The sequence below is a fragment of the Lathamus discolor genome, chromosome 2, assembly GCF_037157495.1.
Source record: "Lathamus discolor isolate bLatDis1 chromosome 2, bLatDis1.hap1, whole genome shotgun sequence".
In the NCBI taxonomy this organism is placed as follows: domain Eukaryota; kingdom Metazoa; phylum Chordata; class Aves; order Psittaciformes; family Psittacidae; genus Lathamus; species Lathamus discolor.
In genome coordinates this window covers 138968080-139039445 of record NC_088885.1, presented here as the reverse complement: position 1 = coordinate 139039445, position 71366 = coordinate 138968080, and the positions used below count along the sequence as shown (strand labels likewise).

General features: G+C 47.2%; 1 protein-coding gene across 2 annotated transcripts; it reads left to right on the top strand.

Annotated features, from left to right (window-relative positions):
* The first annotated feature begins 20858 nt into the window (after positions 1 to 20858).
* On the top strand, positions 20859 to 28693 carry ZNF706 (zinc finger protein 706). Of its 2 annotated transcripts, none has more exons than XM_065668710.1 (4): positions 20859 to 20982; positions 24212 to 24348; positions 25495 to 25591; positions 26240 to 28693. In XM_065668710.1, the coding sequence occupies exons 2-3, from the start codon at positions 24214 to 24216 to the stop codon at positions 25588 to 25590; spliced, it is 231 nt and encodes a 76-aa protein (XP_065524782.1). In that variant the 5' UTR covers positions 20859 to 20982; positions 24212 to 24213; the 3' UTR covers position 25591; positions 26240 to 28693. The 2 variants fall into 2 exon arrangements, with proteins under 2 accessions (XP_065524782.1, XP_065524781.1); XM_065668709.1 differs by having other exon boundaries at positions 25495 to 25602.
* The last annotated feature ends 42673 nt before the right edge of the window (positions 28694 to 71366 follow it).

Genomic DNA, 71366 nt, shown 5'->3' with positions numbered 1-71366 from the left:
ACTTCAGGCTCACCCTTCCTTTTCTGAAGCAGTAAGAACAAAGTGGACTACTTTAGGTACATGGAGTTTTGTTCATCTTTACCTGCTGGGTAGAAAGCCTTATAACAGCATTAAAAATGCTATTCACATTTTATTCAGGGGCACAAAATTTCTGCTTAGTATCCAGGGATTGAGAGGGTCGCAGAGGAGCAGGATGAGCGTGCTTTGGCAGTCATGGACACCAGGACCCTGTGAAAGTGACATTAGGTGGTGAACTCCCTTTCAATCTCCATCCTTCCCAGTAGCCCAGGACACCTCCCTGGATAACACAGGAAGAACCATGACCATCACTGACATTACACCATGGCGGGAAGCATCAAAGTCCTGCCATGAAGTCCTACCTATTGCATAAAAGTTTTTCAGGAAGATTTCCATAACCTTTCCCCTGAGTGCTGTGAACAGCTACAAGGGCCAGGCTCAATTAAGCAAGGTTTCCTCTTAACATTTCTGGTCAGCAATAGCTCAAGCCCCTCTTTACCCCTGCCTAGAAACACGCAAAAGGGAAACCTTCTCTCTCCAGCGAGATTAAGTCCTGAAGTTGCACAGAAAAATGTATATATTATGGAGGAGAGGAGAACTGGAGCATTCATCTGGGAACAAACAGAACATACCTCATGTTGATGAGATATATATATAATTACATAGATACACGTTTATGTATCCACTTATTTATGTATCTCTCCCCTCCTGCTGTGGATAGCAAGCCTCTGTCCTCTCAAGGCACGAAGTCATAAGGCTGCCTGTGCTCCTGTCCCCATCTCACGTTTTTCTCTGTCATTAGCCCATAAAGGTACCCATTTGAGCAGAACAACCAAAATGATTCACTGGGACACAAGAAGCAAGTATAATCCTGCTGCTGGGTCTTCCCAAGCTTTACCAGCAGAGAGCAACAGCTAACCCTGCTCCTAGCCCAGGCAGGGTCATGCTGCAGGGCCAGGATGGGGCTTGGAGCACACAGAGCAGGCACAAGCTACTTGGATGAGGAACTTTCCTGCTTCCAGTGCTGGCTGCTCACCAAAACCAGAGTCCAGAAAGCCTTGTCATCACTGGGACCCTGGAGAGCTGCATAGGGGAAGAGGCTTGTTTCAGTGGAGCAGCTTGAGGGAACCCACAACACCTCCCCAAATCATGGACTATGCCTGCGCCAGGCACATAATTGATAGTCACACTGAGAAGGAAGATCTGCTTGGCCAGAGTCAAGACTACCATCACAGTGTTGCCCTTTCAATCGGGAACTGTAGTGCAAAATAAGTGCTGAAAAATAAGAGAGTAAACTGGAAGAAAGATGGGCTCTTCATTTCCCCTGTACCTGAGCTGCAGTGAGGATATTTCTAACTGAGAGGGAAGTGAACAGATTAATGACCTGCTGCTTCTGTCACAGGAAACATTAATAGTGTTGTCATAAATGTCTCCACGTCCCAGGGACAATTGTGCAGGACTATTAGCAGTTGACCTCCTTTGTCTCACCTCTGTGTCTCTGGGCAGCACACACACTGCCTGCATGCTAAAGCCTAACCCAAAATGTACCAGCAGAGTATTTAAGTTCCAGGTTAACTGAACTCAGTCAGATGAAGAAAGACACAACATTTCTGACTGTGTGTACGTCTTGCTGAAATTAAGAGGGAAAGAGTATCGGTCTTGTCTGTGCTAAGGTCAGGGAGCTCCTAACGAAGATCCCCATTTCATTTACCTCCTTCTTTAATAGGCACAACCTCTTGCCATTCTGCTGAATCTAATCTTTTTATTTTTCTTTTGCATTCCCTGGATCTTGGAGGCCATCACCTCCACTACGCTGCACAGAGGGCTGGTTTCACACAGGTCACCAACATGATCTGAACTTGCACAGAGTTCAACTCACACAATTCCTACTGGATGAAAAATGCCTATTGCTCTGAGTGCCTATCGCTTATGCGTGAAACTTGTTGAGCCATTGACATACAGCAGTCAGAAGGTGATGGCAGGGGAGAGCAGGTACTCCTGATAGCCCTGGCTGGCGTTCATAGCAAAATCTGAGGGAAAAATAGCTATCCTGTAAGTAAATGTGGCAATGAGGGGACTCCTGCCCTCTGGCAATACAGCTCCATGATGGGGGATCTGCCACCACTGCTTGGATATCCAGCATTTGACCCTCAGACAAAACCAGACTTGGACAGTTGACTTTGAAAGGTAATGCCGTATTTTACCCACCCTTCTCTTGAGAAGTCAATGTGAAAGTACTTGGGGGAACGCCTTTATTTCTAAGGCTGATGTATAAATCAGAAAAGTCTTGCTCAAGCATTTGAGTTGCCAGAGATGGAGCCAGGCTGACTGGCCAGCTCACACCTCCAATCCCATGGGTCAGACAACAGAAGGTGCTGAGTGTGTCCGAGCCCCCAGAACACATGTCCCCTTCTCTTCCCTGACATCTCTTTACAACAGGAAAGACCTCAAAGTGATACACACCAGTTCCTAGCTTGTTTCTCAGATACTAATGGAAACAGAAAACGAGGTCAGAGACAATGCTATGGCTTTGTATGCGACAGCCTGCACTTAAGGAAACAGACTGGAAAGAGACCAGGGCAGATGAAAGATGAAAAGGAGAAGGAAGTGGAGATAAAAGTCAGTGGAGTGACTGGAGCATGTGCTAATGCTGGGTGAGACACTGCAGCTAATGATGAGATGACAGTGTGCAAAGAGATTTGAAAGTGGAAAGCCAGACCAGGAAGACAGATGAAAAGCTGGAAAAGGCAGGTGCTGAAGTGCATGTGATTGTGGAAAAGAGGCTGGAGAGAGAAAGAAAGTGGGGACAGCAGGACAGAAAGGTTTTCTGAAAGGAGAAAGACATCTGTCATCTATTCTGTCGGGCCCAAAGGAAAGCAAATGGAGTCAGTGGCATTTCAGCCCTCTCCACAGCAGGTGTCTTGCAGGCTCCATCCCCAGCCAGAGCTCTGGGGAGTCACAATTAAATGCAATGAGGTGGAATAAGAGAGTGGAGCGTTGCAGTGTGGCGGTGCCTGAAGCCTGGAAGGTAGTCTCCAAATACACCCTGGAAGTCATTCCTCTGATCTGAAGGGAAAATTGTGCTCACAGTCCTGCTAAAGCCAAATAAAGAAAAACAAAGTGCAAGTTTACTATATGATGGTAAAACATGGAATTCTGTAGTAGCAGGGAAAGGAGCTGTGGGTTCTCAAAGCCCTGAGACAGATCCAATGCGGACTTCCAGCTCTGGACCTTTCACCCCAAGGCTCACTCTAGGGATCTTGGGAGCACCTCTGTTAGGGTAGTCTTCTTAGGGGCTATCGTCACAAGTGTGAGGACTTTGCAATCTCTGCACGGCTGTTTGCAGGCTGTTTTCTGAGCAGCAAAGGATACTGAGGAGTTGTGTGTACTCTGTCTTCAAGGCAGTCTTAGTCCTAAGTGTGTAACTGGGCACTCACACCCTCTCCTTGCTCTGAGTGTCACTCGGTTATCCTCTACTATCTGCTCCAGCCCCACATAAGCAGGAAGCCCAGCCCTTAAGATCTGTCCTGGCAAGCGGTACAAAGATGCCTGCCTCTAGCCCATGCACTGGGATCCACAAAGGGCCTGTTTCCATTAAAAGCAAAGGCAGCCTGCCTTTAGGACAGGCTTTGAGCTTCCCTATTCCCATCTTAAATGGTGACAGGAGCAGAAGCATGAGCCAAGCACACCCAGTACTGGGGAGCCAGGTGCCTGCATCCTCAGCCTTTCCTGCAGGCACCACAGCTTGGCAAGCCTGGATCACTTCATGGATCAGGAGTCCAGGACATCACCACCGAGGAACGTAAAGAAGAGCGAAGGGAGGTTCACTCCTTAAGGCTGAATGTCTCATAGTGGCCAAACCCACACAGAGCCTGTACTACAGCCTGCTGAAGTGTGCAGCGTGTTTTGTCACAGTGCATGGATTAGCCACTGGCATGGCACTGCACACTTGTGGCCATGAGGAATCCCAGGCACTCACCAGTTCAGGTCTTCCCATCTCTTCCCATCTTAATCTGGGATGCTGTTGCCCACTCTTGGTGAGAAATCAAGGACTCAAAGATTACTGCCTTACCTGCTCCAAACCTTACCATATGCATATAAAAGCAGTCCAAATCCATGGGTTCAGCAGTATGATGGAAGCTTGACTGTACATTCAAGCACCCTCCTGAGATAATCTTACATGAGCAACTGCTCCGGAGGATCCAGTAGCCAAGCTTCCAACATGAAGCTTGCATATGCTGCATTAGTTGAATTTGCTTTTGTTGCTATTAGACAAATGTTTCTATTTGTCTCATTACACAACAGCACCCTCAAAGCAGCCAACTACCTTTTGCAAGCTGCTATTTAGTTGCCAGTAAAGACTAGTTAATGCTAGTCGTAGGAAGTCGACCTACATCCTTTCAGCTATTATGACCTTGTCAAATGGACCAACCTCATCCTAGCTAGTTCTTGCTGTGTCATTTTTCAGTCAGTTGGCATAGAAGCTCTTTTTTTTTCAAGGATTCACATTTGATTTGCATAAGAATGTTAATGGAGCTATTTCAGAAGTAAACGCCAAGCTGTACACTCAGGAAGAGTCCTCTCCACTGTGAAGGCTTTTTGGCATTTCCCTTCTTCTCCCCTGGCTCACAAAGGCTCGTGTGTGACAGGTCAAGCTCCTCTTTCTGCCACTTTCAGAAACAGTGGCTTTGACAGTAAGAAAACACAGCCAATGTTTCCTGTCTGTCTTAGGCTAAAATCATAAAACATCTTTTCTAGAGGAACCAAAGCAGAGTAAGAGCAGAGCAGGCAGGCCAGAGGATCTCATTGTTGGCCAACACCTGGACTTTGCATTCAACCACAGTGTGATCAGCACACATGGCTGGGGGCAGTACCACGGTCAGGGCCCTGCTGGGCTCTTTGCATTGTCACCTGAGGTGGTGACAGGTATGTAGGGAAAAACTCAGTACTCTTAAAAGTGGAAAATCCCAACTCTGCGTGCGCAGGCACAGACCAGCTGCTAGGTGCAGAACCAAACTCCTGGTTTTCCTGTTTTCGCTCCACGGGATTTCGCATCCATGGCCACACTGTGGTGTGGTCCCAGTTCCAGCGAGCAAAGAGTAGAAAATCTCTCTTTATCCTTGAAATAGCCTGCAATCTGCTGGTTTCTGTGGGGAGATGGTGGATGCGTGCTCAGGCCCCTCCATGTGAGCAGGTATTCCAAGTGCCAGACATCCCTCTCCATCATTCAGGGAAGCCGATGCCTGGTTTATCCCATCCTTCACACTCACTTTCTCTTTTGCTATGAGCTGTGCAGAAAGATCATGCTTTGTCAAGGTTAATGAGATATTTATTCTACATTTGATCTCTCTCTTTACAGCTTAATTACTGCCCTAGAAAGCTCCAGTCCTTGGAAATCAGCATCTTTGCGTAACAGAAAGATGGAGCCCTCAGCTATTTAACACTACATGAAAGCAGCACCATGTCAGTTCACGTTTTGAGGTAGCTCCATTTTCTGTGAGTCAGTCAATCATGGGGTTTCGTCAAGTGCTCTCTACCCCTGCTCTCAGCCTCCTCCTTCCTTGCTGCTCCCTTTCAAGCCTGTCTCCTCCCTCTTTTTTTGACACCCCTGTGAGGACACCCGATGGGTTGCATGGTCTCCCAGCCTGGGAGATCCTTCAGCCCCTGGGGAAAGGTTTCCTTTCCATGAAGGAACTTCCCTCCTTGGTGGCCAGTTCCCCTCAAGAGATGCTCTCAAGCTGTTCCCATGATGTGCTACCTGTCTGTGCCCTGCACTGGGTGCCTGTCTCCCTCGAGATGCCTTCCCTGGCATAGAGCTATGGGCCTTGAGATACAAGGACAGAAGGCCCAGAAACCCAAGAGAAGCAAAAAGGGTCCCTGTAAATGCAGGGCTAGCTCCATGCAGACAATGTGCGTGGAGCTTTTCTGCTGGAACCTGGTACAACCTAGGCTGGGGTGTGGGGGAGAGCTGAGCCCCACTGCTGCTCCCACTGATGCCAGCACCCCCCTGATGCCAGCTCCCACTGATGCCAGCAAGACCTGGTAATGAGATGAAACATCATCTCTGGTACCTCCATCCAATCTGGCAACATGGCAGAGCCAAGCTGTGTGGTACTGCACTGGGGGAAGTGTGCATTTGAGCAAGAAGGGCTAATAACACATGAGGTAAGGAACCTCTGCCAGGCAGGATGCAAAGCAGCGGAGGCCAAACCTCCTGCCTGCATCAGCAGAGCACGTTACGCTGAGCTGCACTAATTAGTAGCCTAAAGAGAAACAGCATCAGCATGGATGAGTTCTCTCTGAATCGAGTCTCCCCGCAGAGATCTGCTTGCGCATTAGCCCTTTCTGCAGTTACTGCACCAGCTTCCAGCTCTTCTTCAGGCTCCAGGTCCTTCTGTTGGTCCCCATGCTGAGGTCAGGCAGGAGGCTGAGCAGAGTGGTGAGCTCAGGCTCACCATGCCAAGATGTGTTCAGCAGGAAGAGGAATGCTCTTTTGGAAACACTTTTGCTCTGGGCATGCAATTCCCCAAGAAGGCAGGCGGGTAAATGGGTCACTGGGAGGTGGCAGCAGTGACTCCTCAAGTGTCAGCAGGAAATGTTGCACTGGGATGTGTTTTTGAAGCCAGGATTATGTGTGTTCTCTGAACTTTGTATAGTCCCTTCTGTAAAGAGAGAAATAGTTCTATGTCGAATGTGTTGTAAGGGTTTAACAAATCCTTCACCAGAAGGTTACTCTGAACAATAATGTTTTTAGCATGGCCCATGAATATATAAATATAAATGATCATATAATTATCAAAATATTGGGGCTCACTCCACAAGTCTGGTTCATGGCTCTTTCCAACACACTCTAGTTAATGGAGCAGTTACAACTTGTCAAACAAACATAGATGTGACTGTGGGCAAGAGCAAATATTCTTCAATGCAGCTACATGCCTCTTATAGATTTGCTACATGTAAGAGGTTAGTGTTCCTCCAAGGCCAGTGGTACAATTACAGTTAATCAGAAAGAAAAATATTTAACCTATTTCAGTTTGAGATAACTTGGTGAATGCAAATTCAAAGAATGTGCCCAATTTCACTTTTCAAAGCTAAATTTTTAACATTTACTTGAACCAAGGTGCTTAAACCATGACAACTTTAACATAATATAGATGTTCTATTAGTCATTTAGCTCAAAATGGTTCAAATTTTATTGGATACCTAAAGAACAAGTGGAAGTAACAGCAGCCAGCCCTCTCCCAGCCCTTTCCCAGCATCGAAGTTGCTCTTTGGCTCAACCTCTTGTCCTCCCAGTGCAGGACTACACACTGCAGCATGGTTGCATCCAGTCTTACCAGACAAGCATCAGGTTGTTACTCCATATTTTCCTGCTGAAAACTGCTCCACTCTTGGAAAAACCTTCTTTTTTAATGTTTGGCCTAGCTCCATTTTGTTGTGCTATACTATCAATGTTTCCTTGAGCCACATCATTCTGAGTATCTCTAACCTGCAACAGCTAGTGCCAAAGCGTGTACATTTAAACGAATGTATAGGCAAAGAAAAACAAAAAGTTTTCTTCTAAAGCAGTCTGGTTTGGAGTCTGCTTTATTCATATAACCAGTGCACCTTCCCTTCTCCCATACTGCTCAGGTTTAGCTCGGCTCTGAAGCCTGAGGTGGTGGCAAGGCTGTGTGGTCTAGCTAGCTGCAAGGGGATGCTCTTTCCTTGCCTTGGGGAATGCTACCTGTGACAAGGTGCCTAATCCTGTCTCTCCTTCCCCATTCCTTTCTTCCTCCCATGTATGGCTACAGCCTTTCTCACAGTGGAATTTCCTCCTTCCTTTCGAGAGGAAGGTTATGTGATATAAGAAGTTGGCCCATGAGGGCAGCAGCTGTGATAATGCCTGAGTCAGCTGAGGAGGTTTAGGGCAGAGCTTCCAGAGCTTACAAGCACTCTCAGCAGTGCTTTTACTGTTCAGTTTGCATTTCTGCTTTAGGTTGAGAGGTAGAATTTTCTCTTCAAAAGGAGATAGCTCAGTGACAGCCTTCTCAGGGTGAAGGTGCCAGTGGCCAAAAACGTTCAGCTACAGGCTTTTGCTTGGTGTCCCAGAAGAAGACAGCAGTTCTCTTCTGCAGTCCTCACATATAACAAACTTACCCAAACTTTCAAACAAACAAACAAAACTAGTAATAGGAGGTGTCTCTGCTGCTGCTGCAGTAACACGGTTAAACTGTTCAAGATGTCATCACCGTTCTGAGAGGTGCCTCTGGTTACGACAGCTCTGACGCAGGGAGGGAAACTCCTTTAGGAAGTGCCAGGACATGCCTAGCAGTGCCGATGCGTAATGTTTCCTGTTATCATGGGATCTTTCATTAAATACGACGGGAAAACAGCGTACGTCATGCTAAGCAAGCTGTGCCCGCTCCGTGTACTGTGGCTGCAGCCCGCGAGGTGGCAGAAGGAAGCGGGTGTCATTGCAGGCTCAGCCCCCTCAGGCTCTGCGTCTCTTTGTAACTGGTATGTTGCATCTTGAAAAGGAAGGCAAGGGAAAAACCAACTGAAGAGGAGAAGCGCGTTTAACTTTCATGTAAAACCTTTCCTGAGGAGAAGAGGATAAGCTACTAAGAGGATTATTTATAGACAAGTGCAGAAAATAAAGTGGTGGTTTAGCTCCCTTTCAGCACCATGTATTTCAAAAAGGTAAGGCAAGTAATCACAACAGCCAGGAATTATTTCAGGGATTATTATCACAACAGCCAGGAATTATTTCAACTGCCAAGAAGGTGCTCACAGGCAGTTCTGCTGCAGTATAAATGGGCACTTTAGCAAACCAGCCCCCTACCAAGCCCACCTGGACCGTATGTTTATTGCCTTGCTTATTGACCAGATCCGTATATGGTGGTAATTAGTTAAAAGACTCAAGCTTCAGCCCTTCAGTCTCACACATATTTGTATCCTGACAGAAAGCAATATGTTAATTTACCCAGGAATCAGCGATCATCCTCTCAAGCTCCAAGAAACCCAGGTCCCAGTGAAGCTTCTGGGGGAATCTCATCACCAACTTCCACACACAGACAGTAGTGATCTCCTCTTTAGAGAAGACAAAGTGGTTGCATTACAGAATGGCATCCCCTATGCTATGTACTTGGGGGAGGGTTTGCTTTCTGTCTTCCTGACTCATACAAACACCTAGTCTCACCCTATCTTGCAAAGGACTTTTAAACCACAGCTGCAAGATACTACTCTGCTCAGTCTGATAGCTCAGCAATGTGACTTTACTATTTGTTTCCTGGAAAAAGACACAGAAAACAGAAGAATAGCCTTCTTAATCCCCCCACTTAGAGCAAGGGAGGGAGGTCACTATGAGCTCATCATGTCTCAGACAGCTGAGGACCTCTGCAAAAGACCTTCTGTGTGGCTGCTGCCTGTGCAACCCTGTGTGTGCCCCACAGGGAAGGCCGTGATGAGAACTCATGCTGTTGCACCCGACCACAAAGCACATCATCTGAGGAAATATGGTTTTATTCAGCCTGTCCCTCACTTCTGTAAGTGTTGCTGCTGGGCTGGGGTCACATATTGTATTTCCCAGATAAAAGTGGGTGAGGACAGCTTAGACTGTCTTTATCGGAGCTTTTAGACTTCCCACGGACTACAGTACCTTCTTTGCCAGTGCTGCTCTGATGAACTAGGCTTGCTGACCATTACCCAAGGAGTTTCGCTGGCTGACTGAGCTGCCTCTGCTCTGGACCCCTTGGAAGCAGGGGCCATGGCCCTTGGTCCTCACCAGCTCACCCTGCAACGCCAGCCCTGCGCACACAACCTGCCAAAAGCCCTTGAGGAAGAGATCCCCTTTGCTATGAGGCTATTGCATTATTTCTGCTCTATATGCCCTTCGTTAACATAAATGTCCATAAAGCTCCCCATCAGCAGGATGATACCACCTCCTCAGGTACTCGCAGTGCTCCTCGCAGATCATGTGTGAAGCACTCCACTGGAAAATGTTGCTCCTCTGGTGCTCTTTGGGTACCAACTTAGGTTATTCTGCCTTTGAAAACTGTAAGTCCTTCCCAGTGGGGCTAGCCTGGGTGCTTTTCTATCACTATAGAGCTTCGTACATTTATAGCACCACTGTGTAATTAACATTGCCATCACTTGCTGATGATCTTCATTTCTTTCTCTTGTGCTGCAGTTTTGGGCTAATGCAGATATCCCCAGCAAAAAGATGACTATAAGGTCATTTGCATCTGAGAGTTTCTTTAGATTTAGTGCCAGTGCCAGCTAAGAAATCTGTTTTCCCACGCATTTATAATTGGATTTTCTGGTGTCCAGCAAGACACAAACTCCTACCAAAATTTGTATGGGTAGGATGCAATGTCTCTTCCATGTAGTTTCTACAGTGTCTGAGAGCAAAACTTGCAGAGCAGCTTGCAGGGCCCGGGGAGGATTCTGTGTGCATGGATGGCTGCCTCTGCTGATGAACTGCTCCCTCAGACTTTGACTGAAGTCAGCCAATAGGCCCAAAATTGCTAGTGGGACAGACTGACTGGTTGCATAAGCTTCCTTTCCATGGGAAAATGCTCCAGAAGAATACATGGTCAGACCAACTGTGTGCATGTTGCTAACTACACCCTGAGTAAGCCAATTTAACTCAGCCAGTCTGGTCCTGTCAACAAAATGTAACTACTAATAAAGGAGTTGTGCCAGTAAAGCCTAAGTAGTTCTGATAACATTGTGCATGGAAAAGAAAGGATAAGATAAAGTCAACTGAAAGAATTTAAAGCCGGGAAAGATCTGAGACTGAATGAAGTCTGGGTACAGTCAGGAGACCTGCACTCAGCTGAGCTCTTCCATTTGTGCAGCAGAAGTACCCCCTGCGCTCGCAAGGGCTCCCCCAAAGAGGAGAGACCACTGGGGACTGATCGCTCCTCCTGAAGAGAAAGCACTTATCAAAAAGCAGTCATCATCTTAATTGCTGCCTCTGTCTGTTGGCAACAGAGAAGAAATCAGAGCTACTTCTGAGTTAGTGAGCTTGCACAGACAGGGCCAATGTACTGCAGGGGCAACGCCAGCGGATGTTGTGCTAGGAATAAATTGGATTCTATAGCTTGAATAGATGCCAAGGAGCAAGTTTGATCTCCAAAACAGCAGCTAACAGACCATGAAGAGAAGTTGGCAGGAAAAGGCAGCAATCAGCTGTCAAGAGCTGCTACACGTCCGGATGAGGAGTTCGGGGCCAGGTACTACATTCTCGCACCATGTGCAAGCCGCAAATGGACAACTGCAACTCTTCTAAATTCACCTGTGAGGCTTCCAGAAAAACCTAGACACAGACAATAGCATTCAAACTGCAGAGGTGAGCTGGATTTCTCCCGGAATTCCTGTATCATATCTAACCAGGTCTAGTAGAAGGTGTCCCAGTCCATGGGGGGAAGGTGTGTGGAACTAAATAATCCTTAAAGATCCCTTCTAACCCAAACCATTCTACAATTCTATAAAACTTCCTTAAATAGAGAGCAGAATCAGAGAGGAAGCCAAGTGCAGCTGTTGTCTGAGTGCTTGCCATGCACCTAATGCTAACAGACCTGTGCACGTGTGCCAGCAAGCAATGCAGCCCATAGTATTACATAGGATTATCTCTTAGGATGCCTTGCGAGCAAATCAAAGTTCAGAAATTCTTAGTCCCACCTTCCTTAAATCTTAAAAAATAATGTTATTCATAGCTGACATTATCTGTCGGGACACTACTTCTGTCCTTATTCAGACTAGGGCTGGCTAAGGCTCCGCTGTGACACGTGTCATTCAACTGTTGTTAGCCCCATTCAAAGCCAGTGACTGAAGCGTAGCAGTGGAGATATTACTGGAGAGCAGCTACCTCAAAGGGGTCAGTCTGGATCTAACTTCTCTAGACCCTGCATTGTCTCCAGTAGAGACTTTCATAGCAGGCTGGAAAATGTTCGCTAACACTAGGTTTATCCAGCCTGGACTCAGTCCTTCCTTTGAAGAATGGATACTGGATACTTTCTGAGGATTACTGGTATTGTGCTGGATATCATTGCCATGGTCTTCTGTCACAGCATGATGGAACAGCTGCTTCCCCCTTGGGGTCTAAGTAACAGCTTGAGGCCTTTTCCTAGAGGCCATCTGACACTTAGTCAAATGGGCCATTACCAGACTGTGCCAGGGCAAGTACCCTAATGCTACAATCTGCTGTCTCTCTTGTCACCAGCAGCTAAGAGCTGCAGCACATGGGAGCAGACAGGCTTTCTACTGTGTGACAAGCTGGTTCATCATTTCTGCTCCAATAAATGTCACTTGAAACTCTTCAAGATTCACTAAGGGTAGGTGAGACAAAAGGTGTAAGTATGCTTGCTGGTTTAATATTCTCTCGTCATCGTGCTTTGTCCTCATTGCTAAACCCAAATATTTTGCACTGAGAAAGTTGCTGGCAGAAGTGATTGCAGGTTTCCACAGGCACAATGCCCAGGGCAGGATGCTGATGTGTCAGGGTTTCTGTGTGTTGTGCAGCATGTCCCAAAGGGACTGCAGCCTTGTTTCATGCCACTGCTGAGATTTAAGACCGTAGCTATCCCATCATGAAACAGCTGAGGGCAGAGGTTCCAGCATCTGAAGATGGTGCACACCACAGGGCCATAAGAAACTAGAGGTGAATAGTGAGCCTGCCAACTGTGCCGTTCAACAGTTTTTCAGCACTGCCATATAATTCTCCCCAGTGGCTCTGAACAAATTCACAGACTTGACCAAAGCCTCTTGTCACGCCTGGGCTGTGCTAAGCACCAGGGTGGTTCCTTCCATCTCCTCCTCTTTCCCAAGACAAACATTTCTGCCTTCCCTGCATGCGGGTGTGGTAAAAGCCACCTCCAGTGCTGAGCCAGCAAAGCCATACGTTCTTTCCCTTATTATCACTGCTTGCCCAAGTACCTCACCCTCAGCAGCAGCTCTCTGAGCAAGGGGAGCCACAGGCTCTCAAGCTGCATAGAGCACAAAGGTCATATCCTGACCCAGGCCAAGGTCTAACTAGTGGAGTTCTGAGCTGCAGTGCCTGTAAGGAGAGTTAGCAAGGCTCTGTGCTGGCACAGGGCTGTGGCTTAGAGTGATGAGGAAGAAGGGATTTGACCTTCAGAGTATCTACATCAGCCTGAGACCTTCCATCAGTCTGTTTGATGTGCTGAGCTGTATTTGGGTACTGCTGGAGGCTTCCAAGACAACAGTAGTGTCGGCGTATCCACAGGGGTTGGTGAACATCAGGCTTTGACATTTTCTTCTTTGAAACTTTGCCTGATATATGGAAAGGGTCATCCAGAGAAAGATCTGGGCAAGACCGTCAGTGGCTCCAACAGGATTGCTGGATACCAGTGGGACCTGCACCTGATCACTCTGAGGGGCACATTGAGTCTGTAGGGTATGTTCCCCAAGGCCTGCACGTCCACAGCACAGTCTTAGGAAGCCAAGGGAGAAATACAGGTGTCCTGTTTATGCAGTCTAGCTGAAACCATGGGAACAGACTCGGATCTGACTATACAAAATCTCAAAGAATAACTGCAACTGGGAAGCCATCCTCAGTGCCAGCCTTTTTACTAGTGTTGGTCCCACAGGGAGCTCTCCTTAGCAAAACACTATTCAATACTAGCTCAGGTTCTTCTGTTTATCAAAGAGAAAGGAAAAAAGAAGGATCTGATCCTGATTTAAAATATTTAAGGAAAAGATTTCTCTCACTGAAGAACTCTTTATAGTATCAGAGAAAAACAGAGAAGCCACAGGCCTGGGAGACCATTTCCAGTCTAAATTTATCTTGCTCAAAGGTGCACATTTTTAAATAGGGTGAATTGTGCAAAGGCTCAGGCTGTGCTGGCAGCTTTTGGATTGAGCTTTGCACAGCTGGAGTTCTTTTTCACTGTGGATGCTGGGACATGGGACAGTGCCAGGAAGAGCCTGGGACAGCTGGTTTGGAGAAGGGTATACTGGGGATGCAGGAGCACGGGCTCAGATGCAAGGAAGGTAAGGGGCTGCAGGCTTGGTTTGAGGATGCAGACAGATTGTAGCAGGCAGGTCTTGAAGCTCTATACCTGTCTAAGCATGAACAGGATCTGGCCTTTGTTTTCTTACCTGGTCTTTTTGCCCATGAAAGCATTGTAAAGGATACCTCCCCACTTGGACAGACATGCAAGTCTCCAGCACCAGGCATTTCCATTTTGTTGTAATATTTCAGCCAGCTTACAAGAGCTGTTTTTCAAATGAGCTTTATACACCAGCAGTCAGCTTAAAATGAGTTTTTTTCTTTATTTTTAAAACCAAGTAGTTTAAATGAGAGCTTTAAATTATTCTAGCCTAGTAAATACTTCTGTGCAACGTCTGTACCTAATGGTACCTCATAACCAGCTCTTGTTTCTTTTCAGCTCTGGGATTCTCCTTGAAGTGTTACTCTGTCTTGCCAGGTTAGAGATGTGCACTGAGTGTTTTCACAGAAACATAATTCATCTTTGGTTTCCTTCTGCAGTTTCCAAGCAAAGGCCAGGCTAAAGGATGGAGTGAAAAATCAGCCCTCTGCCCATGCTGCTCAGACACCAGCCACATATATAGCAGGAAAAGAGATTTCCTTTCCTCCATCCCCTGGCAGTCCATCTTAAGAGTAAACGTAGGAGACATAACTTGTGGTCTTCGTACATCCACTCAGCTGCAGTAATGAGCACGGTCACTCATGGTCATGGTCTCCGTCACGACCATGCTGGTTCCACTTCACTGCCCTACAGGTAATGTCTTTTACTTCTACATAGCTGCCATCTTTTGGTGTTGCTGGCTGCTTCCAGGAACATGTTTTCTGTTCTGCTCCCACAACCCATAGCACATTGCTGTGCTGCAGCACTTTGGGATCTTCTGCAGACAGCAATGGGATCCAGTGGCCCTCCCCTCAGGGGAATCATTCCCCTGATTTCTCTTGCCAGGCCCTGTTTATCCACCAGCGTGTGAGCTAGACCTTGCTATGTTTAAAGTGCTGTCAACTGCTGGCAGGAAACACTGGCTATCAGAGCAATCCTCACAGCTCAGTTTGAAGCAGGCTCTTTGGATTCCTGCCTTTAAGTCAGGCAGTGGCTTCAGAGTGAGTGAAACGGGGCACCTGAAAAGGAAAAAGTTGAAATGCAGTAGATGTTTCTTGCTGATCTCTTCCTGAAGCAGCAGGCTATTGGGGCTGAGCCAGCACTGCAGACCTGGGAAAACCAGCAGTGTGTGTGGCACTTTCGATGTCCAAGGCTGCTTTCCTTCCACGGGGAACATCCTGCAGCTGCAGAGCTCTTTCCTGTGTACTGACTCTCCCTGCTCATTCTGGTATGTGTCATTCTGGGATGTACCCTTGGCCTATGCTTCCTTGCACAGCAGGATTTTACATGCTATTTAGACAGCAGAGCTTCTCACCCTGCCCCGAGCAGTTCTAGAGTGGCAATGAAATCTGCACATGGAAGCCTGAATGACAGATGGAGAGGCTTGCTGTGGATGAGAAGTAACTGCCCCTTCCACAAGGTACAATAAGCAACTGCCAAAATATTTGCTCGTATGTGGGTGGAGTCTTGCAGATGGGCTGAAGAAGGAAGCAAGAAGAGCTGATGAATGCCTTGTGCCACCTCAACACAGAGGCATCTCTGGGATGTGCAGTCACTCAGAGGCACAGACTGGGGGATGTACTGTCCTCCCCCAGGCTAGAGGCAAGTTGTCAACAACGTTGGCATGTTTGTGAGAGATTTTAATCACAACTGCTGGCATGTTTTAATATGCACATGACACAGTGTGAGGATTTTTTTCATGCTTCATACCAATATTTATTAGTGGAGAGGAGGAAAATCTTGGTATTATTAATTAGTTAATTTAAAAAGTACGTATGTATTTGTTTTTTAGATAAGGCAGGGATTGGACATGTACAGGACTCAAAAGCATCAATGGAGGGCAGACACACAAAGGGAATGAGCACATCAGGTTAATTGCTGGGCATTTAAAAATAGAAGCTGTACATAATGCTGTGCAAAGCTAAAATCTATTTTAAACTGTTTATACAGAACGGAAGCGTGTGTACTCAAGGTCTCCAGTTTGTCTATGTGGGTTGGTCAGAAAAGTTGTGACATGCTGAGAAAGGCATTTGTGCCTTGGGTTTCTTTTTTCAGCAAAAGCCACATCCAACAAAATGGATTTGAAAGAGGAGAGACTGCAGAATACCTCAAGGTCACAAGGCAGTCTGCCCATGCTGTCCAGGAGGTGTATATATGCTGCCAACCTTTGAGGAACTCCACCTCTGAGCTGGGCTCCCCCTCTGTTATTCTCCACAAGCTTGTTCCTCAAGTCCTCTCTTTTTTTGTCTCTGAGGATGTGGGGAGCTCCATGGTGCATCCTACCCTTAACATTTTTTTTCCCTTCCAATGGAGAGAAATGTTCACTGAAGCAGCAATGTCCATGCTTGTGGCAAAGGGCCAGGAGCTACAGGAGGGGAAAAAAGGAACAAAAAGAGAGAAAGGACAATTAGTTGTAGTGTCTGTGCCAGCAAAAGCAAACCAACACAACACCACAATCTACCATCAGCTTTGGGACACTCTTCTCTGGGTTTGTCCAAAGTTAAGGTTTGCTGACAAAATTATTCTCACAGTCTGCCTTGTTGCACAGGATCCTGAGTGTGCAGTAGGTGTGAGGAAGAAAGGACTGGTGATTCAAGTTCTGGAAAAGGTTAACAAACACATGAGCATCTTGCAGGCTGCCAGCTCACCGGGGGTGTGGAAGAAGGGGCAACTGTCCTGCTAGGAAGATAATGTCCCTCTTGTTTATGTGCTTCTGAAGTCTATCTATGGGAGCATGAGTACAGTGAGCAGCACAGGGAAGAAGGGCTTCTTCAAATACATAGCAAATAAAACTAAAACAAGAGGCAATATAGGCCCACTGCTGAACGAAGTGGGTACCCTGGAGACAGAGGATATAAAGAAGGCAGAGGTGCTGAATGCCTTCTTTGCCTCTGTCTTTACTCCTGCAGACTCTCCCCGAGGGCCCCGGATTTCTATAGCCCCAGAAGGAGTCAGGACAAAGGAGGAGTTTGCTTTGGTAGATGAGGATTGGGTTAGGGATCAGCTATGCAATCTGGACATCTGTAAATCGATGGGTCCGGATGGAATGCACCCACGGGTGCTGAGGGAGCTGGCGGAGGTCATTGCTAGGCCACTTTCCATCATCTTTGGTAAGTCGTGGGAAATGGGCGAGGTGCCTGAGGATTGGCGGATGGCAAAGGTCACACCAATCTATAAGAAGGGCAAGAAGGAGGACCCGGGTAATTATAGACCGGTCAGCCTTACCTCCATCCCTGGAAAGATGATGGAACAACTTATTCTTGACTCCATCACTAGGCATATCAAGGATGAGGGGGTCATTAAGAACAGCCAACATGGTTTTATGAGGGGGAAGTCATGTATGACCAACCTTATAGCCTTCTATGAGGAAGTGACTAGGTGGAGGGATGATGGTAGAGCGGTAGATGTGGTTTTTCTTGATTTCAGTAAGGCATTTGATACTGTCTCCCACAGCATCCTCATAGATAAGCTAAGGAAGTATGGGCTTGATGATCAAGTAGTGAGGTGGATCGAGAACTGGTTGAAAGGAAGAAGGCAGAGAGTTGTGGTCAATGGCGCAGAATCTAGCTGGAGGTCTGTGACTAGTGGAGTTCCTCAGGGGTCGGTGCTGGGACCGGTGCTGTTTAATATTTTCATCAATGACCTGGATGAGGGAACTGAGTGCACCCTCAGCAAGTTTGCTGATGACACAAAACTGGGAGGAGTGGCTGACACACCAGAGGACTGTGCTGCCATTCAGCGAGACCTGGACAGGCTGGAGAGTTGGGCGGGGAGAAACTTGATGAAATTTAACAAGGGCAAGTGTAGAGTCTTGCATCTGGGGAAGAACAACCCCATGTACCAGTACAGGTTGGGGGTTGACCTGCTGGAAAGTAGTGAAGGGGAAAGGGACCTGGGGGTCCTGGTGGATAGGAGGATGACCATGAGCCAGCAATGTGCTCTTGTGGCCAAGAAGGCAAATGGCATCTTAGGGTGCATTAGAAAGGGAGTGGTTAGTAGGTCAAGAGAGGTTCTCCTCCCCCTCTACTCAGCCTTGGTGAGGCCGCATCTGGAATATTGCGTCCAGTTCTGGGCCCCTCTGTTCAAGAAGGACAGGGAATTGCTTGAAGGAGTCCAGCGCAGAGCCACAAAGATGATTAAGGGAGTGGAACATCTCCCTTATGAGGAGAGGCTGAGGGAGCTGGGTCTCTTTAGCTTGCAAAAGAGGAGACTGAGGGGTGACCTCATCAATGTTTACAAATATGTGAAGGGTAGGTGTCAGGATGATGGAGCTAGGCTTTTTTCAGTGATATCCAGTGATAGGACAAGGGGCAATGGGTGTAAACTGGAACATAGGAAGTTCCACGTTAACATCAGGAAGAACTTCTTTACTGTAAGAGTGACAGAGCACTGGAACAGGCTGCCCAGGGGGGTTGTGGAGTCTCCTACACTGGAGATATTCAAGGCCCGCCTGGACAAGTTCCTGTGTGATGTACTGTAGGTTACCCTGCTCTTGCAGGGGGGTTGGACTAGATGATCTTTTTAGGTCCCTTCCAACCCTTGGGATTCTGTGATCCTTGCGTTTGGGCTACCCGTAAATACTGAGAGGCATCCTTCATTTTCACTCCATTTTAATGCAGAACACTCACTAATATCTGAGGAGGGTTATGAGTTGTTTTTTAAACTAAAACCCCGACAATTAAACAAGAAGCATGAAGAAAACCGCTGCAGTCTATTTCCAGCAATTTTAAGATACAACATTTCAGTCTAAAGCTTGCATTTATTTTTCATTTTAACTTATACTTTTGTTCATATACGCTGGCTTGCTTCACCTCATATGGGAGCAACACAGAGCAGAGGAAGTCCGTAAGACACATAAACTGCAATTAGGGTGGGTTTATTTCACCAGAGCTATGCAAAGCATCCAGCACACAGACTGGCCCTGCCTCCCTACCGGCTCACCGCATCCACCCTGCGCCTCTCTGCTCACCTGCACACATGCATGGAAATCTCCCCTTTGGTATGATGAGTAAGTTTCATGCAGGGAATGCATGTTGAAAAATTCCTTATTGAGAATAGGAATTTTTCCTTATTATCTTCATAGTAGAAATCTCAGCTATAGGGACTTGTGTTCTTCTTTCACACTGGGCTTTTGTTTTCCAGTGGTCTCTTTGGAAGCATCTAAATTGCAGAGCCATGATTTCGGTAGTACAGGGACTGATGGCATAACCAGGATTTACAGCACAAAGGGACAAAAGACAGAGCAGTCAGCGGGCAGGCTGCAGTGCCCTGCCCTGCACAAGACCCTCTGATCTGCCCAAAGCAAGAAAAGGTTGGGAGACCAGCCATAACTCAGCGTGCCCTCAGGTCTGCGCTATCTGAAGTCCTCACCCAGCCAGGTGTGTGGCAGTGCTGTAGCACAGGGACGGGACCCTTGAAAGCCGTTTTGAGTTCCACATCTGAGGCCAGCAGTCCTCCTAAAATAGCATCAGCCAGGAAAGGGGCTACTTTTTCACTTGGCAACCCCCACCAATCAGAGCTAAACCTCATTCTGAAAGCCACCTGCTTCTGAGGACAGAGCCCCAGTGCTCACCTCCCCACACATGCACTTGTCACATCCAGACCTACTTCCAGTGATGTGTCGGATATCTGCTACAGAGCTCCCCTGTGACTGCTGTCATGACTCACAGCGATGGCCCAAAACACTCACTGTACTGCTATAGGGATTTTTGCTGTTGCTTTTTCCTCTCACTCATATGGGAGGGGAACATTAGAATCATCTAACCTGAGCCCCTGTAAAATGTCAAGCCATCAACTCTTAATTCCTCTACTAAGCGCACTGTTTGCTGTCTTGGACCAGGCACAGAACTGTCAAGACCCTGGGCTTATTTTAAAGCTACAATTGCTCAAACAGTGGCAGAACATCTGAGCAGAGATGCTGCCTCCGTTTCTCCTTTTCTAAACGGGTGTATAATCCGAGAAGGCACATTCAGCCTTCCTTTCCAATATACGAAAATGTCAATAAAGTGATCCTTTACCCTTCTTCACATGGCCTGCCTGCATCTCTACTCCTGCAGGCTAGTACCTTTCAGATCACTCGTGCTGCGCATTCAGTCTGCGAGCAGCTTCCTCTGCCGGCCCTTGTCTTAAAGGCCAAACAGGACCGTGCCCGCTTTCAGCCTGAAGCAAACTCCACTCATCTCACACCATTTCCTTCAGCTTTCAATTCATTCAGCCTCCCAAGGCCGTGCATGGGCCTTCTTAAGCTGCCACCTGAACGTAACATGACCCCTGCGGAACCCCTGCCTGGGCCGGGCACTCCCAGCCCCTTCCCTACAGCCTCTCCAGAGCCATTTTCTTGAGGAGCAGCAGCAGCTATTTTTAGGGAGCCTCTGTATGCTGCGCGCAGACCGGCGTGGCTGAGAGCGGGGCCTGTCGGGAAGCGAGGGGACGGTGCGGGGGCAGCCCCACCACACGGAGCCATGGCGGATCGACCGCAGCCTCCCCGCCGCAAGCGGGAGCCGAGCACCGGGAGCCAGGCTGCACGCCCGCTGCCCGCGGCGCCGCCCTGCGCGGCAGTGGGGCCGGCCCGGTGAGCCGCCGCACAACGCGCCCCAGCCGCCGCTCCGCGGGCCCGACCCCCGCCACAGGCCCCGCCCGGCGACACCCGCACGGCCGCGGCACCACCCCCGCCTTATGTAACGGACGAGCGCCGCCATTGGCCAGCGGGGCTGGGCCGGGCGGGGCGGCGCATGCGCAGTGCGGGCGCTCCGCTCCCTCCTCCTCCTCCTCGTCGTCGCGGGCAGGCGGTGGCGGCGGGTGTCGCGGGGCCGCGCGGAGACTTCAGCTCCCGCTCGCCAGGGCCGCGCAGGCCGCACGCACAGCCCGGGTGAGCGGCGGCGCCGGGCCCTCCGCTGGTGGGGCGGCCGCAGCGGCGGTGGGGTGGTGGGTGCGGGACCGTGGGCCCGGACGTGGCGCGGCGGAGCGGAGCGGAGCAGGCCCGCCGCGGGGGGCAGGGGGCGGCCCAGTAGCGGGGCGCGCTCCGTTCTCGGCCTGCCCAGGCCGCTTCAGCCCGCGGCTGGAGTTCCGCCGCCGCAGCTTGGCCCCTTCCCGCGGGGCTACCTGCGCTGCGGCCCCCCTGCCTTGACAGGCCCTCTCGGGGCCCGCGGCCCCTTCGGCTCCTTCGCGCCCCAGCCTGGAGCTTCCTCGCAGCGGTGTCGGGGCTGGGCCTTGCTTGCTGGTGCCTTTGGCCGCCTGGCGGGGGGAGCCGTTTGTTTCTGGAGGTGACAGCGGAAGCAGCTGTCTGTGCCCAGTTTTAGGGCTTGAAACTCTGCTCAGGTCCTGGTGACTTACAAGGAAATGACCCTGTGTGAGGCATTAACGTACCGCAGGCTCCAGCCTCGCTGCCTTGTGATGCCCGTGCTGTTGCTACTATGATTTAGCACTAATTTTTCCTGCGGTATTTCCTTCCTGTGTTCTCGAGGTTTTTTTACTTCGAAACAGCAGGCTGGTTTGCAGGGCTCTTACGAGGGCGTGCCTGATAAGGAAAGCAGCACTTACCTGTGTTGTGCAGCTGAAATACAGATTTAGCCTGGGAGATGAATTCATCCTTCTTTTAAACGAACTTTGGGATTGTCACTTTTTAAACATTTGGATAGTCCAAATAATCTTAATTTTCCAATAGCTGAATATTCACTCTGTGTATCAACTGTATCAGTGTAATTTGAAGTATTTAAACTCTTGGATTTTTGGCCTCGGGCATCATGCGGATATGCATGATATTTTAAAGCAGATGTTTTTGTTCATGTTTTCTTGTTTGTGTCTTAAGTAAAACCAGTAGTTGCCAAATGCGTACAGTGTGGTTGGCTGTTACAGCGTACTGCTTACCAAGCTCTTATCAAGGGACCGAATTACAAAGTAATAGCATCATTTTATGAAAATATGGTTGGTTGTTTTTTTTTTTATTGCATTTCATTGTTTTCTATTAGGAGCTCCCTAACTTCTGAGAGAATGCTGTAATGCTGGTAAAATAGAACCAGAATAAAACCTACACTTCCTTCTAGTTTGCAGAGTTATTGGGAATATCTCCCCTGTTTTTCAATGGGAATGTAGTGTTCTGGTTGAGCCATGCTGTACGTAAACACTGTGAGGCCCTGGCTGGGGTGTTTTGGAGTAACTCTAGCATACACTGATATTTAGTTTTGTTAACATTCAGTGCTGTGTCTTATGGAAACTATTGAATGCCACATGTATTTATGCTTGTTAGTAGAGTTTTTGTTTTCTTGTGTTCAATTTTGTTAACCGTTTGGACTTAAATATTCCTTTAGAGAAACTGATGGGGGAGGAGGAGGAAACACTCAAAGATGCAGTGTAATGTTTCTGCTAAGGGTTACATGATGCTATTATAGATCCAAGAAAAAGTTGGGAGTGTGGCCTGAGAGGTTCCTCTCAATCTTAAAAGAGCTGCTTTGGGTCTCAGGACCATCTTTTTGCTCAGTGTTAAGCACTGTGATGTTACCTGAAAGGAGGATGGAGAGAGGAGGTGGCTCGTTTCCTTTCCCAAGTAACAAGTGACAGGACAAGAGGTAACGGCCTCAAGCCGCACCAGGGGAGGTTTAGATTGGATATTGGGGAAAATTTCTTCACCAAGAAGGTGCTCAGGCATTGGGACAGCCTACCCAGGGCAGTGGTGGAATCACAGTCCTTGGAAGCATTCAGAAAACATGTAGATGAGGCCCTCAGTGACATGGCTTAGTGGTGAACTTGCAGTTCTGGGGCAATGGTTGGACTCAGTGATCTTAAAAGTCTTTACGAACCTAGCTGATTTTGCAATTCTGTGTCCAGAAATTCATACAGTACTAATGTATTTCCAGGTGTCCATGTTTCATAGAAACTTAACAGTTTTAAGGGCCTTTCACACATGCTTACGGGAGGTCAGTCTGTTTGAACAGGCCTTTCTCCTTCTGTCCTCATGGAGGGGAGTGCATGACAGACCTGTTGTAGGCACCCAGTCTGACTCATGTGTGAGTACCAAACTTGCAGCAAATGCCCAGGTTGCATAGAGGGGCAGTTACCAACCAGCCGACCACCTGGGAACATTTGACTTCAGTAGTCCTGAAAACAGTGGACTTCACTAGCTGCTGCCCTGTGCTCGTGTAGCAGGTCTTATGCTTCTGTGAGAGCTGCACAACTGGATTGTGCGTGGGCTGTGAGGGACCGGGAAAGATAATAGCAGAAAGTGGGCTGCTGGCTTATATAAGCATGCTCTGGATTCTGCTCGCTTGGTGCACCCAAATCCTGCCTGGTGCCTACTCTGTGGGTGGGCTGCAGGCTGAGTGGGGTGTCCTGGTGGGCTGCAGGCAGGCAGAACGTGGCGGTGGTAGCATACGCTAGTTTGCTGCTCCCTGAAGTGTGATTTCTTTGTGCCTCGTTTCTTCTGGTGAACCTTCTAATGGTATATGGCAGTAATGTTTGCTTCCTTTATGCTCCTGTGTTTTATAGAGTAACAGCTTCCTATGGGGGCAGCTTTATTTCTTTTTAAGAAGTATGCGCATGTGTAAAGTTGGCTAATAATAAAAAAGAGTGGCCACCTGTAAAAATAGCCTTGAAGAAAGAGGGGTGACCTATCGTTCTTGGCATTCCCAACTCCAAAGCAGCTCACAAGCACATATACCACAAGACAGTAATAACAGCTTGCCTTTCTTGGAACCTGTTTTAAGTTCCAGAAATAAAGGTTGAGTCTTAAACTTAAAAGAACAAAACCCCCTAAATTTTACTGTGCTTGTGGAAATAGAGAATAAGTTTCTGTTAACTGTAAAGGAAAATTCAATTATTGTGACTATCGAAAATACTTTTCAAAAGTAGGCCTTGAAGCTTTCTAGAGGAAGAAACCTTAAAATGACCTAATAATTCTGGTGTGTATTTTAAGAACAATACTAAAACCAGAGTCTTTACGTAGTAAAGAGCTTGAACAGATGTCTGTTGTATGAGAGTTATGGGAGTCGTAGGCCTCATGGACGAGCACATGACTGCATTATGCTCATGGTTACAGCTTCTCAGTCAGCTAGCAGTAGTAGTTTCTCACATCTGTAGACTAAATGTTGTCTTTTTGTTTGCAGATATGGCTCGTGGACAGCAGAAGATTCAATCGCAGCAGAAAAATGCCAAAAAGCAAGCTGAGCAAAAAAAGAAACAAGGACATGATCAGAAGGCTGCAGCCAAGGCTGCCTTGATATATACCTGCACTGTCTGTAGGGTAAGAGGAACCAAATATTATTGTAGGCAGGTCTGTCTTCCAGCCTATAGAATTTTTAGAAGAATATATAGTGGAAGCTCAAATACTTTTCAAGTGGCTGTCTAGCTCACTGCTGGAAGCATTCGCATGTTATGTGACTTGCTTAAAGATTACTCAGCTGTACTGATAATTGAGATAGGAGAAAACAGGAGAGGTCACGTACAGATCTGTTCTGGGCGGTTATCTTGACTTCTGAATTGCAGAGGTCTGCATGTGCTGTTAGTATGAGGTATAAAATGTAAAAAGTGTGAGATCACTTCCTGTTTAATCTCCAAATGGGAACATCTCATCTTAGTGATGGAATTGGCGTGTCTTAGAATCCCTGTTCGTGTAGAGAGGAAAAGTGGTGGTGCCAAAATCTTTAATGTAAGTTTGATACACAGTAACTTCTAGTTGTATAAATGACTTGACAAGAGAACACAAATGTGAGTGCTAATCAGATTATACTTCTGGCTAGTTTTCCTGAATGGCCTTGTTTTGGATCTGAAGGGTAAACCTGCAGTTTTCACATAAATGGTTGGTCTTGGAGTAGATTTGTCGCTTTGAATGTCTTAAATAAGATTCCAGCAAAATCTGCTCGCTTAAGTACTTGTAACCAGTTCCTCCTCTTGTGAAATCAGTGTGTGGCAGCAGTCACTTTGGGCAGCTGATGCCTGCAACTGTAGTAGCCTGAGGTAGCTTCTGCCAAGTAGAGAATCAGTCTGTGCCCCTTAACTCTTGGCCTGTTGATAAACAAAAGAAGGAGCTTTCATAAAGATGTGATTCTAAGAAGAAGAAATGTTTATCTTTTAGATAGGAGGTAGGTTTTCCACCAAACCAGCTTATGAAGGGTAAGATCTGCAGGCGACTTCTAGTAAGAATAATGCTGTTGGTGGACATGCCAAACCAGTGTGATACTAGTGCTTAAAAGCACCTCTTTGAAAATCTGAGGTTAAATAGTCTCTTAAGCTGTAGCTGAATTAATGGTGCTTCCGTCACTAGAGCAATGTCTTTGAGGAGACAGTTTGCTTGAGGAAAAAGAAAACAAAATGGGGAGGGGGGAACAGGTTTTGTAGTATTTTTTAACTCTTGTACTGTGCATAAAGTTAAATTTCTCTCTTTAATCAGACACAAATGCCGGATCCCAAGACCTTCAAACAGCACTTTGAAAGCAAGCATCCTAAGACTCCACTTCCTCCAGAATTGGCTGATGTTCAGGCATAAGGTTGTCTACAGGTCATTACCTTCATTTTTAAATGACTGTCTGGGAATTAGAAATTATTCATAATTTTTTTACCAGCAGCTGAGACTTAAAACTCATTTTGTTTCCTTCAGTACAAAAATTAACTGTAAGTTAATTAAAGTTATGCCCCTGAACTGTTAAACAGGAGAAGCAAGCTAATACTTACCTAGGTGAAATGGCTGTGGCTCTTTACTGTGCGTGGAGGTTGTTTTAAAAGGGATTAATGTTATTTCAGATGGTCATCTTTAGAGTTGTAGGAATAGTCTTTATTATTTAGTTCTTGCTTTGAAATGTCAGTTTTGCTTTGAACAGAACACATCATAAATGCAATCTGTCTGTGGCTGCAAAACGTGTAATGGAAATAGTTGCTTAGAGTATTTCCAACAATTGAGCCTTTTTGTTCCTGAACCTATGCAAGCGAATGCAAATTTTTCTGCATTCAGATACAAACCCTCTGTGTTAACTATAGAAGAGGTTTCCCACTGGCCAGCTGATGGGCTGTAACTGAAAGTGGTTATAATAAAAGGCTGAAATGAGGTAAAAAAGCAGTACTGTGGTATTTCATTCTCATAAAGGTGAGCAGCATTGTGCAACGGTTCAGCTTAACTGAGTTATTCTTGTTTTTTGTAGGTGAAATCATGGCACCTATTGACTCTTCTACTGTCAGACCTTACATAACAAACCTGCAGCTGCTTTTCTAAAACTGTTGATCAGCAAAAATGAAGGGGCTACAGAAACATTCATATTTTTATGCTGTTCCCTCTTGGGCTTCACGCAAAGACAATTCTGTGTAAATGTACAGTTGTGCCCTATTTGGAAATCCTGAAAAATCAGTCCATACTTGTTATAAAAAATTTTTTACAATTGTAATTATATTGATGTTCATATTGTGTAAAATAACTCATTTAATAAAGTAGTACTTTGATTTTACAGTATCACAGATTAAATCCTTGTAGAAGTTCTGTTTCAACTTCCTATATTATCTGCCTTATCATAAAAAAGACAAAGTGGAATTTTCCCCATCCTGCCGAAACATGAGCAGTATCATTCCACTGAAAGTAATGTACATTACAGTAAATTAATCTTAAGTAAAAAGGGAAGCTGCTCAGATTTACTGTTCAGCGTGTTGCCTGCTTGGGCCTGGTCACTAGTGGTCAAGTTGTTGGCTCAAAGCACAACAGACTCCCTGGAAAGTGCGTTAGAGTACTGAGACTTCCTTCTGCATTTTTTAATCCTGTGTATTGGAGTCTGATACTGCAAGCCATTTCAAATGGAATTCTTTTACTGTGAGGGATCATGTTCCTTGAAGTCATGCACTGGAGAGATTCTGGTTATACCTGTTACCCGTAATATTTGGTAGATGGCTGAGGAAGCGGAGAGGTGGCAGGATTGAATGCTATAGGTATGCTGGCTTGAAAAATACTTGGCTAAAGAAACTCTGCTCTTAGTTGAAAATACTTATTTGAAAAGATTTTTAATGCTATTTTGAGCAGTTAACCACACATGATCCCCCTCAAATGCATCTGGTTATTTCAGTAGCAACTCTTCAAGAAATATGCAAAATAGCCAGCCATTAATAACCTTTCTTCACAACCAGCTTAAAATAAGCCTGTTGGAAGAAAGCCCAAGTAACTGAAATAATACGGCTGCTTTAAGAAATGAGATGTTATTAAAGTTGCATTGACAGGAAGAAGCTGGATAATACCTCTCTGGCCAAGAACATTTGAGCAGCTAACCATAATTAAAGTGTTCTGGGTGCAGTTCTAATCCCAGGTGTACAGCACAGAAGTAGTGGAGGAACATCTGAATTGTGCTAGTAGGTCTGCTGCGCAAAATTCCATCTTTGGCATTTGGAGGGGGCTTACTTAAGAGCTTTAGGTTTGATCTTGCAGTAGGAAGCAATACTAGAATTGCTGTGATTTACTGAGGTTACAATGGATGTACAAATTCTGGCAATCCAGGTAACCCTTGATATGCAGCAGGACTACGTCTGACCTTCAGATGGCTTCCTAAAATCCAGGACCGTAGTCTCAAAGACTCATTCACTTAAAAGAATGCACTTGGTATTTTATTATATAAAGTCAAAGCCTTCGTCTTCTTCCACTCATTTGCTCCTTATTGAACTACTGTGAGACTAGCTTCCTGTCCTCTTTGCTGTGACAGTATCTCTGTAAATACTTAATTTGGCATAAAATTTCTCTGTATTATAGTCACTCCAGGATAACCTGTATATCGCTTAACTTTTATAAATACAACATTGTTCTCCTCCGAGAGTAATCCACTACTGCACTTGTACACCTGACATCAGAATGTAACGCTTCATTTATTTCTCTTTAATGTTACCAATACATACATCCTGACAAACTGACTCCCACAAGGCAAGAAATCTGTTCTTGACCTTTGTGCTGTGTGTGGGAGAGATCCTTAAATGTTCTGATGCTGTAGTTTGTCTAAAAATATGCTGAGTGCAAATGGATAACGATGTTTCTTGCACTGATTGGTATTGGGTAAATCTGGTTTTACTCTGGAAAATGATCTGGGATGTATCCCTATAGCTTGGTCCTGAGGTGAAATATATATTCTATTCCTTCAGTTTGGAGTGTGTAGCATTAAATAAAAAGTGGTGGGTTTTTTTCATGAACAATGTCTCTTAGTGAGCGCTGAAGAGCTGCATCGCTAGTGGGATGGTTTACTTCAGTTAGAGATGTGTTTTTGAAACTTTATGATGCTCAAGTTGAAAATACCCTGTGAAGTGATGGGGGGGGGTTATGTATTAGAAGGCAAGGGTGATCCTCAGTTCAGTAAGATCCTTAGCTGCAGTAGCTGCAATCTGAAGTACAGAAATAAATGAAAGCTATGACTGAATTGTTGTAAAGGCTTTGTAACTACAGGGGGGATGCTATACTAAATGTGGGAGTTGTCATCATCTAGAATACCTGTGATGCTCCTTGTACCTGAAAGGTCAGGGGAGGGACTAGGACTTCATCATATCTTCCTGATCTGAAGGATGGCGTCCTGTTACCTGGCTAAAGACACAGTTGTGCATTGTAATGTGTCTAATTAAAGAGAATTAAACAACTAAAATGTAAAATGTCATATTTCCTGCCTGCTTTTAGAAACAAACATTGCTGCACTTGGAATATTAATTTCCTGGCTGTGGACAGTCCTGGAGCTTGAAGCTATCTAACTTTGCAAGAAAGAGACATGGGACATTGAGAAAGATTCATCTTTGTGCAGGGACAGCATCCAGGTAAAGGGTTCTTATGTTGTCAGTATGGGCAGCAGCTGTCATGGATGTCTTAAAAAGTTATTCTTGATTCTCAGAAGCCCACGTCTCTTCTGGGAATCTCTTCAAGTGGCAGCTGAAAGCACATTTTAAGCAGGGCTTAAATGTTCTGAAAAAAGTGTCACTTTAGATCCCAGAGTAGCAGTTGGCACGTGCGGTTATGATGGGGCTACTGAGTAATCAAGAACAGTTTTGAGATCTGTTTCTTGAACTCAGACTATTCTCTGTGCTTTACCTATCTAAGGGTTTCGGGTTTCTGGTTTCTTGCTGTGTGAAATCTGGAATCGAAGTTGAAGACAGTTGCTTTATAGCCTGAAGGAAATAGCTGGCTTTATGCAACGCTCTTGAAACATCCCTGGAGACTATCCCTCTTGGTTATTTGCTGTTGAGCTGAAAACACTTCAGCTCACATAAAGCTAGTGATCACAGGCTGTTTGCAAACCGCACAGTAATGAAGGACTCTGTAGCATTTCTGTAAACTACTGAACTGTTCTCCCATGTAGATGAGCTAATGGATGGATTTTTTTTAATCACTGAATACTGCTAGGTTTGAGTTGAGGTCTGTTTTGTTTCCCATTTTCACAGAAACAAGAAGTATTTGGCTTTACTGGAATCATGGTCTTCCCAAGGTCTGACCAGTAAACTCAATTAGTCTTACAGAATCCGCAAACAAAGTAAAGATCAGCTTGTGTTTTTGTCTACTCAGCCCCATTCTGCTGGAGATGATTTGGGGGCATGTGATTTACCTATTTAGAACCTTACAGGTTTCGCAGTGGACTTTGGATTCAGCCCCAAAACTCAGCTTTGGACTGGTATTCAGCGTGTGATTTTCCATGTTCTGTATCAGCAGCAGCGATGTTGCTCTAGTCTAGGCAGTGGGAAGGTGGCAGGTTCTGTTTGTGGAATTTCACTGTCCATTTTGAAAGTTACTTGGGAATTTTTTAGTGCACTGTCTATTGTGGTTTTTATCTAGATAAAGCACAATAGAGACTCACTGGAGTTCTGTTATCTTGCTGGCTTTCAAAGAAAGGTGCAAGAGGTTGGGCATACATTCTACAGTTCTCTTACATGGCTTTTAGCACTGGGGTTTCTGGGGAAAGAGGAATCTGTAGTCCCAACCCTGTTCTCTGTCAGGAATGTGCTAAAGCAGTGTCTCAGCTTTTTCAGGAAGTATGGCCAGCTTTCCTCTGAAAAATGCTGTCCATTAAACACATAAAGTTAAGGTCCAGACAGCACTTTGATGGCATGGCAAACGTATTTGTGTGTTCCCTCTTTGTAGCTGTTAGGAAATCACAGTGTGCAAAATGTGTCTGGATGCTGGAGATCTTCCAGTGGAGTAAGGACTAAGGGAAATCTCCAAAAGTTACCTAGTCCATCTCTTTGCCCTGAGATTGGGTCAAATCTGCCAAGACTGTATCTTGCAAGTGGTTCTTTAACTCTTAAAAGCTTCCAAGTTAAGGGATCCCATGACCCTGTAAACAGCATGTACCACTGTTGAACCATACAGCTGGAGGGTTACCACAGCGAGTTTATCCCTGTGAGTTCAGTCAGTTACTGGTTTTGTTGGCAGTAGATGTGGTAAATAGTGCCCTCGTTTGAACTCCACTATCGTGTTCTCCTTCTAGTCTTCTCATTTCAGTAGACCCAGTTAATTGAATCACTCTTCATGGTTTCTAAGTCTAGCAATTGTTGTGTGCTTCTCTGGATCCTCTCCAGTTTGTGCTCTTAAAGCACATGGTCCAAAACATGACCCAGCGTGCTGGCTAATGCTAGTGCAGTGTTGCTGGGACAGCTAACTTCTGGCGCTTTAGTACTGTTGATACACACTGGAATTATATTTGCCTTTTAATAGCATCATTTTGACTCGCATTCAGTTCCTGGTCTGTGAACATCCCAGATCCATTTTGGTACCACTACTCCTCTCCATTTTGTGGCTATGTATTTAGTGCCTGCTGCATACCTGTTTCTGGTGTATATCAGACCAAATTTATCAAGATACCAGTATTCTAGAGCTGTCTCATGCTCTTTACAGTTCATCCAAGTTCCCCATGCTATCATGGGAAAGCCTTGCAGATGTCCTGTTTATAGCCTGAGTTGTTCATGAACACACTGATGGGCCTTACAGGATGCTGTGTGATTATCTTCCCAGGTTCCCAGTAAGCCTTTGGCGTTTGCTTTTTGAGAGCATTTTTGGACTGCTGTGATTCTCCTTGTGGTCAGTAGGGACTGGAGCCCTGTATTTCACCTTTGAGCACTTCACATAATGACAACGTCAAAGGCCTTTACCACAACAGGGAGACTTAAGCTCCTGTGCACCTATGGCCACCAAGCCAGATTTCACGAAGAAGGAAGTGGAAGGTAGTGGAGTACTGCATCGTTTGTTCCCACATTGGCTGGCAGTTGCTGGGTTCCTTTTCCAGAAGTCTTTACAAGGAGAACTTTAGGATAATTACTGTAGCCCTTTTCCAGGTTTAGGCTGACTGACAGTCTCCATTTTAAATTTCTTGGGCACGTCCCACTGCTCTCTTGGACTCTTCTCTGCGCCCTGTGAGTTCTCAAAGAACAACACTCATGGTCCGTGTTGCCGTGGCTGATTGCTGGAGCATCCTAGGGTAAAAGTGATCAGCTACTGCTGAGATGAATACTTCCTCTTTCAACTTCTTAACATGCTTTATTTAGTTAACTTTTGACTGAAGTCAGAAGTGCTGGGTTTTACCTATTTGTAAATCTTATATTTCATTTTTATCCTTTTTCAGCAAGTAATAAACCTATATTTAACTTTCTCTTTCCCTGCATACTTATATGCTTTGTATCTGCCTTTCAGAAGCTCAGCTGGTTTTTTGACTCCACTAATGAAGGTGTTACTTCGTTGACTTTTGAGCCTTCTAAAACTCAGTCACTTGTGTGCTTCTCAGAATCCATGCTCTTACATTTACAAGGCTCAGCGCAACACTAAGGCTAACTCTGAAAACCCTTTTTATTTGTTTGGGTTATTTTGCACACTTTGCCCACCATGAAGCTATCAGGAGCGATATATGCTCTGTCCTTATCAGTTCATGGTCCCAAATGTGCCAGAGCTGCAGACTTCCTCACTGAAGTTTGAGCCGTGCCAAGGATTTACTTACGCACATATTGGCAGTGAGAAAGACACTACAGACCAGGCTGGCCTGATAAATCTGAGTGTGCAATAGCTGTTACCCTGTATGTGAAACTATATAGGACTAATTAGAGTAAATGCTTGAGTGACTTTTCACCAGCCATCATTCTGACCATTTCTTCCTCTGGTTTTCAAGACTGTGCCTAAACTTTAATCATTGCTGTCTGTTCTGTTCCATTCCATGTGGATGCCGATGCCATGCAAACCCTCACAAGGGTATATATCCTGTCTTTACCTTTTGCTTACCAAAACAGTGTAATACCCAAACTGCCTTTGTGCCTTATACAGTGCTTTGCAAAATGAATGTGCATGGAAAACAAATGCATGTTAATTGCACAGCATCTTCTCAGGCCAACAGGATGGGCCTTAATTTGTAGCTCCTTATTCCTGATGTGCCTTCAAGTTCCAGTAACCGTGACCTGCTAATAGTTTTAGCTCTCTTTTGGTATACATGTTTTCTTTAGCTGTACGTGGTCACTGCATATTTTGCAGTTTGCTATATTTTGAATTATTTGTGGATCTTTTGAAGGGTGAAAACTGAGTATTTCCAACCAAAAGAATAATTGAAGAACGATGTCTTCTAAAAAAAAAAAAACCCAAAACCAGAAAAAGAAACCTAAAATGTGTCTATATGTCCTGCTGGTATTCAGAATTATTACTATTGTCATTACTCTCTGTTACAGTAATGCTTTAATGCAGTGGCATTTTCTGTTGTTGAAAGAGACACAATTCAGATTTCATATCACAGTGGGCTGTGTACGGTATGGGAGCTGACTGCAATAGTCTGTGTGATGGAGCCCCACCTTCCCTCCACACAGAAACAGGGAGAAATAATTTACATTTGTGACTAGATTTCACTTGCTGTATTTTGTATTTGGAAAGTAAATTCAGATTGTTTGTGGGTTTAGCAAAAATGGCTTAACCCTTAGATACGTTTTCTGAAGGGCACCTACTGCTTCTATCAGCTCTCACCAGATCAGAGCTGGAAGTCAATGTTTTTCTTAATGAGCTCTAAGAAATACTGTTTATTAAGGACCATGTAAAGAAAGGTTAAGCAGGAGTACACAGTGGCTTTATGCTGCTGCAGTAAATCATTCAAAGAATTTGCTGTTATGCATCTGAAAGCATGAGCTGTTGTGCGCTGGAAGAATGTGACACTGTTTGGATCACAACCACCACTAGCCAACGAGGACAACTTTTCAGCTTCTGGGCTGCTTTCTAAATGGACAAAGCATGCCTGTATTTTTCTCAAGTAACAATTGAATTCTGCATCACTGAAGTCAGTAGGAGCTTAATTTTGTCATGTGCTAAATATTCACATGCACGTGAATAGCTGCTAGCTCGAACACCTTCATAAAACCTATAAATCGCATGTATTACTAAAATGGGTTTACTTGACCTCTGTCAAGCTGAAGACAATTTCTGCATGTCTGGGAGGTGCAGTACCCTGTCCTAGAAAACATAGACAGTGCTCTACCAAGACAGACTTCACCGGCTGTAAGTCATATTTTTTGGACTCCAGTCACTGTCAGTCCTGCTGTTTTATCACTGCACTTTTAACTGGAAACCCTGTGTGGGCAACATGGCTCTGTGGACCTCACAGATGCTAAATGCCCCATGGACAGAGATTTGGAAACCACTCTCTTGGGTACTTCTGAAATTAATTGTCCCTCTTGCTTGCTCTGTGGCTCCTGGCATTTTCTCAGAACCCAAATATCTTTGTGCTGCTCCCCCTCCCTTTCCCCACTTGGGCTGGGTGAATGGATAGGAGCACAGTCATGTAACAGTACAGTTGTCCAGTCTAAAAGTACTGCTAATAACTCTTGATTGCATCACTTGGTTTTAGTCAGTGGTGGCCAGCCTTCACCTTTCAGTGCTGTGAAGGGATAGAAGCAGCCTGGCATCTGCAGACGCACTTTCTGGGGCTGCTACTCCTGAGCACCAGCCTGCCTTCCTCTCAACATGAGGATCCAGAAACCACATGAGCAGCATAACTAAGCTCTGGGTCTGAACGTGGCTGAAGACAGCCAAATTTGCAGAAAGGGGAGTATCTTAAAGGCAATCCTGTTGTTCCTATTTGTGAAAATAGGCAGCTGGGTAGAGGAAAGGCTCTCTGTGTCATTATGGAGGAGGGCAGTGGCTTAGGGCTACAAAAGGACCTCCCACAGTGCTGGGCACCAGACCGGCACTTGAGAAATGCCCAAAAGACAAATTTCCATTGGTATTTCTTTAGTCAGGAAGGAGAATTCACGCTGAAGTACCTGATACCAAGTGCCTGCACCAGGCTTGCTCATTGTCAGAGCTTTGGCCATGCCTCTGTGGGCAGCAGAGCCAGTTTTGGCTCTCATTGCGCATGGTAAGGTGGACCTTCTGCCAACTTCCTCCCTTCCTTGCTCCCAGCCCCAGGCTGGCTCACAGTGGGTACTTACTGGGCACTGTCATGAGCTAAGTCAACCCAACAGAAAACGATCCCTTTGACTTCTAACAGGCAAGTAAGAAAAGTGAGGCCCTGGAAGAGTCTGACAAACCGAGGTGCCCATGTTGGGCAGATTGTGTCTGGGAGCAGCGATGTTGCAGGAGTCTGTGTTTCTGTGCAAGATCAGCAAAGACAAACAGCTTTCCCTTGACAGCTGCCTGCGTGAGGAAAAGGGGAGAGGGAGAGGTGGGATGCGGATTAGAGACTGTAAGAACAGCTCCCTGTGTGTTTGCTTGTATGAAATGTTTGCTTTGGAGCACATGAGGCTGGCTTAGGATTGACTGATTGATTGCTAATGGTCAAGGTCCATTTAAAGACATAAACAATGTCTTGAAGAGGTTGTGCTTTATGTGGCACCAGAGAGAGAGACTTTGCAAGTACCAACACACCATCCCTCTAACTAATGTGGTAATAAGCGTGCTAAGTGCTTGGGTGATTGTTTTTTCCCCTTCCATCCCTCCTTCTTGTGGGTATGTCCGTACCAGCCCTCCACGTGCTGCATTAATCCTTACCCAGATACTCGTCTCTCCAAGTACTCTTCTGCAGGCTCGTAATTGGTATTTCAGGAAGGGAAAAACTGGATGGAAACAAAGCTGATGCTGAGACTTTGTTGTTAGCGGGGAAGTTTATGAGCTGGTTTTGGCTGGAGTTTGACTGCAGCCCATCACATGCTGTAAAGCTGGCAGGGAGAGAAAGGAAGTCCTTCCGTTTCCAGGGAGCTCCATGGCAGGAAGTGAACAGTAAAGCCCAATGAGTCAGCCACTGTTCAAGAGGAGACGAGCAGAGGAATGGGAACATCAGAAAGTGCCACCAAAAACCCCAGAGGTCAGCCATGAACTCGACATCCAAAAAGAATATTGCTTCCCAGAATTCCTGCTAAAGATTAGTTGTCCAGCTTCTTAGAACAAGTAAAGCTGTTACTGTCCCCCTGGAGAGTGAATGAAAGTGGATTATAAGGAAACAGATGGTGTAGAATTTAACTTAAAATCAAGATTCTTCATTATTGAGACCAGTCTGTCTCAAGCTACACTTTAGGCAAATTGGAATGCAGAGACATTAAACAAATAATGCCAATGGGTTTTGAGATAGGCATCTCTAGTTTTTCCTAAGCTATAGTAGACTCCACTCATTTTAAGAGATAGATCCCAATCTGAGGATGCATATTATGTTGAAACAGCCCTTCTTTTAATTTAGGACAGTACATCAAAACCAGCATTACTGTGGGTTGGTTTTTGTTTTGTCTTCCAGTGTCTACCATTTTCTAGCCTCTCCATTCCTATGGCAGACTTTTCCTCACCCCCATTTTCAGCCAGCTTTCTAGGAGAGCTGTATAAGTCTTTCCTCTTCAAACCCATGACTCAGCTACCATTTATACTCCAAATACCTCCCCAATCTGCCTATTTATTGTGGAATAAATCTTAGCCCCTCTCTGATATTTCCACGAGCGCCTTGTCAAAAGCTGTAGCTCCATACCACTGCGAGGAAACTCCTAACCTTTTGCCAACAGCTCTTCACACCTTGCACAGGGTGCTCCTGCCGTCCTTCTGCTCCCTGTCCTCACTATTTCCCAGCACCTCCCCATCTGCCCGTACCCTGCTGCTGCCTTTGCAGCATCCACCAGTGGGCTCTCAAGCAGCGCCTGGCTCTAGCTCCACAGCCAGGACTCCTTGGCACTTCCCAAGCGCTCACCCGTCACAGCCACACCATCTTTGTTCACAGGTCACACTGACAAGCCCTTCCCCTGCAGAACAGGTATCTTGCTTTGACGGAAGTTGTCACAGCTGCTGGATGCTGAAGGAACTCCTTCTCTGCCTTGCTGTTTTCTTCACTGGGTTAACAGTTCATGGGCAGCTGAGGGCCTCTCTTGCTCCTTCTTCACTGAGTTAATAGTTTACTTCACAAGGATTTTGCTTTTCAGATTATTTATCTCTTAATTAGGATTTACTGCCTTAGCCCTTAGCATCCAAATTCATGCAAATGAATCTTTTGAAGACCACATTTCCATCTGCTGTGCTTCCTTCTCCTTTTCTGCCCTCTGTCACACATGCAGCCTTATTTGGTGACATGGCACTGGCAAGTCAAAGACATAAGGGCGAGGCTTGGGACCAAACAGAGCAGGGAGCAGGGCTGCACGTCCACAGTTCCCCCCATCTGATGCCCCCTGCTCTCTACTTGCCATCTTCAGCACAGCAGCGGCCAGGTAGGTTTTTTATTGCACAGTGACTGTTCAGCTGGTAAAGAGGTGCCCCAGAGAGGGGGTTTGGGAGCAGCCCTGCCCCATTCTCCCCACACTTAAAACCACTGTGGTACTAAGCAGCCTTCTGTCTGAAGTGAGAAACCAGACAGCTCCTTAAAACCCCCGGTGTGTTTCGCTGCTATGTGTTTAATATAATGAGTTCCCAGGTCAAGGCTTACCACTCCCTGCTTTACCCCAGGTGAACCCTGAACTGCCGACACCTTACACATGGCTTTGCTGAAGTTCCAGCACCTCCTGCCCAGCCTGTTTGCTGCTGCCTCCTTCTCATCCTTCATCATCTCATTTAGTTTTCACTGCAGGTCCTTCTGTCTGGAAAGACAGGTCTTGTGTGAGAGGAGCTGAGTCCCCAGCCCACCTGCCCTCCTCCTCGGCACAGTCACAGGGCACAGTGAGAGCAGGCAGCATAAATCCACGTGAGACATCCTACCTACACAGCTCAAGTGCTGAACAAGTCAGAGGAGCAGGACTGGCTGGGTCTAGCCCTTATGTTCTGGCCATCAGGGCAAGAAGCTAGTCTTTATTTTGCAGCCATTGTCTGCAGTGGCATCACTCAACCACCTCTCAGGATCATTTAATGTGCCTTTGTCCTCTATAACTGTCATCCAGCTGCTTGCATATATGTTCTAGTGTATCCTGCATTTTCCAAAGCACGGTTTCATTTTGGGCATGAACAGCTGGGTCCTGGACTTGCTTAGCTTGACTGTGGCTCTGTATAGATAAAATTCACATATATCTTGATAGGGGGGGCATGAATTGTCAAAACCATACCTTGGGTGCTGATTCAACTTCATTTGGAGTAGGATTAGTCCAAAATCTCAAACTTCCTTTGCAGGTGGCATCTCTTCCTGCACATACATTGTCTCTTCAAGAAGTAATCAAATTCCAAGCTGTTTATAATCACAGTTTTCAGTCTTAATCTCTTGCAATTTCAGACAGAGCTACAGGGTATCTCTTGCAATTTCAAACAGCTACCAGGGTATTCCCCTTCCGCGCTGATTTAAATTAGCCAGACAATAACCCTTCAGTAATTAAAACACCCACCAAAAAATCAGAGCAAAAAGCTTCCCATTTAAATCTGTGTTAAACCAATTCATCAGTGGCACGATTAAAATCTTTGGGACAAATCCTTCTTGTCCTCTTCATGTAAGCTTTGCTTTTGAGAGCAAAGGGATGAGTGAGAACAGCATTTAGTCCATACATTAATAATGTATATCCTTTGACTGACAGGGAATGGGCTGGCAGAACAAATGAAAGCACCCTGGGGTAAGAGGAAGAAAGCCTCAGCTTGCTGCTACAAACTTCATAGGCATAAAAGTACATTTTGTTTCACTATTAAATAAGGAGATTTGGAATATAATACTGTCTCCTTCTGCAGCCCTTCCATTTTCTGCTCATGGCAAAGAGGATAAAACTGTCCACAGCTGTAATTGTTCCATCCAGTGCTCACATGCCCGGGAGAATTAATCATGAGCCGCAAAATCCACTCCTCTTAACTGGAAAGCACCACGTTTTGTACAGTGAATATCTACTGACCTGGGAGTCCAAGTACACCAAAGACTGTCCAACGTGTCCCAGCACTGCGCCCTGTGAAGCTCTCGGCTTCACGTCTGGGATAGCTCGTGGCAGACATCCAGAACCTCCTTATTTCACCTAGCTTCTTCCTGCTCGGAAAGGCACTGCTGTCTGTCTGGTAATGAAGCTGTTTGGGAATGGATCCCGGGAGACAAGAGCCGCAACCTGATGCGAGCAGCCCCAAACCCCATGGCTGCAGCATGGGCAGGGTGGGCGCCTCCGGCTGGGTCTGTGCTGACCACGATCGGATGGAGCCAGCATCCATCCTCCATGGCTTCATCTCCACATTATATCCTGGGAGGGTTAATGTTCGTTTGAGTTGGATTAACTGCTTTGCTTCGCTTGTGGGTTGTTTATTTGTTTTGCAAAAGGAATTCTAGACAGACATTATCTTGTGAGCTCAATAATATCAGGGAAACAAAGCAAATTCCAGGAACAAATTGCCTCAAATTTTGCACAGTGTAATAACGCCGCACTTCCACCCTCCTTTCAGCCATTTGATAGTGATTGTTGTAGTTAAAATGAATTCATAATGTTCCTGTCTAGCTTCCACCAAGCAACTCTTTTCCATTTGGTACGGGGCTGTTTCTCTGGCTGATTTTTGTAATCTCACTGTATCTGGTATTTTTCATGCCTCCAGAGCAGAGCCAGAAACTCCTGCATCAGTGCTGAAGGTAGGCAGGGAGGGTGAGTCAGCTTTTCAATTCCGATCATAAAGTTAAGGCTCGGTAACCAACGAAGAGCTGCCAATCAGGATAAGAACCTTGCCTTTTCCTTGGTCTCAGGCACCTGTTTTCTAGCGTGATATGACTGTGACACTAAAATGTATTAAAAGAAGCTTGTTTGGATGCTTCACTGCCCAAAAGCGGGACGACGTCCTTCTGCCTGGGCTCCGTTTCTGCAGAGCAGCCAAGCAGACCTGTGCACAGCTGCATTTTCTCCCTGTCTTGCCCTCACCCATGGTCATTGTTGGGACACGTGCCCGAGGCCAGCCCGCAGGAATGCCCACAGCCATCGGAGCACGTGGGTGGAGTGGGGTTTCTACAGCCAGCACCGAAACCCAGAGGGATGAGGGAGGGCTGTGACCTGTGTGCGACTGCCCAGAGACAGGGGAGGTCCTCGCAGAGGTGGGCACCGAGAGGGCGGTGAAACGGAGCAGCCCATCTGGTTAGGGGTGAATGTGTAACGTCGTAAATTCTTTATAATATGTAAAGGGCCACTGAGGAAGAAAATAAACGTGTAATCACTACGTGCACTGGTTCCCATCCTGCCATTCGGAAAGCAAAGTGTCCAAGCTGAGCTCCTCCTCTGGGCAAATGAGAGAAGATACCTCCCCGAAAGGCACTGCTTCCCACCCAAGGTGGGTTCAGGAGGGGTGCAGCAGATGAGATGTCTCCTCGTGGGGCTTCGGTCATTGATTATAATTAGTTCAGAAAAGACTTGACTTTTAGGAAGTCAATGTACACGAGGGCAGTCCTGCTCCTGGGCTCTGACTGGCTTTAGAGCATGACCCAGACTCCTGGTTTCCATGTATACGGAGGTGAACTTCAGTTTAAAAGTATGATTAATTTAAAAATAGTATTTCTCTTGCTAAAATCTTCAAACCTGCTCAGCTCTCTGGCTGAAGCTTTTCCAAAGCTCTCGTGCTCAGCAGAAGCAGAGGGATATCATGTCTGCAATCCCAATGGCAGGCATCACCCAGGGGAGGTGGCACCAGCCAGCTGCTGATGGCTGATGTGTGCTCAGGCCATCCTCAGGACAGTGCTGCCCCTTGCATGGCCATGTGGAATGGTGTCTGGCCACACAGCCCTGACCCTGAGGTTTGAGAAGCTGAGGCTGGCTGGCAGGAGACGGGGAATGGCTGAGACGGGGCGAAGAAAGCAGAGAGGGGCAAACCATCAGGGAGAGCCAGGGATGGCAGGTGAGGAGAGGGATGGCTGGTCTGGAGAGGAGCGGGGGAATGGGGACAGGTCAAGTAACAAGCGACTGGTGTGAGTGGGGGCTGAAGGAGACGGGGTGCTCTGGGGCATGGGTGAGAGCAGGTCTTGGTACCCCCTGGGGGTGTCCCCTCCCAAGCACAAGGCAGAGCCCAGGAATCCTTGTGAAGCAGGCCAGTGGGGGTGCTGGGGCCAGGGGCTGGGCACCGGTCATGCTCACATGTGGCCCCAGCGAGCACCAGGGGTTCGCTGTTTGGTGGTGGAGGGGTTAATTCCATGTAGGAAACCCTGTGGGAAGGTAGCAACGCCTGACACCCACAGCTGGGAAACACCACCTACACAGACCTAAATTCAGCCTCTGGAAACCAGTTACTGTGATACAGTCTCTAAGGGCAGCCCTACAGGCATCCTTCCCAGCAGCTACACGGGGCCCAGGCACCCTTCCCGTGCTCCGGTGGCAAGAGAAGATGCAACGTCCCCCACAGGGGCACACATCCCCTAGCTCAAGGGAGGAGACAGCTCTGTTCTTTCATCGTTCATCTTTTCTTCGTTAGAACCTGATTTAAGTTTGAGGCTGATGAGATCAGAAGAGAAGGTGAGGATGTGTAAAGAATGATGGTGGGAAGCTGCAGATCCCAGGAGGAGGGACAGTCTCGTGGTTTTTCTTGCCTGATTTGGGATAGACTATAATGTTGAGGCCCTGCAAGCTTCATACATTGGGTTGGGCCCAGTAATGCTACCAGGGGTGTCAATCTGGAGACATTCAGACATTTAGGACTGTAGGGGTAGGACAAGGGGTAACGGGTTCAAACTTAAACAGGGGAAGTTTATATTGGATATAAGGAAGAAGTTCTTTACTGTAAGGGTGGTGAGGCACTGGAATGGGCTGCCCAGGGAGGTTGTGAATGCTCCAGCCCTGGCAGTGTTCAAGGCCAGGTTGGACGGAGCCTTGGGTGACATGGTTTGGTGTGAGGTGTCCCTGCCCATGGCAGGGGGGGTGGAACTTGATGATCTTGAGGTCCTTTCCAACCCTGACTGTTCTATGATTCTATGATTCAGCCCTGGAAAATACTGAAGCCTTGTATTTATCCTGAAAGCACTTTGTGCAGTGCCCAAGAGCAGCTGTCAGGGAATGGGAAGGATGCAGGGAGGCTTTATTGAGCAAACCAGGGTGGGAACATGCCGTGAGCAGGGCAGTGACAGCAGCCACCAAACCTACACTTTCCACTTTCTAGCTCAAAAGCAGATAGTGACTTGCTCTCCCCCCATATGTGGTACCACCAGGGCATTGTCCATCAACAGGGGAAGGCACAAAGCCTCTGCAGTTGCTGATGCTTCTCCCTGCTGTGCTCAGCAGCTCAGCAGCAGAGCTCCTGCCAGCTTTGGTGATGGCCAGTGCCTAACCCAGGATTATGCCGATGGGGATCTAAACAAGGTTGCTCCCCTGAATCAGAGACCCCATTTGCTGGTGTATAAATCAGGAAGGTCATGACCAGCAGATCACGAAGTTCTCCTGCAGGGCTTTGGGTAGCAGACTACCAGAAATGATCCTCAGGAACTGTGTGTAAAACTTACTTTTTCCAGCAAAGGGCTAGTGCTGGGTTATGACGAGCTCCTTGCAAAGCAGAAGAAGCGGATCTGGCCATAAGGTGTGACAAACTGCTGCAGTGTCTGAAAAATGAAACCAAAAGGTGCTAGAGAGTTGTGAGATGCTTGAAAATGAAACTTCACAATTTTGAGTATTTGAAGTTATGAATTGGCTCCTAATTCCCACACTAGCAGCTCCCCTGCCTTGGGCTTGTGCAGTTCGTATGTTCTAGCTGACGATTAGAGGCAGCAAATAAGTGAGCTTGTGTCCTGGCCTCTGGCAGACCAGCCCCAAAGTGTTCATGTTGGGATCAAGGACTGATGTCTACCTCCATACTAGGCAGGAGAGGTGGATAGACCAGCTGGTCCTTCTGAGCTGACAGGAGAATCTGGGCCCCCTCTGGGAGACGGTCACAGTCCTCAAAAGAGGAGAATGGTTTTAACCAAAACCCACTCTTGGTACCTTCCCTGGTAACTGCTCTCTCCCCCACAGCTCCTGTGGGCTGCATTGCCCCCTGCAGTCCCCTGGGAGCTCCCACTGCTTGCTCTGCTGTGGAGGGGCGCATGTTGTGCTCCCCACACAGCGGATGGGCGTGGGGGACACCGTGCCCATGGCTGATCACCCCCGTCTCAGCTGAGTTTGTTCCTGGGTTAATGCTTGCTTTAGTGATGCTGGCTGTATTGTATTTTCGGAAGATTAATCACCAGGGTGCCAAGAGCTTTGTGCTCTTTACTACTGACTAAAGCGAAATAAGCAGAGTTCCTTTTCTGGACCTACAGCTCTAAGATTTGGCCAAATTTCCCGAGTGTCACTGTGCTGCATTCAATGGCATTATGCTGTCTGGCATTTTGGCATCCTTTCTTATCCTTCTTTCTTCCCAGATCTCCCCTCTGCTGAGAAACCCCTCGTAGCCCCACTCCCTCGGCAAATGTACCTTTTTATCCATAACCTGATTAGTTTTTATCCATTCTCCTCTCTTCCTTGCACAGCTCCTGGGCCAGGGATCCTCTCTGAGCTGCCCCAAGTCTCTCCAGAACTGTGCTGCCTTTCTCCCTTTCCCTCAGTGCCTCAGGTGCCCAGGAAATCCCCCTTAATTAGGGCATGCCCAAATCACTCCTCCTTTTCCTTCTAAAACCCCTGGAGGACCTCACCTACCGTGTACAGCACAGAGCCAAACCCGCGGGGCAAACTAACACCAGGCACTGTGCTGCCACCAGAGCCTGGATTAAGGAAGGACTTTCCCTCCTGCATCCCCTTCTTCCACAACTTCCCTTTGCCTCAGAGCGCGTTTCACACGGCGCTGGCTCAGACTCCAGAAACACAGCTCTGAAGTGGCATCCGCGGCACACACCACTGTTTTGGAATAAGGCGCGTCAGTTTGGCTGATGTCCCACAATATTCCCCATCTTTGCACAGAGCTGGAGCTCCTGCACTGCGTGGTGTGCTGGAAGGCAACGGGGTTCGGGGCATCAGCATCAAACAGGGGGTTGATTAAAACATCCCTGTTTCATGGTGCAGACTCTGCTGGATGCTGTGATTTGCACTGTGATGAATGTGGACTGGACGCTGCAAATAGGGCATTTCAGCATCAAAGCAGTAAGGAAGAGGAAGCTGAAATTACCCCTTTATCCTTTGATTTTATCCTGGAGAGCTTTCACACATGCCACTCTGGGGCTTGTGGAGCTGCTGCTGCTGGAGCATTGGGGCAGGACCCCGGGATGCCGGTCTCCCTGCTGTGGTGGAGAAACCTCACCATGGGCTCTCTTCTCCACACAGAAATAACAAAACCCCACTGACATTCACCTTCCTTCTGTATTCCTGGGTCATGGTGAACTTAGCGTTGTACTGGCAGAGCAACCAATAGTACATAAAGCTGTATGAATAGCGACCAAAAGAGCAACAAAAAGCCAGCAGTGGTTGGCTGGATGTGTCAGGAGTGATGTGTCGGGAGCAGCCCGATAAGCTGTAAGGTATTTCCAAGACTCTCCCAGCTCTGTTTTCTGTGGTTTCCATGAGTCACTCCCTCCTGTAATTGTCCCATCCACACTTCGGAGCTCTGCCTGTGGCTGGGACTCATCCTTCCTGCACAGGCAGCTCCTCAGACAGCAGCTCCTCTGGCTTAATCGGTCTGTGAGGGGCTGGCAGGAGGTGCTGTCTTGCTGGAAGCTCCTAAGAACTGTCCTGGCTCTGCTGCTGGCCTCCTGGAGCACAAATCCAGGCTCAGGGGAATGTGCAGTGCATCTTTCCTTGACAAGCATGTTCTCAGGATGGGCAGCAGCAGTTTAGTGCACACTCCTTTAATAACTACCTGCAGGAGGAAATGCAGCTTCTGGCAAAAGGGCAGCATCGGCTTGTCGCGGTCACAGGCTTTGACTGGCAGGCAAAGATAACGGCACCGGGCTGCTGCGTAACCAGATGCTGAGGCAGAGCATCTTTCACCTCTGCAGCGAGGGTGTGGGCTGCGATCCAGCCATTCCCTCAGCCAGCCGAGCCCAGGGATTACTCAGAGCATAATGGCCCCAGCCCAAAAGCAGCACGGATCACTGCAGAGAGCCGGCACGAGCCAGCACTCACACCCAACAGTGACCAGCGGCACGCTCCTGGAAAGCAGCCTCATTCTCTTTGCATCCTGCATGCAAAGGAGCCGAAAACACACCTGCACCACATGCTTGACAGCCACGGCGTCACTTCTGAGGGCTTCCAAGCTGGTAACAGCAGCAAACCCCAAATAACCCATGCGCACTGGAGTTAGGCTCCCAGCACAAGTGCTGCTGAGATGCTTGCTATTCTCACACGATTCATCACAGGGTGTCTCCTCTATCCCTGTATTTCTGCAGAGCAAATACCTGCTCCCTTCACTCTCCCATCTCTTTACCCCACATCTAATACGTAGGTTTCTAACAAGATTATTTTTGTGTTGTCTTAGGAAGGCCTGTATATCCAGCCTTGGTCTACTTTAGCAGTTCTTCCTAACCTCACTTACTGGAGCTGCTTGTATAGCATGCCCTGGGTTTCAGCACTATTAAGGCTTGTACAAATTTGCTTTGCCAATGAGCTTTCATAGCAGTAATTAGTTTAAAGAAACCAAGGGTGCATGAAGTGGAGCAGAGGCAGCTTGGCTTGGGCTGTTTGCCACAGTCTATTGCAAACGGCTCCTCAGAGCATCTCTGCCAGCAAGGCACAAGGCCAGAAAGCAGGGAGTCCTCCAGACCTGCCTAGCTGTCAGCGCTTGCTGCCCATAGCAATGTCTCTGATCAGATGATGCCTCTTCCCTTCAGCTGAGCAACGTGCAGGCCATGGTGCCTGATCTGGGTTTTGTAACCCATGCTCAGTAAGTGCCTTTACGTAAGCAGGTGAGGTTGGTCACTCAGGGTCAGGCCACATGCAGCAGAGCCCACACGCAACAGGAGCAGGGCGCACCCAGGAGTGTTTGTCCCAGCGCTCCTCCTCTTTCCAGCTGCTCAGAGCCAAGCCAGGTGAATAAACCAGGCTGCAGATGGCTGACAAAGTCTGTTCTTTTTCCTTGTGCAGATTTCCCCTGAGCTGCGCTGTTGTGATTGATTGTGCAAAAAATAGAGCACGATATTTATTAACTCTCCAAGGAAGGAAGCCGGAAAAGCCAGCCGGAGCGGGCACCCCCTTTAACAACCCTGGCTGAAAGCAGGGCACTCCCCTGTGGCAGCAGCAGAGCCTGGGGCAGCTCACCCATCACCACGGGCAGGGGGGATGAGTGCCCTGCTGAGAGGGCAAGCCACAGCCCGGCTGCAACCCCAAAATATGAGGGACCCTGCAGGGCCGAGGCCTGGCTGACAGTCCCACCAGCTGCCACAGAGGGCTGGAGCCAGGCAGGGATGGGTGTCCAAAACCATCATCACCCCAGTGCTGGTGGATGTGGTGTTTTCATCGGGCATTTGACCAAACTCTTCTTACAGCCAAGCAAAGATAAGGGGGTTTTAGTGCAGTGATGGCCTCTGTTTTATGCAGCCCTTCCATGCAGCTGCCTACTGGCAAGATGGCACGAAGCATCCCCTCTGCTCTGGGCGCAGGCTGATCTGTGGTGCTGCCAGGCTGCAGAGCTTCCCTTGCCATCAACCATCAACAGCGCTGCTGGCAAAGCAGCTCTGGGGGTGTGTTGCTAAAGATACACGCCTGGGCACGAGGCATTTCTGCTGAGGCACCTTCAACACCCTGTGGCTGTCTGTCTGCTCCCTTGCCCCCCACAAAGCACAGGCCAGGGCTAAAACAAGGCCAGGGACTCTCAGCCAGCTTCCTCTGACTTTCCCTGTTTCCAGCGTTATATGTTATGAATATCCTCAGAGCCTTTTCCATCCTTGTTTCACACTGAGATTTGACAGGATGGGATTGTTGGAGAGCTGCAGCCCACACTTGAGCCAGCTCAGCTCAGAATCTGGAAATTGATATGGGGTCAAATTCTGTACAGGCCCACTAGCAATTGCTCTGTTGGATGCTGTGATAGAAATCAGGCTGTGCACTCAGCTGGCGAGTCCTTGCTTTGTCTTGTGCTGGTTTTCTGACATCAGCATTACCAGCGACTGCATTCACTCTTTTGCCTGATAATGGCAAAAGGTTTACCATATTTTATATACTTGGGGCTCAGCTTTAGCCTTTGGTGATAGGCAGCACTTCCCAGAGAAGCAGCAGCCTCTGAGCAGCCCAGTGCAACACCACTGCAGTCCAAGAGGGGACTCCAGCAGAGGAGAGCCGAACAGCCAGAGAAGCCTTAACAGGGAAAATAAAGAAGCTATAGCACGGTTCCTGGTTATCACCCAAGCAATATTTAACTGGGGTACCAGAACTATCATGCCTACCTCTGTGAAAAGGGCCACAGGCATTTTACTCCTATGGAAATTGCCCATCATTCAAACCAGGAAGGTTCAACTGGGGTATAACAGAGTAGTGGAAAAAAGGCTTTAAACCCAGCAGAAGGTAGCCAAGCACCACCTCCTCGCTTTCTGGTTTGCTGAGCCATCCCAAGGAAGAAATGACTGTCAGAAAGACTGACAGGAGGGGGTTCAACCCCATCAGACCATGGGAGTGGGGCCCCGGGATGCTCAGTGCTGTCTGGTGGGGTGCATGTCTGCAGCCATGGGCACTGCAGTGTGGGGTGGACGTGGCCCACGGTGTGCTGGGAAGAGGCATGAAACCACTGGCCTGCTTCTCCACAAGGTTTTGGTTTCAGCTATAAGCACAAAAGCATTTAGAGGAATGGTAAATGCTCCATCCCTGGCAGTGTTCAAGGACAGGCTGGACAACATGAGCTAGAGCTTTGGGCAACATGGTCTAGAGTGAGGCATCCCTGCCCGTGGCAGGGGGCTCAGAACCAGATGATGTGAAGTTCCTTTCCAACCCAAGCCATTCTGTGACTCTATGATTCTGTGATGTGTGTTTACAGCTGATGGCTGAGCAGGACACAGCACTGGGATCCCTGAGAACGCATCCCCTAGCTGAAGCACTGTGAAATCTTGGTCTGACCACCAACCCCTGGGCTGCAGAGCCAGCACTGCTGGCAGCAGGGCCAGGGGCTGGCAGCAGCACGGGCCAGTGTTCATCAGCATCACCCCGCTGCCAAAAAATACAGCCTACGAGCTTGCAGCGCTGCGGCTGCGGCGCCTGCACATGCTGGGGGAGCCGTACATTGTTTACTGTAAATGTCTCCATAGAAACTCCTTCTCTGGGGCTGAAGATGTGGATCTTGCTGCTGCGGAGAGCTCGCTTTCTGCCCCCGGCACACCTCCGCGAGCAGCCTCATCAGTTCCCACAGCAGAACCGTTTGGCAGGAAATCAGACTGATGCACCCCCCGTCCTCCCGAAACTGTGCGGAATTGAAAATGCTAAATTAACTAAATCATTTTAAATGGGCAAGCGCTGTAATTATGGAGGGAGGCAAAGTACAAACCTGCCTGTTCCAATGTTTTCAGGCTATAATTCTTGAAACCATCTAGTAAAATGGAGCAAGCTAAGAAGCAGAGAAACTGCACCAACAGAGAGCTGCTCCTCACTCTACAATGGCACTGTAAACACTCAGGAGCTTTAAAGGACTGGGCTCCTCCAAAGACAGGTAAACTCAGAAACAGCTGGAATGGTTGAATTCTCAACCAGTCCTTGGGCAAACGCAGTGTCCCTGCTGCTATGAAAGGTAGCAGTTGTGAGTTGAGTGTGATAAAAGTGCCTTGCTGCCTCTTGGCTTGTGTTTGACCCAATCAACAGGCGAGAGGGTACATAAAGGAAAACAGAGGAGAGTTAACAGAATACCTAGAGAAGCGAAGCTTGCCACTGAACTGAGAAGTAAGTTTTGGCCAAGGGGCTGCACTGGAAAAGGGAAGGTGAAATGCGTGAGAGCAGGAAATTTGATGAGCAAGGCACAGCCTTGGGTGTCAGAGGGTGTTAGGTGCTGCAGTGTTACAATGGGATACTGAGAGAAAAATGCAAAAACTGAGGGTGGGAGGGGGAGGCAGCCGGCATCCCAGCTATTTAGGAAGCAGCAGGAGAAGGTACAGTCCACTTCTCCCTTGGAGCAGCTCCCTTAAAAGAAGGGAAAGTAGTTATGATCCTGCATCACAGCTTCTTCCTCTCCTGCTGCCCCAGGGGCAGGACAAGCCTTGGAGACAGGCAGGGTCCCCAGGGCAAGGGGCAAAGCCAAAGAAGCATGCAACCCTCTTCCTTGGGTTACATGGCCAGGCAGCTGCCTTTCCACTGTGCCTCACCATCCTCACACTTTGCAGGGGATTAAGTCTGAGAAACTGCTTTCCTGTGTTAGAACATCATATTTCACCATATGGAGAGAGAAAACCAGGGAGCTTGAAATGCAATAGCCCATAACAGTGCTGCACTGCTCTACCAGGCTGCACTGGCATGACAGCTTTAAAGATGCTACCACGTGGCAGCCCTGAAGTGACCTTTTAATTCTGCCTCCCTCTGTTTAATTACTTCTTTTTTTAATATCTCTGGATTGTATCTGCTCTGGCGCCGCAGTTGCATCCTTTCCCCTTCCCATCCTCCTCCGCCTGTCCCCACCTCCCTCCAGCACTGGCTCTCCCCCGCTGGGATTTCCACATGCCGCGCATGCCTCCAGACCTCGCTGGGGAGCCAAAGCTGCCCAGTGCAAGAGGCCACCCCACACAAGTGCTCAGTTAAAAATAAAGCAATAAGTAACAGTAACAACAAGTTTTGGCCTCTCAGCAGTGCCTGCTGTAGATCACGAGCTTGCCTTTGCTGCAGCGTGGAGCAGGAGCTGGCCTGGGACACAGGTCCTCCGCACGGAGCATCTCCATCTGAGCCTGACAGTCATTTCACACCATCCGCATCCTTCCACCTCAGCAGTTACCTCCATGGGACAAATCCTGCCTGCAAGGCCCTGGGCTGGCTGCTGACAAGCAGTGGACAGGAGGGAAAGGAGGAAGGTGAGATTCACGGAGAGGCTTCTCCCTGCAGCCTGCAGGGCGGCCCTACCACCCTTGGTGCCACCACCCACTGCAGAGGCACCTGGAACCCAAATGCTCCTTGCCCAAGGGAGCGGCAGCCCCCCACAGCGCTGTGTCCATGTAGGGGTGCCAGGCAGAGGGAGCTGCAGCCCAGGCTCCTGCAAGCTTTGGGGAGAGCTAAAGTGGCATCCCTTCATCAACATCAAGTCACTCCCTGCTCCTCATGGTGCCGGGAGCATCGCCAGAACGGCAGGGCCCTGTGTCCTAACACTCCTTGGGCACCAGGAGCTAAGGTATATCTGGCAGGGTGTGTTGGAGCAATGGCAGATGCTGCTGTGAGCAGCTCAGAGGGTGTAGCAGACACCAACCCTTATTCTTGCCATGTCCCCATGTCCCTGCCAGCCTGGGGCAGGGGAGGTGAGATAGGTGTGGCTGCTTTTAATGTGGCTCTTCGTGGTTATGCTGCTTTGGGGTTTCACTCTGATCAACACAGCCCTACAGGGCAGAAATTAAGCCTAGCTGGGCTTCATCTTCCTCTGCTGAAGGCTGTGTAGCAGCAGGCTTCCCCAGGCTGGTCCCTGGGCATGTCCAAGCGTGAATCTCTTCACCCCCAGCAGGTGCCACCCCTGCCACCCCAGCCGTCCCATGGGTCTCTGTAGAGCCAGCCCTGCGGAGACTGCTGCCTCCAGGAATAAGTTTCTCCTCTTCATGAGCCACATCAGTGTTGACAGCATTACACATACCCTGTATTGCAAATACATTTATTTGTGGACCCAGCCTCCCTCTCATCAGGTACTAATGAGGTTTTTGTATATAGCCTCAGTGCTTTGTGCGGCAGATGGTGCTGGGTTAGATTTGGATTATTCCTGTTCTGCTGGTTTGTCTCTCAAATGTGCTAACTCATGTGCAGCTTGGCTGTGCTTATTGTAGGAGCTCCATCAAGAACCCCTTCAAAACACACCTGCCTGAATGTTTGCTGGAAGCTGCATCTTTGCCTAGAATGGAGAGCAATGCCTTCTGCATACTGAAAGTAGTTTTTCAGCCCAACTGCTCCTTGATAAATGAGGCACTTGGATGATACTGATATTCATTTCTGCTTAAAATAAACAGGTTTTATAGTACCTTGTGATTCCCTTGCCTGGAAATCAGTGTCAGGGGTAGGCCACCAGCACGGTGCCCAGCTCTGGGACAGGGGCAAACAGCGCATGTCCACTCCCTCTGCTGGCAAGCACTGCATAGGCAGAGCCCAAAGCTGCAGGTCCTACAGAAACACACCATGATCCCTTGGTTTTGAGTTCAATATGCATGCTAGGGAATTCTGACTCTTCTTTCTCTTTTGCCTTTAAAGAGAAAACATCATCCTGTGCCACCCTGCTTGAAGTGTGCCTGGAAAGCAGCTTTGCTTTGCTGCCTGATAGAAAACGCCCACAGCACGCGCCAAAGCTGGCCTGTCCATGGCAGCGCTGTGGCTGCTCCTCACTGGCTTTGTCTCTGAATGCTGTGGCACTTAAACTCGGCACTGGGGAAAGCTGCGAAGGAGGTGCTGGGAAGTGGCCAAGCGGGAGCACAGAGGGTAGGGAGCTCCCGTGGCGCTGGGGTGTTGGGCATGGTGCGCCATGCCACAGGCTGCACCGAGGGACAGGCTCCACAGGCAGCTGCTAACATCTGGGGCAGTGTGAGGGTGTGAGGGTGCCTGGTCCCACCACTGCAGGGACGTTGTGTGCGTGCTGCCCCTTTGCCGTCACAGCTCAGCACAAGTGGGCAAGGTCTGTGAGGAGATGTGAGGAGGCACACTAGGGGCAAACGGGATCCAGTTGCCTTCTAGGCCAGTTTGACTCTCAAACTAGAGTAACCAGAAAGCAGTGCCTCTTTGCAGACATTACAGAAAGGGAGGGGGCAGGTTCCTAAGAGAAGATCCCTGTGTGGGTTGTGGATGGACACTTTTCCAGTCCTCAGCTCTGCCTGAGAGCAGGACTGATGTGGGGTGACCATGGTTCCTGGCTTTCCATTCCTCTGGGAGCAGCCAGTCCTTGCTGGGGCTGACATGAGTGCGCTGTCTTGCAGGATGGAGGTGAGCTGTGAGCATGACCACTGGGGTCATTCCAGCAGGCACCTCACCTTCCAGTGTGATCATTCCCACATCCCGTTAGATGTCTGATGGCTCATCTCTCAACTGATTGATTAGGCTGCTCGGTGCATTCATGGGATTCTTGTGGCAGAGTCCTTATTTTTCTTTGGTTACTGCTGCTCCCAACTTGGAGAATGGCTTATTCAGTCTCGCAGACCTCATCTGTCCCAGAGTTACTGCACATTACAATTAATTCATACTCAAATTGCAGTAACACAGGCATTGGTCTTGTCAATAGCATTTAAAAATAGTATTTTCCCAATCTAGAAAACAATTAAGATATCTGAATTCTAAGCTCTATTTCTTCAGGGCCTATTAAAACTGCTGTGAACTGATGGGTACCCTTCAGGACCTGGGAACCCCTGTAGATAGGTCCACCTCAGAAAGAGCTGTTGCTGTTGGAAACCTTGAGGCCATGCTTTGCTTTTTATTTTGCTTCCAGCTTGAATACTGATGGTTAAATATGTGAGAATTTGAGAGCTTTGGCTCCCAAAGGGTGCTGCTATGCGGACAGGCACAGTGTGATGTGCAAAACATGGGTACAGATTCTTGGGAGATACAAGTCCCTCTAAAATGCTTTAAATAGGCTGTCCCTCACCATCCTGCCTCCCTCCCTGAGCCCTCCAGTAATGATCTGCCTTGTACAAACACCAGCCTTGCTCTGCAGGCTCCTGGGCCTGTGTTTCCCAGCTGAGCTGGCAAAACTGATCAGAAGGTTCTGTGCAGGTTCCTGGGAAGCCTGGGCAGGAGCTCATTAAAATCCAAGCAACCAGACTCCTCACTTTCAGATGCTAATGCCTGTGCTAGGTTTGAAGTGGGGACCCAAGCACCCAGGGCCTCAGGACCACTGGTGATCACCCAAGCCCATGCCATCTCCTTTCCTCCATCCACCTTTCATTTGAAATCCCTGTTTGGCTCCTGCCACCACAGCTCACAGTCATTTCAGGATAAGCATCTTATTTGTTATCATGCATTCCAGGTTGCTCAGTCTGAGAGGGAAGACAAACTTCTGCATCAAGAGATAGCTTGCTGCTAGGGTCACATGCCTTTCCAGGCAACTTTTCTTCTGTGAAGGGAACCAGAAATTCATCTGAGACTGCTTGACTTTGATTGCATAAGTCACCTCCACTTTAAAAACAAGCAAATATGCCCATTCACAGAGAAACTTTTCCTGAAGACAGTCATAAAGCAGCCTATATAACTGGAACAAAGCAATGTACCAATGCTCCAGGGCCCTAGGTAGTCTCCCTGGTCACTCTATTTGTATTATAATTGGTCCATTATGTTTTAGTTTTTGCAGGCTGAGTAGGAAGATAAGAGGCACTCTTGATTGCATGTGGAGGTGAACTTCAGACACGCACCAAGCAATATCTCCATGGGAATTCTGCAGGCTGCACAGCAACAGCCTCTGCCTTCTGCACGAGAGCCAGCCTGGTCCCCAAAATGCTTCCTGCACCAGCACAGCCATGGAAACCAGGTGGGAAAGCACCAGAACAGGCCTGCAGGCTGTCCATGTTGTACAATACATGCCCAGTCCTAATGTGCAAAGCATTAAAGACTATTGTGAAAAGAATCTGCTGGCCCCAAACATGTGCTAGAACTTAATCAAAGCTAAACCCGATTCACAGGGCTGCATTAGCCAGCCTGTGCAGATTAAATATATCTCATCACACTGCAGGCTCACAGAAAGAAGTCAGGGGGCAATTTTCTTTACTCCTACACAGGCAAAGTCAGAAGGACCTGCAGTAAAAGCAGCTGCTCTGCTCCAGCATAAGTATGGAGCAGATCAGCTCCATAAAACCAGCCTGATATGGTCCCAGAGCTTGACCATTAGGCAATATTTCAGTGCCCAGAGGTTTTTTTCCATTCATGGGAGAAGCCAAGGCATGGGGTTGGGTAGCTGTGGTGCAGTGCTGTTAGCAGTGGCTGCTGGCACTGCTGGATCCCTGGCCACTGCAGGAGCCTGCAAGAGGGAGCTGCTTTGCTCTGTGCCCCAGCTCTCTCAGCTCCTATGGACCACTGCTCCTGCTTTCTTGTTCTCCTTCTCTGCCTTGCTTTTCCAGTAGCAGTCTCTTCCCTCTCCCAGTGGCATCCAATGCCTTCCCTAACGTATTTGAGAAAATCCTGCAGACCATATGGCTCTGTTCTCCAAGTTAGCCTGCATGTTGAGAAAAGCCCTTGTTCTTTTGCTATATGATATGGTATTTAATTGCTTTCCATCTAAGCTAAATAAAGGCATCCTGTACAACTGCCAGCTTTAACCCCCCAAGGGATGGCTATAACATATTGCTGTGGTGTAGACATGGACCAAACGCTGAAGTCCTTATCCAGGTACAGCCAGGGCTTTGATCCCAGCAGGAATTTTGCCCAAGCATCTTCTAAGAGTTTTACTGGTCATTCCCAGTGAAGCTCCACAGGTATTTCACATTGGGATAAACCTAAACTGAAAACACAGGTAAAACCTGAGTGTTGAGACTGAAGAGAAAATGGAACTGGGAAGGGAAATGCAAAAGAGGTCAGACAGTAATAAGTGCAGGCAGCTGTTGTCATGATGAATACCACATGCCTGTAATAAGATGGTCTTAAGGTCATTGCCTGTTCATGCTTTAATATAACAGTGGAGACAAGAGGAGGCTGAGCTTGAGGGCATCTGAAGGAGTTATGTTTTCTACTCTGGATCTACATGAGAACACAGACAAAAATTCTTCTAATTCAAGCAATGACAAATAACTCGACACCAGTGTGATTATGGAAAATGTATCTCACTCTATGCCAAGGCCAGGCTAGCACAGTGTGTTACACAACTTCTGGCTATGGAGCCAGACACTCCAGGAATTGAATTTGCCAATGCCCTGGAAAGCCAGTTTATGGGAATCTCACACCCAGTGTTGAGAGACATGAATAAGACTCTGGGCCTGAACTTTCATATTTAGTTTCACTACTGCCAGATCTGTTGCTGCAGTAGATTGTTCGTGCTTGTAACTGGCCACCATCCAGCAACTCTGGGACACTGAATGGGGATGCAGGACCATTAAAGCAACATTGCTAATTATAGCCTGTGGTTAATGCTATGGCCTCCGAGTTACTTGTTTTAAACAGCTGCTGAGGGCAAAAGTTATAGGTCTGGCTATGAGAGGCCCATGAAGCCATAAGCATCTCCTGTGAGAATCAGCTATGTAATTCACAAAAAGTGATTTTAAAGCAGCACAGTTAAGCCAGGAGCCTTAGAGCTTCGTATTGTTCTAGGAACAGGCTCTGGGATAGACTGGGCCACTCTGGGGGAGCCTGTGTCCTTTTCAAGACTTTCCACTTGCTCTTAAGGCTCATTTAAAGAACAAAAAAATACATGGGGAAGCAGGTTATAGTTACCTTTAAAGATACCTTTAAAAACACTGTGAACAAACTCAGGGGTGCATCTGAGGTGAGTTATCAGCTTGTATACGAGTGACCTGCCCAGTTCCCCTAGTGCTGATCACCGCTACAGTCCTGATTAATTATTTTACCACCCTATCAGCAGGTAGGACGAGTGTTTTGACCTTGCTGTAAGTGGTGTATTATTTCCCTCCTACAGCTTGATAGAGCTTGGGTCAAGATGTTGTCATCCAGGTCTGACTTGACTGTTGTCATCATCCAGGTCTGACCGTGGTGCTGGGGGATGCTGGCTGGCACAGAGCTGGAGCTGGTGCCCAAAAACACAGTTCAGTGCATACCTCAGCACACAGAGCTGGGTTTGCCCTTTGGCATGCAGGAGCTGAGCTGCTGCAGCAGCCTGTGTTAAGTTAGCAGTCATGCTTCAGGCTCTGGTCGGCAGCTCTAAGGAATTAAATTATTTAATTTTCCAGTGAAATTATCCATTGCTGGTGATATCAGGAGCTAGGGTTAGCAATGCTGCATGCACATGTGCAGATACATGCTTGTATTTACCACCAGCCTTCCCCTTTTTACAGTGTTATCTCACCTGTATGGTGATGGAGAACTGCATGGGACATGCATGCCTGACCTCCAGCAGGCGTGCACGAGACGCCAAGGTGTTAGCCATAGTTTGACAGGTCTCTTGAGGTTAATTAATCATAGAAACATAGAATGGTTTGGGTTGGAAGGGACCTTAAAGACCATCTGGTTCCAACCCCCCTGTCATGGGCAGGGACACCTTCCACTGCAGCAGGTTGCTCTAAGTCCCATCCAGCCTGGCCTTGAACACTGCCAGGGATGGGGCAGCCACAGCTCCTCTGGGCACCCTGTGCCAGTGCCTCAGCACCCTCACAGGGAAGAATTTTTTCCAAATATCCAATCTAAATCTACCCTCTGTCAGTTTAAAACCGTCCCCCCTTGTCCTATCACTGCATGCCCTTGTTAAAAAGCCCTCTCCAGATTTCTTCTAGGTCCCCTTTAGGCACTGGAAGCTGCTTATAGGGTCTCCCTGGAGCCTTCTCTTCACCAGGTTGAACAAGCCCAGCTCCCTCAGCCTGTCTCCATGGCAGACGTGCTCCAGCCCTCTGAGCATCTTCGTGGCCTCCTCTGGACTCACTCCAACAGGTCCAAATCCCTCTTGTGTTGAGGACACCAGAACTGCACACAGTACCCCAGGGGGGGTCTCACAAGAGCAGAGTAGAGGGGCAGGATCACCTCCTTCAGCCTGCTGGTCACGCTCCTTTTTGATGCAGCCCAGCGCATGGTTGTCTTTCTGGGCTGCATGTGCACACTGCAGCTCGTGTTGAGGTTTTTGGCCACCAACGCCCCCAAATCCTTCTCCTCAGGGCTGCTCTCAATCCAGTCTTCCTTAATTCACGCTCTTAATTCTGTATAGTCCCAATGGGCTTTGTTTTAATAATAAAAAAAAGCTTTTCTTATTAAACTACAGATCTTGAACTCAATAATTGTGCTTATTTTCTTCTTTTGCCTCTAATACTTCTGCAGCTTAATGCTTCCAGTGTTCTTTCTCCCCCTCTGTTCCCTAGTGACTCATCTAGGCAGGTGTTTTCTAACCATCCTATGCAGCCTCCTAAGAGACAATGTTCTTTCCAGGTACCAGCTGAAAAGTGCCACTGCTCAGAATAGAGCAGTAAGGCAATATGTCAGTCTGGAATGAGTAATTCAGTTCTTTGCATAGCAGGGGTTGGTTTTGTTGTAAGAAAAAAGGGGCAGAAAAAAAAATCTTAAAGGCAGGATACCTTCACAGCAGACTGTACATTCCCCCATTGAATTCACTCTTCAGGTGGAGTCACAAGAAGCTCTTAGTATTCAGTGGTCTACAGCAATAAAACAATATCTTAACTCCTGGTTCATTCTGTCTGTCCTTAATATCCCAGGAATATTATTTTAAGGAGACAGGTTCTTCCTGGAAAGGAAAACGAGTATAAAATTTGAAATGCCATTTCCCCATGGTTAAGACCATATTTGAGGTCATTTCCTCAAGTGACCACATGGATGAGGAGTTTAACCTCCTGCCTTTACACATCGTACTAAAAGAGGATCTCAAGTGCTTTGTTTTATGGCGTTCTGGTCCCAGCGTGAGCACTGCCTGTCAGTGCCACCCACAGCACCAGACTCAGGGAGGACTCCTGAGGACTTCACCTTAGGTTTGGGTATTATTTTATGTACGACATAATCCAAAGTAGCCTGATCCCAATTATTTCATGCTAACACAGAACAGGAAGGGCCAGGCCAGCCTCGAGTCCAGACTCGCTTGTCTCTGCTCAAACACAAAAACTACTACTAAGCCATGAAGTTTTCTTGCATGGGTGAATTCTGAAGGTGAACAACCATCAGTGCCGAGGGTGATCCCAGCCAAAGAGTTGAGCTCACACTTCTGGTCTATGGCACATCAATCAGGATGACTTACATGCTGAAAGCACTTGTATTATTTGCCTGTCCGTGCAGTGCCGTCTTGCTTATTTTATTTCTTCATTATGGTGAAAGATTGTAATGGCTTGCTAAGTAGAGAAAATTACATCTCTTATTTCCTCCTGGCATTCATAATGAAGGAAATGTTCTCATAGTTTTTAAATTACAGTGTCCAAACCCTAAATTAAGACTATCCAAGGATGTTCCCAGTGTGGTGAAGGCAGGCTCTGCAAAAGCAGTAACCCTACCTCACCTAACCAGCTGGACTCTGTCCATCCAGTTGTGGCCTGTCTTAAACACCAGGCAATATGTTCACCATCCTAATAAACATCACGCTTTCTGGGAGAAATTACTTCAGCTCTCTGAAGACGCATGGGAGCCCTGAAAAACTTGAATAAATCTCTCTTCAGAGCTCTGAAAAGAAGGAAAGTTTCCAGCTCCCTGACTAGCAGCTCCCTCACTGAGACCAGATTTGGCAGTTTCTCCCCCTCTTTCTGACAAGAAGCAGCCAAGTAGGATCCAGCCTCCTTCTGCTTGTGCAGCAGAGCTGTGTTCACGCACTCACACACATGCACACTTGCATGCTCAGGCATGGCTCCCCTTCCCCTAGCTCCTCCTGGCGCCTTCCTCATCCGTAGCAAACAGAGTGAACAACTGCTGCTGCTGTAGCCAAAATAAGGCAAGAGCACGGAGAGGGAAGGAGCAGCAACAACAGAAACGAGAGCACAGCAAACCCATGAAATCAGGCGAGGCAGGGGATGGAGTGGGGCTGGCCTGGTCAGTGTGCCTGCGCTGGGGATCAGCAGACGTGCCACGGGGAGACACAAAACCTCACCCTGGAGCAGCACAGCCCTGAGTGGGACGTTGGGTTTGCCACGCCTGGCCACCACCACCAAAACACTTCCCATTTTCGGCCATGTTACCCCAAAGCCACTGCATCAGTGCTGGTTTCTGTGCCGCTCCTCCTTGGCCAGACCCACGGTCACCTCCACAGCACAGCACAGCCCAGCTCTGTCGGGGGGCCAAGGCCCTGCGAGTCAGCTGTGGCTTGCGGATTTCTCATGGTTAGCCTCTATTAACCTGTCCTATAACTGCCTCTTCCTGCTCGGATGGAAAAAGCAATTGGCTTGAACGGGCCCACACACCTCAGCGAGCCTCAGCCTTTCTGCGTGAGTACATTTCACCTGGAAATGGGCTGTGGCACATATTTTAGGTCAGAAGGAGCTTGGTGCCGGAGTGCAGGCAGGGCCAAGAGTGGGCACCAAGGCAGGACAGCCCACACAGCCCACAGGAGGAGCACAGGGCAGGGCCCTCAACTCATCCCCATCTCCTTCTGAACTTCTCTTTGTTACTAGCACACTTCTTCCTACCCTTTACACCCTAGCTAGCTTTACCTCAAAACAGACTTTGACCTTCCTGATTCTGTTCCTAGATCCCCAAGCAGTTCTTTTACACTCCTCATGTGCTGTCTGTCCTTGTTTCGACTCCTTTGCGTTCCCTTTTGGCAGCTTGGTTCACTGAGAAGCCCCTTGCTTAGGAAAGCAGGCCTTCTCCTGAAATTCCCGGTCTGGCTGCCCAAGAGAACAGATTCTTCCTCAGCTCCCAGTGTTTGCTTTAAAAATTACCCAGCTTCTGGCCTCCTGTTTCCCTTCTAGCAGCTTCCAAGGCAACTCTTCCCAGAAATACCCTAAAAGCCCAAATCTGCTCCCTCGAAGGAGAGTCCTGATTCTGCAGCCTGCCTGCCCAGTCTTCCTGCAGAGCCTGAGCCCAGTCTCCTCATGGTGAGGCGGGAGCCCCGTGGTGTCAGCTGTCAGCTCACCATTAATGACATTTCTTTCCTACTGACATTACTCATGGTGTTTAGATGCACACCTGCATTAACATTCAGCATTTCAATGCTAAGAGGTGCCTTTCCGGGCACTCCTCAATGCACACTCACAAGCAGTTGTGTAATGTTTTACGCCACCAGTGCACCAAGCGAAGCCTAAGCAATCAGAGGTGTAACATTAGCAACTCCTACAGAATGTTAGAGGTTGGGCAAGAAAAGAAACCATAATTACAAAGGGTTCGAAAAAGGTGCTTCGACACTCCTCACCAGGGTTCCTGGTGGGATCGGTGCCTGGGGACAGCAGCAGTTCTGCTCTCCCCGCCTCTTTGAAGGGAAAATAAAGTCCCCGTGTATTTTCCTCAGTTTACTTCTCTGTCCCAGGAGGAACAGGCATTTCCATTAGTCTGGCCAGTTTTGCACCATTCCTTTTGCTGCCTGGTTGTCACATGTAGCCCTTGAGGACCTCACTCTGATGGCTTCTTCTATCAGATGGCTCCTGCTGGCAGAGGACTACTCTGACTCAGAGAACAGGGCCTGTATGGCCTTCTCTGACTGCTTCTTGAGTTAGCCCAACTCATCCCTCCTCAGCCTTCTCCTTGCAAAGCAGAACAGAGTGGAGACTGTGTACCACTGCAACACCCTCCCATAGGGCTGCATCATCTTTGCTGTCTTCCCTGCCAGGAATCACTATTGCTGTAACTGCTTCCACCTGCTTTAATGCCGGAGTAAATCTGGGTCACAATTAACCTGTTTGCTATTATGTAACTAGCTACACCCATGAATGAGAAATAAGTTGGTTTTTACCCAGACCTCCCGCCTAAGAGCTTGGCCTCAAACTGCTCTCACAGCTCTCCAGGAAGAGCTTCTGATGGTGCCATGCTCCAAGAGGCAGCTCCTGTCCCTGGCTTGTAAGGTGCTGCTGTTGGAAACTCGACCTGCACTTAGAAACCAAGCTCTGCAAGCCTTTGCAATCAATTGACCTAAATATCTACTGGCATTTGCTAAGGCAGGTGACGAAGTTGAGGGCTGTAACCAGCAACTGTTCACCCTGGAGACTAATAGCTGGGGACAGCATGTGTGGGAGTCCATGGGGCTGCCCCATGGCCATCCACTGCAGCATGAACGCAATGAGATGGGATGTAATTAGAGGTGTCAGAAAGACAGGCAGCCTTCTGCCTCCTGGGGAAAAGGTATCTCCTGGGAGGACGGCATTGCCCAGGGCAAGGGGAGGCAGCTTCTTTAGAGAAACCTGCTGAACTCCTGCAGCCAGGCTGGCTCCACCGACCTGCCTGAGCACGAGGCTGTGTCTGCTTTTCTTTTTGTTGTTAGACCAGTTATTATTTGATTTCACCAAATAAAATAGGAGTTTGAGAATACTGACTCTCCCTCAACTGGAAGAGTCAACAGCCCAGTCATCAAGGGACCCCTGTAGAACTGGGCATTTGAATCTTCTCTGAAAGGGGCTTGCACCCTCTCTTAAAAGGACTGTAGAGGCATCCCTTCTCTCCTGAAAGGCATGGTACCTCCTTTTGTCTATGTTTGGAAGAAAGCTTTTGGTACCTAACTTCAAGAGGAAGTGGAAGGTAAGGGCAGTGAATCCTGAATGCAGGCTCATCTCTCCCTGCGTGAGAGTAAATCTGGATGAGGGGCAAGGTCCAGTCCCAAGAGCTGTCTCATGTTTCCTCCTGGCCACCTCTGGGGAGTCCCTACTTCATTTTGACAAGTTACTGTTACTGGTATTGGAGTAGCCACACAGTGTATCTTATGTTCCCTACTTGGATGACAAGCTTGTAAAACAGAAGATTAGCAAGTGACAGACACTAACTTGTCCTGGGGATCCTGCTTGGGGCAGTCTCCCTCCCTGCCAGCCTGAAAGAAGGTAAGCAGGAAAACCAGAGAATTGTAAAGAAGTGCTGTGGGTTCAGGATGTGTGATTTCAGCTTTCCCACCCATCTCCAGAATGGGAGCGGGATGTTCACAGTGTTGTGTGCCTCACGGACATCTCCTCCAGCTTTTTGAGTGAGATAAGAGCATCATGTTTACCAACAACACTTGCTCGCTGTGCAGGAGTTAATGTGAGCATGTTCAGTACTGGGACTCTACGTTTTCCACACAGGACACCACACTCCGACCAGCTCAGATAATTCGTCAGGAAATACGCCACAATCCCTTTTTGCAGCTATCATTCAGCTCAGCCTGCACCCACACCCTGAGGCCTTGAGCTGGGGCTCTGCATTGCTGCCAGGACTGAGTCTGTTTCCTCCTCCTTTGGAGGAACCCTTTCTAAGCCTATTGAACACCTGAAATTCCATTCTTTGTCATGTTAATCCTGCTGTCTGCACTGGATTTCAGCTGGATGATCAGCTGTCTTTCTGCAGTTCCACCAGCACAGGTCTCTTTCAGTCCCAGGCTGAGCCCTAGTACTGCTGGGATGAAAGAAGGAACTTGTGTCCCTTGGGTCTCAGATAGGTTTCTGGAGATGCAGTTTTCCTTCCTGTCTTTGCCGCACAACGTTAAGCAGATGATCTGTAGTCAGGTTTTTCAAGCACGCAGCATTCATTGGGTAACTTGTCAGAGCCCGGTCTTCAAGGCGTGCAGGTCTTGCAAACACACCATGGTGGAGGACCAGAGTTTTAGAAGGAGACTTCAGATCCTATATTCTTTTGCCAGCCACAGGACTGTGATCCTAGAGTAGCCCAGCTCTTTACCTTGCCCAAATGGAAATTACACTCTTCCTGTCCTGAGCTTCACTTTCCTTAGGCCTCTGTTTTCCATCAGTGAAGCTCCACTGCAAATTCCTCACCGGGGTGTTTGTAAGACAAAAACATGGGCTTTTGAGGGAGTGAGCCTTGCGAACTAACACTAGGGCCTGTCCTGGGCACTGGAACAGGGCGGTTACTGCTGTTACACTGCTTGAAGGCTCCCTGGCATGCAAAAAACTGCCCAGGCGTAGCTCAGGACTAACAACAGGCCAGGGACCTCTCCTGACAAGATGTGTTGTTGTGGAGATTGAGAGGGTTCAGTGGGTGGGATATGGGTTGGCCTCAGGGCCTGAGGTTGTCTCTGAAGTACCCACAGAAATGTCACCCCAGATGCTACAGTACAGGAGAACCAAAGAAAATGAAATGCATAATATGAGCACTGCTACTTGAGAGGCTGGTGTTTCAATTGATCTCACTGGTGGGTGAAGAAGTCATATGGTTAACCCCATGCATAGACATGGACACTTCACACTCAGAATATGAAATAACACAGTTAAAAATACAAGTTTGGGCTTTGCTGGTTTGAATGGTGCTCTCAGGCTTTCCTGAATGTAATTGTTATTTGCAAGTGTTCTCAAACACTTCAGAAAAAAACATTTTTATGCTGTGGGCTGTCTGCAAATGTTCATTTTGACAAGTTGCTGTCTGTTACTGGTATTGGACTAGTCACACAGTGTATCTTATGTTCCCTAACTGGATGACAAGCTTGTAAAACAGAAGAATAGCAAGTGACAGATACTAACATGATTTCTGGTTATTTTTTATAGTTCCTGATTTCATGGGCACTGGAAACTGTAGGAATATCATGAGCAGGATATTAGTAATGAGAAGGTTATTGGAAAATATGCCAGCATGTGCCAGCAGTGGCTAACCTTGTCAGAAAATGAAAGGCTCAATGATGAATCAGGTTGCTTTCCTTCATACAATTAGCATTCAGTTGCTAAGATGTACAAGGAATGGTTTATAGGAAATAATCAATAGGACACGGTAAGTAAGGTTTGATATGTGAAAGACTTGTCTAAAAGCTCCTGGCACATCAGAGAAAACGTTTCACAGGCATTTCACTCGTATTTAAACACAGGAGAAAAAAGGGAAATATCCTGAAAGCTCAAAACAACAGCTTAGCAGCCCAGAGTCTAATAATCTCTCTCTCTTAAGATGTTCTTTTTCCACTTTAATGAATTCAATGTAGTTTCAAGCTAGAACAACAGTCATACAGAAGCACCTTGTTCTCAGGAACTTCTACCTAATGTGTACACAGCAAGCACCTGCTTTCCCAATTAATTCTGGCATAGAACAGCAATAATTAACCACCTGATTCCTGGATTACAGCTCAGTGCAAATTACCAGAATAACAAACGAACATGCCATTCATCAATGAATCAAGTTATTTAAATTAACCATAACAGCACAAACAGCTCAGGTTTTTAACTGTTTTTTTTAATATATTTTTTAATAAAAATATGCTTTAAATATTAATCTTTAACTAAAACGATTAGAATTTGTTAAAAAAAAATACTGCAATATTGGGTATATGGCTCTGTTAGCTCTCTTCAGCTGCAACAGGAGCCAAGAAATTCTATAAGGTATTTAAAGGATGATAGGATATTTCTCTGGAGTGTCCTTCGCAGTTATTCCACAGACTCAGTTCTTCTCTGCTCAAGACTTCATGGTCTAAACTGTCAGACTTACGGAAAAGGATTTTGAAGGTGAAACATGACCTTCAAGTCAATATATAAGTGTGTGTCCAAGTTGAGAGGTGGATGCTAAAGGAAAATGTTTAATTCAGTCCCCTTTTCCTTAAAGCTCCTTAAAAAGAAAATGGGCCTAATTAAGAAGCTTTGAACTATAGCATCAGCACAAAGTCATGTGAACCTTTTGTTGGTACCAGTTGGTCCAAAAGGTATAATGTTGTGCACAAGCCCTTATAACCTATATGGCAGTAACAGATTTGTCAAGGGATCAGAACAAGAAAAATGTTACCGCAGTTGAAAGGCAATATCCATATTACCCACACAGAATAAGAAGCAGTCTTCCTATCATCCATGCAAACAGGTTTTCTGGAACTCAAATTTTGTGCCTTTTGGCAATTTATTGGAGATGAATGTCAGGTAAGAATATCTACAAATATCAAAAAGGTATTTAAATGAGTAAATTTGTGACCATAGTGGTGAAGGGCTTTGGAGAATCTAAACCAATGTAGCTGAAGGGCAATACAAGGCACAGAAAATGCAATGCAGATAAATGCAAGTAAGTACCTGCTAAAAGAACAAAAATCAGTACCTGCTACACATTGCAGAGTAAATGAGCCCACTAACTCTGCAAAGACATACGGGCATAACGCTGTTGTGGTTTAAACCCAGCTACGCAGCTCATTCACTCACTCCCCCCGCTTCTTGCCCTCCCCCTGCTCCTGGAAGGAGAATCGAAGAATGCAACTCCCACGGGTTGGGATAAGAGCAGTTTAGTAACTAAGGTATAACACAAATCACTACTGCTACCACCAATAATAATAATGAAGGAAATAACAAGGGAAGAGAATACAACACCTCAGTACCAGCCAACTGATAACTCGCCCCACCCCACCTGACGGAGCACCAACCGATACCTCGTCCAACCCCGCAGTGCCCTAGCCCTTCCGGGTAACTCTCCGTTACATCCAGGGCATGACGTGCTGTGGTATGGAATACCTCTTTGGTCAGTTTGGGTCAGGTGTCCTGTCTCTGCTTCCTCCCGGCTTTCCCTCCTCCCTGGCAGAGCATGAGGCTCAGAATGTCCTTGGTCAGACTAAAAGATTTGTGTTATCAGCTCTGTTCCCAGGCCGAAAGTCAAAACACAGTGCTGCACCAGCTACCAAGAAGGAGAAAAACGGCTGCTGGTGAACCCAGGACAAATGCTAACTTTAAGCAGGAGCCTAAATGAAAAGAGAAAGTCTGCATACAAATAGAACATGGTGTTCACATGCCACATCTCCCCCACTGAGTGTGATGGGAACCAAGATGAAGAAAGGACCATGGGCTCAGCAGCAAGGCCACCCTCCCTCTACATGCCAGACATCAGCAGTCTAGAAAGGACTTACAAGGCCCCAGTAAAGAGCAGGTCTCTCCTGTAAAGACTTTCACTTCAACAAGCACTTCCACAGGCAGCTCTCACGGGTGGACAGCACAGACTTAGTGAAGTGAAGGGATTCAAATTTATCTATAAATTGTGAAGAGAAGTCAGACGAGAAAAGAGGTTCTCTGAGGAACTATTTCAGCTTTATTGCTATTGTTAAATTAAAACCTTATGCCAGCCATCCAGGTTTAAAGACAGAATGACCCATTTCTGATGAGGGACTGCAAGTGTCATGCAGTAAAAGAAAGACAGGCCTGAAAAGAGCAAAATTTGTCTAAGTTAAGGTGGTTCTGGACCTCACTCCAGCAACCAGTGCCACCTTTATCACCCCACATATTCAAGAGGGAACAGAGATGTTATTCCTCTCTTGTCACAGCCACGGACAAGGTGGAGTCAAACACCCATCAGCTGAGTCAGAATTCACCCAACACCAATCACAGGAAGCTGGGTGGCTGCTGTGTGTCTCCATCTCCTCTGCATTCAATGGAGAGAGATTAGGCACCCTCAGGAATGACTCACCACCTCCTAAGTGAGATGCTAGAGTAGGTGGTGTGACTCATGCTTGGGGTGGTCCTCTCCACCGATGTTCACAGCATCCTAGATCACAGCATAATTTATATGCCTGCCTTTAAAATGGGAGGCAAAATAGATTCCTGACTTGCTTGACAAGACATTACTTTCTGTGTTTTCTTGCACACACTTATGACCTAGGCCTTCTGGAGGAATGCACAACTTTGGGGCCTGATACATTCAGTTACATACACAGGAGGCTAAAACTGTAAAAAGGTTTTCACAACATTAGACAATTTGTGCTTCAAGTTTATATCTCAGACCCTTTCTTTCTTGTTGTGGCAGTATCGTAAAGGCCAGGTGAGAGTAAGGTCCAAGTTCTGGCAGGTGACCAGTGTAGGTCAATGCAGAACATTAGAATAATAAATTAAAATAGCTTAATAAGTAGCCATAGTGTAAGGACTTCGTTTTTCTTGTAATAACTAAGAAAAAAGTTCTTACTTTAGGTCAGATGCAGAGAGAAAAACAGGGATTACGTGGATCCTGCACCAACTCCTCGGCGTGCCTGGGCACCTGTCAGGCAGATTTCTCCTCTCTGCATGGAGACTAACTGCAGTGCCTGCACAGGATCCACAAACAGTGTTAGTATTTCCTTTCAGAGTGATCCAGAGATCTGCTAATGGGCCATCTGGGATGCCACCTCAGCTCTCTGATCTCTGTTAACGCATCTCTGGATCAGAAATATAAAGCCCTCTTGAAGGCAAAAAAGAAATTGTTTGACTTTGTCTTTTTGGAGTTGGGCCACAGGACAAGATCCAAAAGCTTTTCTTTGCATCCAGATGCACTTTTTGTTGACATCTTCCCTAAGGGGAAAAACACCTTCCTGTCTGTCACGATGTGGTTATGTTAAATGCTTGAAAGCCATGTCTCATAATGACCACCACCGAGAGCGTCAGCTCTGTAGAGCAGATGGCTGTAGAACATGAGTGTCCTGAGAAATCCAGGGGACAGTCCTGAGCTGTGTGCCTTTATGTTATCTGCCTTCAGCTGGCACTGGAAAACCCAATACATCACTTTGACACTGAGGGTGTTAAGCCTCCGCCAGCATAACACCCAAGCAGAGGTCCTGCCTTCCTGAGGTGTAAAGTCTGGAAGTGTGATTTCACTTCTTATACATAGAGTGTCCATTTTACACATGTAAGAACACCTTTTGCACCTCTCATCACTAGCTGCTTTTTTCTTGGCACAATTGGAAATGAGATCTTTCTGAGCACCTTGGAAATGTGAAGGAGTGGATAAAATTGCCTGTCTTTCAGTAGAGGAACACAAAATGAGCACTGTATTTCAGAACTGGTTAATAAGGTTCATGGAGGGCTTGATTCCACCAAAGTTCGTCATGCTGAGCAGTTCTTTTTCCACAAGTAGCCTATTCATCTCAATTAGATTAGTCACAGCACAAGGAGAGCAGAATTGGACTCTGAATAATTTCAATTAATTTTCTGCTGTAAAGAAGCGCTATTAATTAATATCTCCGTTTCCTCGGCATTTGGCAAATATGTTTTAACTATGCATAAATATTACTCACTTTATACATTTTCTTCCCATAAAACACATCTTGGTGCTTTGTCAAGTTCCACTTAGCTTTTCAATACAGTTTTTGTCTAGGCATAAATATGTGCATAATCTAAACAAAACTGCCAGGCCAGAGCAAGCATAGCTTCATAGCTATATGTTAGGGTACTTGCAATTAGGGCCACAGGGAGAACTATATGACTGCTATAATGAAATTACTAACATTTAATAGTATCTTTTCTGTGTAAGAAAGTGCTCAGTCCTTTAATATTATCTTACCTACGGAGGGAAGTGCTAACTTCTGCATTTATGCAATTGATAAATCAAAACTCTCCTCCACTTTCATGCTGCATTGGTTCTACTTCTTTGCAAGATGTCCTCTTCTGATAACTATGGTGTTGGTGAATACATTGCAAAGTATCAGTATGCATTTATTTCTAAATACATGGAGGGAGAGGCACTCTTATGGAGAGGGGCATCTTATGGAGATTCTAGAGCATACGTATGGCCTCCAGTTCAGAGGTAATGACTTTGCTCCAAAGTACAACTGAAGGAAGGAGCTGTGCTTCTAGAAAGAGATGCTACAGCTAAAGGAAGTCCATCCATCATTGGACGGTAGTGCTTCCACTGCACCTGGGTGGGAGAGTAGGGGGCATTGGCCTCCAAGAGCGGGGGTGGGAGTTTGTTCCTTTGTTCAGCCCCGCTGGTCCCATGTGCTAAGGGCTCAGTTTCATGATCAGCAGTGCAGATTGTAAGCAAGGACATAACCAGTTTATGAAAGGTTCCACATAAGCTTTCGGAGGGAAATGGAGGGACAATAATCTGCCACTGACACCACCAGAAGGAGATTGAAGAGGCCAGGGCAACTGGGCAATCTGTGGGTTTGTGGTTCGCTAGCTCCAGTCTGACAGATGTTCCTGAACCATTTCTACAGAGCGAGCTGTTCCGTGACTCTGCAGGTGAGGAAGGGGCAGGGACACTGTTTGTTTGGCTGATCTGCACGGGTAAATGCCAGCACTCACTGGCACTTTGACAGGTTTCCACCAGAAGTATCTTTAGCTGACAGAAATATCTGGCTAGCTCTGCCAGGGGAGGCTTCTGCTAGAGCCTCTGGAACCATGTGAACAGCATGTTCCATCTGCCTGCCCCCATATCCACAGTGGTTTTAGGTGGCATTTGATGAGGTCCAAGTCTATGCTCATGTCTAAGAGCTTGTTTTTGACGTGCTACAAATGAGCTATAAAGGTTAGAGGAAAATCTGGGAAAAGGGAGCATCTGCATCTGGTTTTGCTGGATGCTCAGAGATTTCTCTTTTTCACTTCTCCTGTGAAACTGATACCTGTCAGAAGTTTCACTCTGTTGCCTTACATAACTATACCCGTTCTCTCCCCTGTATCACAGCACCTGACAGACACACAGTCGTCCCCTCCCATACAGGCAGCTAATCTCTATGAGACTAACAAGAAAATTAAGGAAAGACTGAGAACCACAAAGCAGACAGATGCCTCACTTGCATTAATTGCTATGGGTATTAGGCTGTGTTACAGACTGGGACCTTTGTCATTCTGAACACAGAATATAAGCCAAAGAAAAAGTAATGTTATAAATCTAAAAGAGGTACATTTGTTTCATAATGCTGCACTGGGTTATACAGACGACATTAGAGAGCAGTAGCTTTGGGGAAAACTATGTTTGTCAGCATCCTTGAATACTAAAAATCCATGAGCAGAGAAACTCTAGAGATGATCAGACCTCTTCAACCAGTCATCCAGAATGCAGCATTAATTTGCTGCTCTACCAAACCCTGAAATGCCATCCTTAATAGACAGCGACTGATGTGCTAAGTTTGGTGTTATTTGCCTCTGGGATTTATAGGGATAACAGCCAGATCAGATAGAATTAACACTTTATCCTATAGTATCTCATTTCTCTGAGAGCATCTGAAAACACTTTGGAAATAGCAGTGATCCCCCACTGATGGATGGTATGCCAAGTACACTGTCAGCTCAGAAGAATGGATGAAGGACCACTGTTGCTTCCCTCGCTAGCAAATATAATAATAGGAAAGAAACAAGGACAACTTTCTTGACTGCTTTGCTTCATGGACATTTCTTCTAGAGCATTCCTCGTAAAATAATTCAAAATAAATGGTGCACATAGGTACTGTTTTCCCTTACGATAGAAAAGATCTTCCCGTAGGACCAGTAACGGTATGCTGCAGCAGCAGTGCTGGTTCCCATAATCTCAGGAGCTGCATTTTCTAATTGCTGACACTGAACAGCTGGTCTGATTTGTTTCACATAACACAGACGGTATAAATTAAGTTGCCATGTGAATCAAGAATGAATCCCACACACAAAGAGATATGCAATACCTTTTATTTAGCTTTGTGCACTAGAAGTGTTCACAATACTGAAACCTACCATCCTGCAGTGAGGGAAAGATACATATTGTGCCATTTCTTTGAACACCAAAGACATTCCTTTAGGCTTTGATTTTATGAGTAGGTGAATTCATATAAAATATATATACTTATTTTCACGGCTTTAGAGAAAATGTCTGCAGTGTGGCTGTGCTTTTCTTCAACAATGTAGGGGTTTTATCCTATTTGGCATCCACACAAATACAGTTACATACAGGGGTTAATGAATACCCAGTTTGCTGATGGTACCCCAGGGACCTGTGTTTTATTCTTGTGCTGGAACTTTAATAGATATCTCACTTACCTGTCAACCTGGAGGTGTGAGACTGAGGATTTCTGCATTCTCACTTCACTCACACAAACACTGCCTTTAAAAGAAATTGTTTCTGGCAGTGGTCAGCTGGCATTTCTGAATGACCTGGTTCCCTCCTGAAGGATGACTCCTAACACCACTTAATTCAAAGGCAGTGATGCTTCTTTTATTGAAAAACACTTTGAAACAAAAGAGTTCCAGATTCAGATTTGTGTTTATCTGGCCAGCTCGCCTGTGCTGGCTCAGAAATACCATACTTGCAAGAAGTACCATACTTTCAAGAGAAAGTTAATTTTTGGCATAGCCAATCTAGTAAGGGTTAGTGCCTCTCATGTGGGAAAATGATCAAATAGGCAGCTTCAAAGAGTCATCCCCCTATTTGCCCATTTTTGCTCTGGAAGTATCGGCCTCTGCCTGCCCTTGCAATGGCCAGCAAGAGGAGGCAATGGGGAACCTTTCAAAAGGCAGATTCAGCCTGGCTGGGCCTCCTTCTTTTTTCTCTTTTGAGCAAAATCCTCTCCGAGCCCATCGGAGGGACAGGCCGTTTTCCTGGTACACTGTATCTCTACATCATTTCCTCTTCTGGAATAGTGCCATCATGTTTCCCTCTTGGAAGAGTTTTCTCAGTGTGCGAAGGCCCTACCAACGTGCAGCCCCCAGAGAGGGCTGAAGGCGGTACTGTTTGAGGAATAACACCACTGCAGTCTTTCCTATAGCTGTAACCTGCTGCACGGCTGCCCCCAGCACCCGGTAGGATCACGGGGAACTTTCATGGCATGAAAAGCTCACTAAATCCTGCTTATCTAGCAAGAAGATTTGCAAAGAAGGAGCCCTCTGCCCCCTCATCTTGCACAGACGGTCTGACTCACTGGACTCAGGATTCCCATCTGGATGTATCTTTGAAAGATGGGTGCAAGCCAAGGAGTTTGTCTATTCTTAGCCTTATCTGTTATAAAGATAGTTTTCCCCATGAAAATCTCCTTTCATTCAGCCATCCCAGAGAACACCTGTCTGTAAGGAAACACAGCAGCCGCAGCACTGTGAATCCTGTTCCCTGCTCATTTTAATGAGGTGTTAACATCAGAGCCTGCTAGAGATGATGCAAGTGCTGACATTGCTAAGCAAAACTGCAAAAGAAACAACGATAAATGGAAGTCAAATCATCTGAACCCTGTCACCTTGCCGTGCCAGCTGCAGGGACGTGGACTGCACTTTGAGGTGGAAAAACCTTCTTATATCTCCCGTGCCCCAGAAGTGACACCGTTTGCTTGCCAGCTTCTCCAGCCAGCATCTCCCCACTTTGCCCCGTGCTGCCGGAGGACACGGTGTGTTCCGGCTGACGTGACCCGTAACACTCCCGATCCCTGCAGCCCTGCTCTGCTCCGGATTCCTGCAGGAGTTGGGCACCTGGCAGCAGCGCAGCAGCAGAGAGGAATGCCAGAGGGGGCAGTGTCTATTAAAAAACAACCTCGCAGCCTCCCAAAGTGCCGGGAACAAAATTGTGCAGTAACTGGCTTGTGCTCCCATGTGATCTTACCGCTGTGAGCCA

Excerpts from the sequence above, each read along its gene's own strand:
- ZNF706 (XM_065668710.1), top strand. The coding sequence starts at position 24,214 with ATGGCTCGTGGACAGCAGAAGATTCAATCGCAGCAGAAAAATGCCAAA. Across the intron at positions 24,349-25,494 it reads ATACCTGCACTGTCTGTAGG|ACACAAATGCCGGATCCCAA; the intron begins GTAAGAGGAACC and ends CTCTTTAATCAG.